Raw genomic sequence first — 72,089 nt, 5'->3', positions numbered from 1 at the left:
AATCCATAATATAGTATAAATCATTTAGTGAGTTTTAAAAAACAAAGATTAGCTAATTGTTTTTTAATTGCAATTCTTTTTTGTGCATACGATGACAGTTGAGTATTGTAGGTTATTCTTCAGTATTCATTTAAACTTTAAAAATTAAGTTAGAGTTATGATAAAAACGTTACTAGTGTTCAGAATAAATATATATGAAGAATTATAAAATGTGTAACTTATGTCGTTTTGTGAATAATAATGTGATTTAAAAGTCGATGAAACAATGCTTCTTAAAACCTAATTTATGTTTTGTTTGGTGAACTATCGTACTCGGTAAGGAATACTTTTAAATTATTTAGTTTTTATCTCGTTTATTAAGAAATAGTGTTTTATTTCAAGACAAGTTATAATAGTCAGACTTAAACAAAAATGCACCAGTACGCTAATAAATTATCCAGTTTTATTAATTACTTTTTCGGCGCATAGCCTAAAACCCGAAATAGCTGCGCGGATGGGTCGTTGCTCTCTAATGAGTCCTTACGGGTTCCAATTTTTTTTTTGCAATTATGTTTTTTTAAATTGTATTTTTTAAATAAAATGTTTGTGCTACATTAGAAAATATTTTTACTAAAACTATTAGCCGCTGGAGCCATTTGTTATGGATTATTTATCAAATATAGAATAGACTTGTTTTTTATATGCCATACTACCGCTATGCACATTTTATCAGAATTTTCGTAGCTTACCAATTTCAAAACTCACCGCTCGCCACTGATATACAGTGAGTACAGAAGTTAAATATAACGTCTCGATATGTACAGATGAAGATAGCGTCCATAATCGAGACACAGGAGGGCGGGAGGTGTGCAGCATATGTCCAAGCCAGGTCCACCGCCGCACACCCAAAACGCTATTTATCGGAAGCTGCTGCTTCCGTTCTTGAACTTCATCAAATAGAACCACTTTGTGCCTAATATTCTTCTCAAGCCCTCGAAATTAAAATTAGCATGTAAATATTCAACACCACACTAAGAGATCCTGTCTTCTAGTAAGCTGGCAAAAAAATATTTCATACATGTGAAAATTAAACTTCACAAATACTCATGAGCGCCCTTCGCAAATATAAGTTTAATATTATTTCTCGTTTGAAATGATATTTTAATTTTTTAATGTTTGTTTTGCAAGAAAGGAATATTTTCAGAAGGGGAGGACTAGCGAAAGGGTTGCAAATCATATGCTCCAGTGAGTCTTTTTGATTTTTGACGTTTAAAAATTATAGCATTTTAAATACTCAAAATAAAGATTTAACAATCACAGTTTCAAACAGTACATTTGTTTTTTTACTATTTTATTTATTGGGGATATCAACGGTAATACATTAAAAATATATAGCAAACTAGCGGACAGGAAAGACGTTATCCTGCCCGAACCTTGGCTTGCCTGCTATTAGTTTGGCAAAAGACTTTTCATTGATAAGTGGGTACCTAGGTTCTTGTTTGTGATTGAATTCCAAAACAAAAATTGTTAATATTCAAATATTAAATTTAAGTTGGTACCTAGGTACTTGTTTAAGGTTGAATTCCAAAACATAAAATAAATATTTTTTAAATATGGCATTCTTTTTGCAAACGTCAAACTCCGGTCTTCTCACCAACCGAGGGGTGTATTTATGTAGGATTCAACATCTTCGAGATTTGCACTGGTTAAAAAGCCCAGAGAGAATAAAATACAAGCTGTGCTGGACAGTATTCAAATCTAAATACCTATCGGACCTTTGTATTAGGGAAAATACATGTCAAAGAAAATCTAATCTTAGGTCAGCATTTGATTCAGGAAGAGGAAAACTTGTTGAAATCCGGCGCTCCCCAAACACTTGATTTGGAGATCGTGCTTTTGCCGCCGCCGGCCCCTCTGACTGGAACCAATCGCCTTCAAACTTACGAATCATCGACAGTCCCAGTCAGTTCATATCCCAACTAAAATCCCACTTATTTAAACTATCATACCCTCAATTTTAAATCTGGAAATATAATGTATCACTTAAGTTTAGTTTGAATGTAAGTTTAGATACACAATTGTAAAGCGCCCTTGAGGTGATTTTTTACAAAAATGACGCTATATAAATCAGCCAAATATTATTATTATTATGATTTTTTTTTAAACGTATTGAATTTAATATTATTTTAGTATGAGCAAAAATCCAGTAATAAGGAATAAATGGGTAGAAATTGTAAATAATTTAAGGAAAGAATCTGATTGAGATCCACAAAAAACAAATGCTATTTATAAACATTTAAAAAGAAACCTTTTTTATACACAAAAAACAACATCTTACTATTTTTTTGTAAATGCATCTTCTTTGAATGCAACCCTGGTAGATCGATGAATAAAACATTTATGCTCCTAGCTTCTTTTTTACAAATTCGATTGAAGATTTAAATATCTACGAACACGCACAGCGCAAAGATCTATATTTCTCTGAAAACCGCATGTAAATTGGTTAAGCTAAACGGCTTAACCAATTTACATTACGGAGGAGGAGTACGGTGACATCACACGTACAGAGGAATTATATATATAAAGATTTATTTTTTTAATAGAAGAGTATATCAGTTACATGTATATTATACGTCTAACTCGTGAGTATAATTTGTATTTTCGCCTTGTTGATACCTTTGATTATAAATCAAAAAAGATAAACCCAAATCTTAAGTCTGGTCATGTCAAAAGCAGACAGAACCGAAGGGCATGTATGACAGGATGTATGAATGTGGAAGAGGCTAGGATTGTATGCCAGGATAGACGTGTGTGGCGGTCCATTCTCTCTGCCTACCCCTACGGGGAAATGGCGTGATGGTAGTAGTAGTTGATACCTTTGATTGTAAAAAATTAAGAAACGCATAATGTTTCTCAAATACTTTATATTTTAGACATAAATATAGATAGATTTTCACAAAAATGGCGCTGTATAAATTATCCAACTTTAATTTATTTATTTATTTTATTTTATTTTATTTAGAAAACATACAGTCATACAAAATAAGTATTAAAAACATTTTTTTTAAACATAATAAGACCAACTAAGTTTTCATAAATTAAAAAGATATAAACATTAAATGTGAAAAAAATAAATAAGAATTTTAAGTGAGAAAAGAATAATTGTTGACATTTGCATTTTCCATGGAGGTAATAAATTAAAATAAATAAAAATACCGAATGTACACTCCGAGCCATCCACGCACACACATGAACGCACATATAAAACATACATATAATTATTCTTATGCTGAAATAGAGTCAATGTTAAATATTTCTAGTCTACAAAAACGTAGAACTAATATTGACTCCATATATATGTTCGGCATACTAAATGGTATAATCGATGTTCCATCATTACTGGGACAAGTAAAATTCAATATTCCGACTCGTAGATTGAGAAACAATGAAGTACTGTTCATCGATCAGCATAGAACAAACTATGGCCTAAATTCTCCAATGACCCGCCTTTGTCGTATTGTTAACTCAAGACAAGATCTGGACTCTTTTGGTTTAAGTTTACAACGATTTAAACGAGCACTAAATAAATAGTCCAGATCTTGTCTCGATGTCCCTCATGTTTGTCAACGCTTATTTTTTTTAAAAAATGATTAAAAATATTCTTTTATTGTAATATTTAAACCTTATAAATTGTATACATGGACAATGTCCGTCAATAAATAAATAAATAAATAATACACAAACATATACATTCGGCACATATACATAGCATAAACCACTCAAGATGCACATTCAGCAACTATCCCAAATAATCGACCCCATGAAGAAATTTTCTGTACAAATGCAACGTGCAGTTATAAATGTCTACATCAATACTGAGTCCATTATAATTTCTATAGGTACTTCTAATGAATGAATTCGAGGTATAATTGTTTTTACAAGTTGGTACATAAAAAAGGGAATTTAATCTAGTATAGCGAAGAGGACAACGGAAACCAATATTTTGTAAAAGATACGGCGAATCAACTATATTATTGAGAATTTTGAAAAGAAAAATTAAATCATATGTAAGGCGCCTTTTTTCTAGTGATTCTATATTCAAATTGATCAAAGATGCGCCGTAATCATTTTCAATGTTGCCAAAACGATATTCCAGGCTCCTTATAGTTTTCTTTTGAATGTTTTCAATTTGATTAATATATACATTATACTGAGGGGACCATACTAATGAAGCGAATTCGAGTTGACTTCGCACATAAGTATAGTAAAGAAGTACTAATAATTCTTTAAGTTCCTTCCTCTCTAGACACCGTTAAGACGGCCGTCTTTTGACTCCACCGCATCGCGGCATATTACGGCCGCTAGATAATGGTACCGCTCTTCCAGGAAGCGTGATGATTTGTTGTTCTGTTATTTTATTGTTCTGTTGTTCACGTGTATCGTATAGTGTAATAAATAAATGAAAAAAATGTATAAAAGAATACACATTACAAAAATGTATTATACTCGTATAAAAACGTCGATAAAAGATCATTTCGTGTTATTCCCAAAGGATTTATTAAACCCGAAAAAATCATAAAAACTCCGCATTATCGATAAAGAATTGATCCTAAATAACATTCGATAAATATCGCCCTGTTCTTTATTAGCATCACAATCGTACAGTTGTACTATAATTGTTATATTAAATTCATCCCTTGACTTTATTTTATATTTAGGGGATGTGCAAGGGTGTGATGTTACAAAATATTGCAAAAGTTACCCCGGGTATGAAATACGTTCGCAAATAAATAGGGGTTGATTTTGATTCAACGATATTTCGTTAAATCAAACGCCTAATTAAAATATGAAAAAAAATTAAAAAATTACAAACATACAAACAAACCATCACGCCGTTTCCCCTTAGAAGTAGGCAGAGAGCATTCAGATCTTGCTTTCTCTACATTCATACATCCTCTCATGCACGCACGCCGATTATTCCTACTCTTGAGAAGTCCATCTTCAAGTATTTGATGGACTTAATCGTGCCGTGTCTTTCTCGGTCTTCTTCGTTTACTGCATCCATCAACATTCGCATCGTAGATCCTTTTAGCCGTTGTTTCGCTGTCCATTCGCTCTACATGTCCAAACCGACGCAGCACCCCTTTCTTGGTTCTGTCGATAATGCATGTCTTAGCATTACACAGTTCACGGATCTCGACATTTGTGCACCCATCATATATCATTTTACCACTCATTTGCCTGAGGGATAGCATTTAACCTACTTTCGTAATTATTTTTCCAATACCATACTTCACTCCCATCCATTAGGGTTGGCACTAGAACTCCATTGTGAACTGATTATTTTGCCTCCTGCGATAAACATTTGTTTGCCAAAGTGGATTTCAGTGCACCGTTCACTCTGTTCCCGGCACTCACCCTCCTTTCCATCCCTAGTAAACATACTTTCCAGATACACAAATTCTTCTACCTGATTCAGAATATCTCCGTTCACACTGATCTCACATTAAGTTATATTTTCATCACTTTCGATTTATCAACATTCATAAGCAAATGGCTTTTCTCGCATACATCGTAGACTTTTGTTACCAAGAATTGCGGGTCTCCTTTGCTGCTAGCAAGAAGCACGGCATCATCAGCGTACAGAAGACAGTTAACAGTTATACTACTCATTTTTGCTCCCATTCTTAAATCTTTCAGTTCTTTCATACAGTCATCCATGTATATGATTATAAATAAATAAAAATAATAACAAATAATAATTCAATCTTACTAGAATTATAAAAAAATATATTATCTTTTATACATATAGTTCTTCTGTGCATGTGATGTCACTGAACTTCTCCTAAACGCCTTAACCGATTGACGTGCGGTTTTCAGCGAAATGTAGATCTTTGCGCTGAGCGTGTTTGTAGATATAAAACATTTTCAATTTAATATGTGAACACAGTAAGGAGCATAAATATTTTTTTCATCAACCGACCAGGGTTGCAGTCGCCGAGAATGCATATACAAAAAAATGGAAGGATATTTTTTTTTTGTGTTTAAAAAAGTTTATTTTTGAATGTTTACAAACAACATTCGCTTTTTATGGAACCCAATCAGATGCTTTCCTCACATTCCTTATAATTTCTGGCCATATATTTCTTTTTACTGGATTTTCGGTAATACTAAAATAATATTAACTGACATTAAATACATTTTTGAAAATTGCATTCATAAATAAAGTGCACCCTTGTTGGTGCACTTTGCAAAAATAATTATATTTTTAAAAATGAATTATTTCGTGTTATTTAATTCAACCATAAATAAGTACATAGGGGCCTACTTTAATTCGATAGGTAATATTTTTCATTTTTAGTTTTGGAATACAATCATGAGCAAGTACCTAGGTACCTACTTATGAATGAAAAGTATTTTGCTAAGCTAAAAGCAGGCAAGTAAACGTTCGGGCAAGACAACGTCTGTCGGGTCCGCTAGTTAGATATATATTTTTTTAATGAAATATTAGCGTCCTTATAATTTTCACAAATATTTCAATTTTGGTGGCCATTTTCAACGAGTTGTAAATAACTCACTATTAGAAAATGGAAATCAAGTTGGGGTAGAGTGGGATTTGAACCTCGAGCCTCTGGCCCGTGAGTCCGCAACACTAGACACGGGACCACAACCCGATTCAAGAATTTGTTGCAAGAGAGAAGGAAAACATTTTTGAAAGAGGAATATGGATGTCTAGGCATTTACAGGGTAAAATTTGATGGTTTAATGTTAGCCTCCTCCGTTCTTCATAGTAAAGTATTGATATTTAATTAATTTTTATTTCTTAAAAATATATATATGTTTATCCATATTATGTTCTATATTTATTTATTTAATTTATTTTATTTTATTTTATTCAGAAAACATACAGTCATACATAATAAGTATTAAAAACAACATTTTTTAACATAAAAAGACCAATTAAGTTTTCATAAATTATGCAAAAGATATAAACATTAAATGTGACAAAAAAATAAACAAATAAGAATTTCAAATGAGAAAAGAAAAATTGGTAACATTTGCGTTTTCCATGGAGGTAATAAATAAAAATTCGAATGTACACTCCGGGCCATCCACGCACACACATGAACGCACATATAAAACATACACAAACATATACATTACATGCGGCACATATATTGAAAATATTATAATATAAGGAAGATGTTTTTTTTTAAATGAAGATATCGCTCGTTCCAAAGTCTGGTTACTTTGAACGGAAACGGAATGAATTTCATTAGCATGCTAATGCTAATTTGCAAAATTGTTAATGAGTAGGTATGCGAAATGTATATTTTACGTTTGCCTTTTTAAAATTTCAACACTCCCAAAATGGCGTCCGCCCAGCGTGACGTCATCAATCCTCGGTGTTTATGAAGTGAAGAAAGTATAATAAAGTACCTCCCTTAGCCGCCTATCCTCCGCCACTACTTATTCCGTACAATCAAATTGAAACCAGCGAATTTAATCCACGAAGGTAATATGCGGAGAGGATTCCACTCCGCTTTCTCATATTTTTCCAAAGCTCACGGTACAAGTACCTTTTACACACATTTATTTTAACCCTTCAATGTCCATTTTTTCTAATTCTAACTATTATTCCTTCGAAGTCTAGACTCAGTTAGGTTGTACCTAGTTAGGTACAACCTGTTTTAAGGCAGACATTTTTATGCAAAATAAACAATAACATTACAATATTTAAATTTGTCCAAATGTTCGTAGACAAAAGACTGGATTCCACCCCTTCGGGAGTCTTTAAGATTAACAAATTACAACAAGGATGGAGAATAACTTAAATAAGGGAATATGGAGGTCTAGGCATCAACAGGGCTTATGATCTGTCATTGGCTGGTTTAAGTGGCCACTTTACACACTGTGTAACATTCACCACTTTGCCTATGTTTAAACATCCATATTTCTTCAATTCTTCCATCTGTTGATTAAGTGAAATTAAAGAGCTGAAATCTTTATTGTTGTGAAGAGATTTGTTGCAATTTGTTAATCTTAAAGACTCCCGAGGGGGTAAAATCCAGTCTTTTGTCTACGAACATTTGGACAAACTCAAATATTGTAATGAAACCAACTGGTCCAAGAAGAAGTTTAAAAATCGGGAAATTGTTTTCAGGCGTTGCCTAGTATGTGAAACAATTCAGTCAGATAAATCTCTTCACAACAATAAAGGTTTCAGCTCTTTAACTTCACTAAAACCAACAGATGGAAGAATTGAAGAAATATGGATGTTTAAACATAGGCAAAATGGTGAATGTTACACAGTGTGTAAAGTGGCCACTTAAACCAGGCAACGACAGGTCATAAGGCCTGTGAATGCCTATTATTATTATTATGGATAACTTATATAGCGCCATTTTCGTAATAAAATACCTCACGGGCGCTTTACATAGTGATTCTATTGTTAAATTAATTTAATTGAAGCTTTTAAATTTGTAATTTAATTAAAACAATTTATTTTGTTGTCACGAGCTACGGATTTATTCAAATGATTTAGAGTATAAAGGTTTCAGCTCTTTAACTTCACTAAAACCAACAGATGAAAAAAATTGAAGGAATATAGATGTTCAAATATAGGCAGAATGGTGAATGTTACACAGTGTGTAAAGTGGCCACTTAAACCAGCCATTGACAGGTCATAAGCCCTGTAGATGCCTAGACTTCTATATTACCTACTCTTAAATGTTCTTCATCTCTGTTGTAATATGCTGTATATATATATATATATATATATATATATTATGAAATGCATGAATAAATAAAAATAATTACCATTCACCATCTTTGAAAAAGTTCAAAAGGTTGGTTCTATGGGAACAATACCCTACATTAAATATATCAGATACGTGGGAATAATTATTGCCGAGTTCATGTATATACAGTTTTTTGTTCACTTTGCCTAGCTATGTGAAACAGTACTTATGATTTTCTTGTTGTTTTACTGTAGAATATGTTGTTATTTAAACTTTCTACCGAATATGCTGAATAATTTTTAGGTTATTTTTTAAATTATAAATCTTGTATAATTTTTGGTTTAATTTTTTCATTATAAATCTTGGGTATAAGGATATTCATGTTAAAAAAATATATATATATTAAGCCAAATATGTTAAAATTATAAATGTTTGTAAAAGGCAGATTTGCCGTTTATGTTTATAAAATATAAAATACATTCATTTATTTATTTATTAATTTACACGCCCTATGGGCTTTTACATATTTTAGAAATTACATTCAAGTGCAGCAGTGGAAACATGAGTATGTAAATTTAGTTAAAATTAAAGATAACATAAGAAAAGCTAAAAGATACAATAATAAGTCAAAATCAGGAAATATATCAACATAGGTATATGGTACATAGAAAAATATTTAATACATTTACATATGAAAACATACACAAATACATATACATACATATAAGTTTATACATTATTATAGAGATACATGAGAAAACAAAATAGTAAATAAAGAACAATATTAAGAAATTTTACACAAATTAATTTATAATCTTTTGAATACTTAACCTTTATTTATATAAAGACAGACAAAGTATATCAACTTCACCATACTCGTTACCTAGCCGCTGGCCGCTGGTCGGTGTAGTCTAGGTATTGGTGAATTGTAATAATAATTGTGACTGCCGGGAGATTAAAAAAATAACGTTAGCTGCCGAGTATTTCCAACTGGTACTTTTAAGCTGATAACACTAGTTAATTCCGGGACGTCCAATACGCCATTTGCTGTTTGATATAAATTTAATAAATCATTTATGATACTTCTTTTACAAAGAGTTGACATATTTAGTGTACATAATAAATTATCGTAATCAATATTTTCAGTGGGTTTATTAAGTTTGTAATTGATGAATCTAAGGAATTTACGTTACGTAATTTAATAAAATAAATAGAACAACTTTGTTTTTAACCACTAATTTTTATTTTTCACCGACCGGTTTCAAAGCAAACAAGCTTCTTTGTCAAGGTTTACGTAACTAATGAATTGATTCCATTTTATTTTATTTCTATCATGTTCGGGGTGGTAATTTGGTATCATTATTTTCGAAGTAAGCCAGGAGAGAACTAAAAGAAATATTGTTAATTTGGTTATTAATTTTTGTTTTCTTATTATGAATCGCTTTTTTAATTTCTAAGATTTCTAAGTTGTCTAATTTTAATATTTTATTTTCAACATGAAGTACTTTTAATCCAGTGTCTTTATTGAAGTTATGATTATTTTCTATGAGATGATTTGCGAATTTAGAAAAATGATTATTATTTAAGCATCTTAAGTGTTCTTTTATTCTAGTATTGAAGTTTCTTTTAGTTTTTCCAATGTAGATTGAATCGCAATCATTACAATTTAATTGGTATATTCCCTGGCTACGAGCTCACCCAGATGCTTACGGGTCATGGTGGCTTCATGAGCTACCTGCATCGCTTCGAGCTCTCAGAGATCGACAGCTGCCCATGCGACGATGAAACTCCTCAAGATGTCCCTCACCTGTTGATGCATTGCCCCCTTTTCAGCTTTCAATGACAACAGCTGGAGGCGCGATGCAGAGGCCTGGGTGAAGATCTATGCGACATCCCATCGGTGATAGGTAATAAAGAACTCACACGAGAGGTAGTATCATGCATGATAAATATAGCGCAGGAAATTGGTAAAATAAACCAAAGTAGGGAACAAAATGCCGAACACTCCTCTAGTGGAACGGAAGGCCTGTTGACTGCTGACTGCTGCCAACAGGCCGGCTTCTCCTGAAGAGTTTTAAGTGGTTTCCTCTCCACGTGAGCAAATGCTGAGAAGTTCCTGATTAGCCCACATTAATATATCCCTCCTGATCCCAATAGTTTAGACAATTTTAAGATATTTAATTGCAGAAAAATCCACTTTTTTAAATATAAACCTTGTGTATTATAAGCAAGGTAAATAATAAAGCAACTCCCATATAAAAAAAAAAAAAATTGGTATATTCCAGATTTATTATATTTATGGACTTTGTCTTTGTGATTTTTTAACAATATTCCAATATTATTAGTTGTGTTGTATAATTAGTGGTTAAAAACAAAGTTGTTCTATTTATTTTATTATAATAAATAACCACAAAGTTAGCGCTTCAAATATAAACTTTATTTTCATTTTTTTTTTTTGCACCACAACAGGCCAGGAGGCCCAATTACAGTGGTGAGAACAGAACCACAGAACAACCAGGCTTGAGAAAAATCACATTTTTAAATTTTTGTGTTCTCACCGGGAATCGAACCCGGAACCTTCCGTGCTTGAGTCAAGCGTCTTGACCACTACACCACGGAGGCCGCCATTCATTTAATTTTTAAAATATTTCTGTAGAGGGTGGTTAGAAGGTAGTAATATAAAACATTTCCTTCCTTGACGCGAATTCAGACCTGCTAGTGGCAGCTCGTTATTCGTTTCTTAGCCCGGGGGTAGGAGTTGGGGGTTGGGGGTTGGGGTTCCGGGTTCGGTTCCCGGCATAGCCTGCCTTCTCCCGCCCCCACAACCACCCGCATTCCTCAACAGCATACATATTTGCCCAACTCATTCTCAACTAGTACATCAAACAGATATTTATCGATTTAAAAGAAGTCAGATATTCATTTTTGAAATTGGATTTATTTATTTCAACCTTGGTAGATAAATAAACGCTCCTATATACCTGCGTGAAAAATTTCAACGCTTATCAGTTCATGGTTTACCTCTTCGTTCTCATTCTCAAGGCACTCTCTTAATACCCATCCACAATTCCTCTTTCTTCTCTAACTCATATAGTGTCCATGCGGCTCGACTGTGCAATCATCTCCCATCCACCATCAGAGATGTTACTACATTATCTCTGTTTAAATCACGTCTGAAGAAACATCTCCTTTCTCTTCCTTAATCTCTCCTCCTTTCCTTTTTCCTCTTTCCTCTTTTTTCCTTTTTCCCATTGAGTAATAGTTTTGATTTAAGGTAATTTATAAACAAATACGTTTATTTCTATTTTTAAATATTTTTAACTTTTTAAATTTTTTTTTTCTATTGAATATGTTCTGTAACTTGAATTATAAAAATAAAACTTTTATTTTATTGGTTGGTTGGAAGAAATTGCCATTTGGCAATAAGCCCGCCAATGTACCTACAAATAACATTATGTGCAAAAAATTAAATAAATAAATAAATGTTTGTCGGAAGCGGCAAAATTAGCAGTTCAAAATAGAGTTCTAGTGCCAACTTTAATGCATGGGAGCGAAGTATGGAATTAGAAAAATTATGATGAAAGTAGGTTAAATGCGGTAGAAATGCAATCCCTCAGGCAAATATGTGGTAAAACGATGTATGATAGGTGCACAAATGTCGAGATCCGTGAACTGTGTAAGGCTGAGACTTTCATTATCGACAGAATCAAGAAATGGGTGCTGCGTTGGTTTGATGTAGAGCGAATGGACAGCGAAAGAACGGCTAAAAGGATCTATGGTGCAAATGTTGATGGATGTAGAAACGGATGTAGAATAGGATGTAGAAATAGAGGAAGACCGAGAAAAACATGGTACGAGAAGTCCAACGAATATTTGAGTATGGACAAGTGAAAAGTCGGAAGATGTATGAATGTAGGAGCGAAATCTGTAGGCAAAGACAGAATGATATGGCGTTCTATCCTCTCTGCCTATCCTTACGGAGAAGCGGCGTGATGGTTTGTTGTTGTCCCGTTAGGGTTATAAAAGGACAGTCGAGACTAATAAACTAGTGGCTCAATTACAAATAACTATCGACGTGCTAATCAGCGACGTGATAACAATTTCTCACCATGGTTGTTTATCGTATTCGCGATCACAATGCAACATCCGTAAACACATAATATTGAATGTCAAAATATATACGTTACGCGACGTTTAATCCTGCTGCGCAATCACATATTTGAATTTCACCAGTGTAAATATGGAAAATATTACAAAAATGCTATTTTTATTTATTTATCGTGCTATTTATTGCATTAAGCCAGCGGTTGGCAAGCCAAATGTCAAGAAAAGCAGTCATCATAGTAATTGTAATTTAATTTTCACTTTTTTGTACTAGATACTTCTTACTATTTTACAAATGCAATAAATGGTATTATTTTATATATTAAACGCAGATTTTTCACCAGTGAACTGTATTTATTTACGAGGAAAACAAAAAACAAACCGACACGAGCGTTGACTTAGAGATTACACACGCGTTGACTTCTGAATGCGATTACTTAAGCATGTTCATTATTGTTCATTGTGATCGCTCAAATGCTTAGCTTGTTTTTAAGCAGGTCGATAGTTATTTGTGATTGAGCTACAGGGACTGTAATTATACAATAAACTACCAGACAAAACTAAACAAAAGACTCAAAAGATGTTAAAAACAATATCATTATCATTAACAGTAGAATATGACTTTAAAAAAGCAAAAACATTTTGTTGAATGTATGTAATCCGTAAATAAATAAAATTTCAAATAAAAAACAATTTTTTATATTTTTAAAAAAATACATTAGAAATGATATATTAGATGTTTTATTTAAAATGGCTATAGTTATACGTCATTCGAAAGAAAGTTTTCTGGTTCACAAGATGTTGTGTTTACTTTTACGCTACATATATTATTTTATTGGATTATTTATTCTATTTATTTGTTTAATACTTTACAAAAATATATTACATAATTGAATTGACAACGCAATCCTCACTGGGAAAACCCGTGTCGAGGAAGTCATTTTACAATTTTATTTTAGTGTTTTATATATATTTTTTACACAATAAATTATAACAAGGTTATGGAATGTCAAATAGACGACAGTGAGTATTTTCGATACCGCGTTTAGTTCACGTTCAATTAAAAAGCTTTGATAAAAAATATCTTTAGTCCCAATCAGAACTAGTTCCCCCGGTATATTCGTAAATCTTAATGTAAAATCTACAAAACAACTTTATGTAAAAGCTTTGATACGCACGTAAACATTATTCTCTACCTTCCGTTACAAATACAAGAGTTACTAGATACTCCACCCTGATGCTGCAAAAACAATTAAAAATAAATACAACCTTCGGTCAAAGAGGATTGGCCTACTACTCGGTTAAAGTGTACAATCTACTTCCATTATCCATAAGGACAATAAGTAAGTTCTCACAATATAAAATTGCTATTTAGAAATGGATAGTGGAGGTGGGTTGCGCACGGATCGATGAGTGGATCAAGCCAAATAGGTAAAATGTGTGCACTGTTTATGAAATTTGATCTATAGGTCTATATAAATTGGATATGTTTTTTATGATTATTTTAGTTTATATTGCTTATTATTTTATTTTATTAACATGAACGGCAAATCTGCTTTTTACAAACATTTATAATTTTAACATATTTGGTTTTAAATATATATTTTTTTTAAATATGAATTTCCCCATACCCAAAATTTATAAAAAAAATAAAACCAAAAATTATAAAAGATTTATATTTAAAAATTAATCTAAAAATTATACAGCATATTCAGTAGAAAGTTTAAACAATAAAACATTCTACAGTAAAACAACAAGAAAATCATGAATACTGTTTCATACAGCTAGGCAAAGTGAACAAAAAACTGTATATATTATGAAATGCATGAATAAATAAATATAATTACCATTCCATTATCTTTGAAAAAGTTCAAAATGTTTGTTCTATAGGAATAATACCCTCCACTAAATATATCCGATACGTGGGAATAACTATTGCCAAGTTCATGAAGTCAGTTTAATACGGCATTACAAGTATACACTGTCCGTGAATTGTTGCTACAAAACGGTGGCACCTGTCTAGTCATTCTTCCAGGCACCCTAAAGTTGATGAGAGATAATAGTTCAGGGCAATCCCACATTGAATTTACAATTTTGAATAAATTTAAAAGGTCTATAATTTTTCTTCTATCGTTAAGTTTTAACAAATTTAATGCGTTAATTTAATTATGTTAATAATTAACTTTATCTTTGCTAAATAACTAATTTAAGGCATGTTTTAATTTTTGTGAAATGTTTCCCTCGGCACGGGGCACCCCACTGAGGGAACATTATTCTGTATGAAAAAAGAATACAAACATTGTAATAGTATACATACATAAATGAAGGGAATAAATCTGCCAAAGCGTCTTGCGATATTTGCGCAGTGGAACAAGAACAAACAAACAAAGAAACAAATCATCACGCCGTTTCCCCGTAGGGGTAGGTAGACAGGATAGAACGCCATATCACTCTGTCTTTGCTTACAGACCTCGCTTCCTCTACATTTATACATCTTATCATGCAGGCACGTCGATCATTCCTACTCTATTTGATTTGTCCATCTTCTTGAACTTGTGCCAACCAGACCAATCACTTGATGGACTCGATCGTGCCATGTCTTTCTCAGTCTTCCTCGTTTTCTGCATCCATCAACATTCGCACCATTGATCATTTAAGCCGTTCTATCACTGTCCATTTGCTAAATGAAAGTGATAGAGGAGGAGGATTTTTGTGAACACCATATGCTCCAACTAGGTAGTGGACATAAAATGATGATGATGATGATGATAACTTTTCGTAGGTCAACTATCAAATAATTAGTAAAAAGTTTGTATAAATACCGCTTTTCCGCTATTTTGATAAAATGTGTTCGATGTTCAAACGTGTATCTTGGAAAATATTAATCCAAAGAAAAAAAAAATACGATTTTTAAGTAAATTTTATTTTCTCAGACTTTTATATATATTTTTTTCTATAAAACCTTCAGGGACGTAATTATACGCAAAAAACTGATTTAAGCACCATTTTTTTTTAAATCGCGGCATAAGCGGTGGTCGTTCAAGGTCACAAACTTAAGGTTTTACTTTGAACTCCATGTCTACCGATCCTGTTAAGTTTCAAAACATAATAACCTTTTTTATAAAAAGAAGTGAAAAAAGTACACACTGAATGACTGAACGTCCCATACTTATAATAAATCTCGACAACCACCCGATGGATCTAAACCTGGTTTTCGCAGACACGTAAAGTGTCCTAAAACAAGGCTACTCGTATTTGTAATATCTTTGAAAAATAAAAATTAGTACGTCGAATTCGTTTTTTACCGAAAACTACCGTAAAATACAGAAAAATACCGTATTTTACCAAAATCTGGTAAAATTCCCGTAAAATACCGCGGCAATTTTACCGCCTTGCATCTCTAGTCTCAGCCGTACACAGTTCACGAATCTCGACATTTGTGCACCTATCATACATCGTTTTACCACACATTCGGCTGAGGGATTGCGATTCGAAAGCATTTAAGTGGAGATACTATGAATTAAATAAAATTTATTAAATTTTAATTAAAATTTCTAAAATATATTAATTTTAAACTTCATATTCCAGCTGCTTTATTTATTTATAATCAATTGTTGTCTTCAGCAAATCTTTTGAGACTTTCCGATAGAAGAATCCTAACTGACCTAATATTACTTTTTAAAGTGATCAATTCATTAATTGACTGTCCTGATTTGCTGCAGTTGATGTGTTTCCGTGTACCTGGTCGACATACCCGCCACAGATCTCCCTTTTGTTCTGCAAGTTCTAGGACCAACTATCACATACACTCGCCTATTCCTAGGCTCTACAGATATGGCAATCAGTATGAGGACAAGGCTGATATATTTGGTTCTGGACTTGATAGTTATAAAACGAGCCTGATTTCTTTTATTCTCTCGCAATGTTATTCTTAAACTTTTTATATTTAAAAATGTTTTTAATTTTTTTGTTTTTTCATATTTATGTATTTATTTCGTTAATATTTTTGGTTGCTTATGTGTACCTTCTTGTTACTATTGTTATAGTTATGCAATTTTATAATTTTTTGTTATGTTTTTATATATGTATTTTTTTTTCATATTTACGTTCAATATAATTATGTTAAAGGCAATTTATGCAGTTTATGTAAAATAAATAAAAAAAATATTTAAAATTTTGTCAACAATATTTTGAGTTTGTCCAAATTTCTGTAGACAAGGACTGGATTCAACTCCCTGGGGAGGTGTTTATATTAACATATTACAACAGAGATGAAGAACATTTAATAAAAGGTAATATAGAAGAATTGAAGGAATATAGATGTTCAAATATAGGCAGAATGGTGAATGTTACACAGTGTGTAAAGTGGCCACTTAAACCAGCTTTTGACAGGTCATAAGCCCTGTAGATGCCTAGACTTCTATATTACCTTTCCTTAAATGTTCTTCATCTCTGTTAATATTTTGTTGCAAAATAATGAAGGAAAATACATTTTGCCGTCTTTTTGCACAGTGTCGGGGGACATTTGCGAGAGAGTGGCAGAAAAACAATGCTCAAATACCTATTCATCCAAATTCTCATTCATCGCTCTCATATTGTATCATTATCATATCTTCTTAAGTATAAAAAAAAAAAAAAAATAAATTTAAAAAATTACAATTTCTTTATCTACTACATACACACTTAGGTAATAGATTTCTCTGGATCATGTTTGGTCTGCCTAACTAGCTACAACCTGTTTTAAGGCAGACATTTTTATGCAAAAATAAAAAATAACATGGCTACCTACTAGTCAATTCATTATAACGTTATACAATATTTTTACCATTTATTATTTTAAAAAGTTTTTGAGAAAATTTTTGATTTTTCTCTACCTAAACCCAGTAACCATTTTCTACAAATGTATTTAACTGAATCCGGGTCATAGTTTTGCAATGTTCGAGTAACAGAATTCTTAGGTCTGCCAACAAACATACCAGTCTTGATTTCTTGGATAACAAGTTGTCTTCTTTTAAACGATCACTGAATCAATTTCAATTATAAACACCTCTTTCCCGCTTCCACTCCCACAAAGTCCACTATAACCCATTGAGTCTTTCTAATTTTGTTATAATAATTTTCTATGTATAAATGTGTCCATAAAAATACCCATCGGGCGTATATATGAATAAATAAAATAAATAAATGAATAAATAAATAAAATAAAGTAATATATTGAATATTTTGGGGCCCAGAAACCTGAAAATTTTTTGCCCGAATTCAGAGTTTGCAAAAGACCCCATGACCCATCCTCTAGTTTGACTTCTGGTAGTGTGGGAGTGTTCCTTTTGGGATTCGGTAGAATTATTTGCTTTCACGAACATTATTATTTTAGATATATATAATTGCCTTATATCTAATATATCTAATACATATATCTTCTACTTTATGATCCCTTCGTTTCGCTATATATAAAATAAATCTCTAAACCTAATTGCTTAGCTATTACTGATAAGGGTTGTCCCCAAGACTCCGTTATGTGCCCCAATTGAGATGGTTGCACATCAGATGCACACAATGTGTTACAGATTATGACAATTGGCTCCTTTTATAGGGGATGCTTTGATTTAATTGAAAACTGCCCTTCTACAGGTACACGGTCCCACAAAACTTAACAATGTAATAGAGAAACATCACTTTAAAAAAATATATATAAGGGTAGGCTAGCACAGAGACATGCAAAACGAGGCTAGCACAGAGACATGCATATTTTATGGGACCAAAATTTTTAAAATTATTTTTTTACTGATAATGTTTCATTGATCCCAAACTTTCAAAATTTTCCTTCTTTTAAAAAACACGCACTATCCTAGATTTAAGCTAATGATATTAACTCTTTTTTTCTTTGATATGTTTTGTTGTCAATAATAAGGAATATGGTTGTGAAGGTTTTCACGGTCACTGTTATCAATATGTTTCTTTTTTGGGTAATACCGTGCGTGTTGGATTTGTTCCGACGTTTCGGTTGCCATTGCCGGAGCCATCTTCAGGGTAAACTGAGTGGTTTCTGAAGATGGTTGTTGCAATGGTAGCCGAAATGTCGGAAAAAATCCAACACACACGGTATCACCCAAAAAAGAAACATATATATTAATAAGGAATATTTTTGTTTTTTCAAAATATTTTTTATCACTCAAAATAAAAAAGTACCTTATAATCTTTTACATAACATTTTCTTTTCTCTTTCTTATATTACACAAAAATATTAAAACTGTCTATTTATTATGGGAGAAAAAATTCATAAACATTTCTTGTATACCCACGAACAGGCCATGCCTTTGTGGGATTTTTTGTTTACAATTTTTACAACAATATTTTCAGTTTCACAAACATCAACAGATGAAAGAATTGAAGGAATATAGATGTTCAAATATGGGCAGAATGGTGAATGTTACACAGTGTGTAAAGTGGCCCCTTAAACCAGCCATTATGAAGCCATGTATGGAAGCCTATGAAAAATCTAAAATATGTTATACGCAACTACTATGGAGAGCAGGATATTAAAATGACATAAACAGACTACAAAGACAACAAAATAAAATATTAAAGTTAGTATATGACCTTCCCTATTTAACTGCCACTAGAGAACTTTTTAAACAAGCTAAGCAATTAAATATAACTGAACTCTTTCAACTAGAATCATTAAAATTTATCCATAAATTAGCCACCAATGTAATTGTAGACGAAGAACTAAAACTTGTAAAAAATTGTAGTCAACATGGACATAATACGAGAATATCAGACAAATACCATATACAACTTTCTAAAACAAGACAAGGACAATCAAGACTAATGAACCAGGGACTGAAATTATACAATAAACTACGAGACAAAACTAAACAAAAGACTCGGACAAACTTTTCAAAAGACTTAAAAAATATTATTTTGAACAACAGAGTATGATTGAAAAATGTATATATTATTTTATGTAAAATGAATGTAATAATCCGTAAGGGTTTATAAATAAATTTACAAAAAAAAAAATTGACAGGTCATAAGCCCTGTAGATGCCTAGATTTCTATATTACCTTCTCTTAAATGTTCTTCATCTCTGTTGTAATATGTTTATACTATTTTAACTGTTTTTTTTTATTGCTATGAAATTATCCTTTATTTTTTGTGTACTCTGTTTTACCTCTTATGCATATTGTAAAAAACCAAAAAATAAAATAAAAAAGAAATATGATTCCTCTTGCTAAAATACGTCGAAACAAATTATCGGCTTAACCAATAATAGTGAAAAAGTAAAATAAGAATATTGGGTCATTTTTTCTGGGGCATCAGATACCGAGAACGGAGGGCAGAGGGGATGATGCATTGTGACGAAACATATTTTTTGTATTATTGCATTATGTGCGACATATTTTGATGAAGTTTGATTTGTAATTGGTTATTATATTTTTATTTCAACACGTGTACGCGTCACATGAAAACATTCATTATTATTTACTAGCGTATCCGACTGAGACGTTGTCCTGTCCGAACGTTAGTTTGCCTGCTATTAGCTGGTTGAACAAACGTTTTTTTGTAAATAAAGACATGCGTTACTTGTTTTGGGCTTTTTCGAGCTATTTATGTTTCGCAAATCAAAATCGAGCAAAAATCACTTCTTTAATGCCATAATTCACGGAGAAAATACGAGAATACGTATTAATGAAGAAAAGTTAGACGGCGTTTTATCCTGAGCATTCTAAAATTATGACACTCTATTCAAGCTCAATGCGAATTTAGTCATTCTTTAACCGCCAGCCGAGTTTTGACGTGACCTTGACATTTATTTCGAAACCAAAAAGTAAAAAAAACTAAGATAGTCATGAGGTAGTATTTTTTTTTCCTAGATTTTATTTTATTTTTATTATATAACTAAAAGACGAGTGATACTTTAATCCACAAATTTGGAATATCCAGTAACCGGTTTCATCGCTTTCGCGAAATCTTAGAGACTGGTATCTTTATTAAGGAGTTCAATGTACATATTTATACAAAACAGAGGTAAGGATAGATAATTCAAAATTATATGAAAGTAAATTAAGTAAACTTATTTTTATCTGAAGGATCATTATTGAATAAATCATATCAAAATAATGATCCTTACGTTGTAGATAGCTATAAACCTTCTCTTGGCAAAGATGTACATTTATCTGAAAACCGCACGTAAATCGGCCCGGATCGAGTCCATCGAAGACAACCATTCGAACATCGCCTTTTATATATGGATAAAAGCATAAAATTAAGAATAGTCCAGAAACCGCATACGAGCATCAAACAGTAGACGACTAAACTACTCATAAATAAGTAGTTTTACGTTTTGATCCATTAGTTTCTTTGTAGACGTCGCTCAGTACGCAACTTCTGAATTGACTTCAGCTATGTCGTGTTGTGCCCTTTTAAAGTGTAGAACTACTGCTAGGATTTTAAAGAAACAGGGTGGGATCACATTTCATGAGTAATTAACAAATGAATGTGTAAGTAGCAAATATATTACTTAAAAATTGAATTATTTTTCCATCTGTCAGATTGTCGAAGATATCAAAATGGACATTTCGTAAGTGTTGCCAGGGTAGTAATTTCTTTACCCTACTTTGCTCATCGAATGAGAGAACCAATAAAAATTGAACCTCGTATTAAAAAACTCTGTTGTGGACATTTGACCGACATTTCCTTTAAAACATCAAATATTATTTTACATGATATAATAATATCCGTTTTATGTCAAATAAAATTTGTTTTATATTTTAAGTTCAAAGTTCATGAATTCAATTACCCTTATTAAATGACCCTTTTTTTATCTACTCTTTCGTGTCAATCAATATTTCAGGGTGCACAATATAAAATTTTAGATAAATTAACAGATTGTTTTTTTTTACATTTGTGTTATGATTATAAGTTTTCCTATCGAGCAACATTACGCGGCGACATCACGAATGCGCGCGGCGAAAGTGGGGCATAGAGGGGGGGTTTTTTGGACACAGTCCGACGTATTCAAATATGATTCTACGCTCCTTCTGGACTATTCTTAATTCTATGAGAGTAGATTATTTTTATTATTTTTATAGAAAAAAAAATAGTTGCTTTCTTATGATTTACCCAAATATTTCATTTTAAGGGGCAATTTTCAGCGAATTGGAAATAATTCACTATTAGAAAATGGGAATCAAGTTGGGATATAGTGGGATTCGAACCACGGACCTTTGAGCCGTGAGTCCAGGACACTAGCCACGATACCACAACTTGATTTTAAATGTTTTATTAATTTATTTATAACTGGCGAGTACACGGCATGCGTAGAAATGCCATTTAAAGAAAGGTAGAGTTTGTGTTTTAACAAGGAAGAAGAAAGTACAGAGGTTATTGTCATTAGACCAACAAACTTAGCCATTTAAAAAAAAAAACCTATTGTCAGTGCTATTCTTTTTTAAAGTTTTGTATGTCTGAAAATACTCGCATATGACGTCAGAGGTTCTCTTCCGTTTATTCTCTGCCAGTTCTGACGATTGGTCCGTTGACGGATGACAAGATGTATGAATGTGGAAAAAGCTAGGAATGTATGCCAGGATGGACGTGTGTGGCGGTCCATTCTCTCTGCCTACCCCGTCGCGGAAATGGCGCGATGGTATAAGTAGTAACATGGATTATTTTTTTTTGCAATTGTTTTTATTTGAAGGTAAATATGAACAGAAAAAATATAAAAGGAAAAATAATGAAACCCACTAAACCGCGAAACCGGCTTGTCAGCAGGTTTCGTATTTTTCCTTTACAAAGAAAAACGTTAGAGAAATTATATCAATTTAAAATGTAATATAAACATTATTGAGAACTAAAAGCATACGTATGTTTACACAAAATTTACATACAAAAAAATAAATAGATGATTGTTAACATTTATTTATTTATTTATTAACGGACATTGTCCATGTATACAATTTAAATGGTTTAAATATTACAATAAAAGAATAGTTTAAAATATTTTTTAAAAAAAGAAAGAAGCATTGACAAACATAAGGGACATCGAGACAAGATCTGGACTATTTATTTAGTGCTCGTTTAAATCGTTGTAAACTTAAACCAAAAAAGTCCAGATCTTGTCTTGAGTTAACAATACGACAAAGGCGGGTCAATGGAGAATTTAGGCCATAGTTTGTTCTAAGCTAATCGATGAACAGTACTTCATTGTTTCTCAATCTACGAGTCGGAATATTGAATTTTACTTGTCTCGGTAATGATGGAACATCGATTATACCATTTAGTATGCCGAACATATATATGGAGTCAATATTGGTTCTACGTTTTTGTAGAATAGAAATATTTAACATTGACTCTATTTCAGCATAAGAATAATTATTTCTCTCTAGTCCAAGCATCCACGCTATTTTTCGAAGCGAGCGATGTTGGACTGATTCAATGTGATTCATGCGATTGACATAGAATGGAGACCAGACCACTGAGGCATATTCAAGAAGAGGGCGAACAGTTGAGCAATAAAGAGTTTTGATTGTACGGACATTAGTAAAATCAGAGGATATTCTGTTAATAAAGTCAAGTAATTTCAGTGATTTATTTATTGTGCTATCTATATGCTCGTTGTATGTCAGTTTATAGTCCAAAACAACTCCTAAATCTCTGATGGACTTGACTACATCAACTTTGGAGTTTTCTAATGGGTACTCGAAGGAAATTGGTTGTTTTGTTCTATGAAATAACATTATTTTGCATTTTTTAATATTTAGTTCTAATTTATTGACTTTACACCATCGGTTAAAATAGTTAATGTCTGATTAAAGAAGAAAGCAGTCTTGTAAAGTTTGAATTATTTTGAGAATTTTGTTGTCGTCCGCGAAGAGCCAAAAATGAGAGTAAGAGAATGATTTAGCAACATCATTAATAAACAAATTGAAAAGCAGCATAAAATAATAATCAATATAAAGCCTTGTTACATATGAGCCATTTAATTATTTTTTTCTTAAAAGTTTCAACTACATTTTTTTAAAGATCTGCTTAGCAATTTTATTAAAAATTTGAGTAATTGTATAATGACGTGTTTTTTGGTCATACTTGTTAACAAACCTCGGTTTTGACAAGCCTCCACGTTGTGCTAGCCTTGTATTGTGTGTATGTAAATACCTTTTCTGGTAGTTACCATCAAATCGATATCTAGTAACAAATTTGAGTCATAAATAGCATTTACGGACAGGCACCCTCGCTTTTTAAAAAGTTCGGGTACCTCTTCCTTATCAACTCTAGCTGATCTGTTAATTAATTTAAGAGCCGATTGTTTTTTTTTTCTTTCTTTTCTTGAAACACAAATCTGATTTATTAATATAAAATATTTATTATTTGATTCAGAAAGCAGAGATACGCTTGGAATTTATGACAAAGGGGGTGGTTTAAGAAGGGTGGATAGTATTTGAGCTCGTGCTATATTTATAATCGTATTTCACAATACGAATGCAACCGTTTCTAATTGGTGTCCTGATGTGTCCGTTAGTAAAAATATTTAAGCGTAACCGTGAAATAATATTAAAATTTAATATATTATCGCTGGATTTCGGATTCAATTTAACAGGATGAAAGCAAAATACTCATACTAAATTACGTGCAATTTTTATATTTGAAGCACTTTATGTTTTTGATTTTTTTGTTGGCAAACATTAGTAGTGGCCCGAGGACGGAACCATGTGGTGTACCACATGGTTCCGTTCTCGGGCCACTACTATTCTTAATCTATATCAATGATATTACACATTGGGGTATTAAAGGTACACTTCAACTGTATGCAGACGACACAATTATTTACTATCACAATCGTACCGTTAAAGACCTTGAAAACGAAATGCAACTAGATGTTCACCATCTTGCAAGTTGGCTTCGTATCAACAAGCTCAGTCTCAACATTAAAAAATATAACTACATAACATTTGGTAAAAAACTAAATATTTATCTCAATATCGCTCTTGGAAATGATTATCTTGAAAAGACTGACGTGACAAAATATTTGGGAATCTACATAGATTCACAGCTCTCATGGATTCACCATTTTGATTATGTTTTTTTTATTTTTTATTTATTTACAATTTTAAAAAGCCCGTTAGGGTTACATTAGAAATTTAATATTGTCTAGTCATTTCATGTCTCGTCTAGTCTAGTTAGTTCAGTCATCATGTGCTTTTTCAGATTGATTTTAAATTTGTCTCCATTAAAAGTTTTCGAGTAGTAAGGTAGGTCGTTGTAGTGTTTAAGTCCATTATGTAGTATTTTTTACTGTCCCGTGTTTGTCTTTGCTTTTTCAATATGATAGTGTTGTTATTGTCTGGTGTTATATTTGTGTATGTCAGCATTTTTGACTAATATTATGTCGTCGTCTTGTATGTTTCCCAGTGTTATTTTGTGCACAATTTTTAAGGTCTCAATTTTAGTCAAGGCGTTTATGTCAAACTGGTGTGTTTTTTGTACAGTTCAGTCGTAGAGGTCAGGTAGGGTAGGTTGTATGTTAGTTTAAGAATTTTATTTTGTTGTCTTTGTATTCTTGTTATGTCTGTCTTGTTACCAGTTCCCCAGAAGGCGATCATGTAACTCAATTTACTTTTGACATGGGCTTCGTATATCATATATTTTTCCTTTCTTGGTATAAAATCTTTAATTTTGTAGAAGAGGCTATGCAGTGATGCCATTACTTTAGTGAGTCCGTCTATGTATTTTGTCCATTTTAATTGCCTGTTAAATCTAAAATCTCTTCAATCACTGGTATAATGCATAGGTTTAGGGGAGTTCTTCCGATCTCACTTTGCCGGGCGGTGTACTTTTCAATGATACACTCTCATATGGTATATCTGGGGATTTGCCACAAAAAAGTGTGTATCAGAAATACAAGTAACACAAAATAGAGCTACAAGAAAGATATACGGTATACCAATGGAAACGCATGTCAAAGACATTTACAAACTTACTGACATTCTTCTATTTTTGGTCATACCGTATTATTATTTTTTATTTAATTTTTATTTTTTTATTTAAATTTTATTGATAAACCTTTACGGGTAACATACATTTAACAAAATATTTTCACTTTTAAAATTCACATTCTACTGTTAATAATAATATTTTTAACATCTTTTGTAAAGGTTGTCTGAGTCTTTTGTTTAGTTTTGTCTGGTAGTTTTTGTATAATTTCAGTCCATGGTTTATAAGTCTCGATTGTCCTTTTCGCGTTTTAAAAGATTGTATATGATATTTTTCTGATATTCTCGTATTGTGTTCATGTTTAGTACAGTTTTTTTCAAGTTTTAATTCTTCGTCTACAATTACATCAGTGGCTAATTTATGAATAAATTTTAAAGATTCTAGTTTAAAGAGTTCAGTTACATTTAATTGTTTAGTTTGTTCAAAAAGTTCTTTAGTTGCTGTTAGATGGGGAAGGTCATATACTAACTTTGATATTTTATTTTGCTGTCTTTGTAGTCTGTTTATATCATTTTGATTTCCTGTTCCCCATAGTAGTTTCATATAACATATTTTAGTTTTTACATAGGCTTCATACATTAATTTTTTTTCTTTTATTGGAACAAAGTTTTTGATTTTAAAAAATAGACTCGATAAAGTCGCCACTTTGCTATTTAAATTGTTGATATAAATTGTCCATGTCAATTGTCTGTCTATTGTTAGTCCTAAGTATTTAACATGTTCCATTTCAGTAAGTCGTTCATTATTTATGTAAGCATCTACTATGAGATTGCAAAAACGGTGCTTCAAGGTGTAAATAAAGACTCTCTATAATATTGGTTATACAGAGTCAAAATATTCACGTACCTGGATCACGAAAGACAAGGTATGGTCTAAGGTCTCTGCTGTACCTCGCTTGTGGTGAGTACAACAGGCTACCGGAGTCCTATAGAACGTGAAAAAATGACTGTATTCATTTTGAAAATTACTACTCGAGGAAGTACGTGGAAGGTGAAATTTAGTTTTAAGTTCGTCTTTTTCCTCGGATATTTCTTTCTTCCAATATGTAAATATTTCATTTTTATTTTTATTATGGATTGTTTAAATTTCTTTGTATTATTTAATTGCTTGCTATCTTATTTCAGTTTTTATGTACATATGGAATGGAATGGTTGACTGTACAGAGCTGCTTGGTTTAATAACAATACATGTGCCAGCCAGGATTTGTAGACGGTACCACCTGTTTCGTGTACCAATAAGTAAAACATCGTATGTTAAAAATGCTTTTTTTCGTAGGTCTTTTTCAATGTACAATACAAAATTTAAAAATATAGATTATACAAACATCACTCTGTCAGACTTAAAATTTACACTAAAAATGTATTATGTAACTTAGTAGACATTATAATAATAAATATGTACATCTCCCCCCCCCCCTCTCCTTATCCTCTCTTCAGGCATTTTTGTCCTTATCCCGCCCAATTTACAGTAACTTAATGTTCTTAAAATTAATATTTAAAAAATCTTTGATTATTGAGTACTTGAAAATGACATTTTTATATTTATAAATTGTATGTATTTATTTGATATGTAATATATATTTTCTTTACTAACTTTGTATACTATGTGGAAATCTGTTATTAGTTCTGAGTTTATACACTATATCTGTTTATTTACTAAAAATATGTACGTAGAACTGTTGATTTCCCTAATAAAATAAAATAAAATAAAGTATTATTAATTGTTACTATATTATTACTTTTTACTAGATTATTATTATTACCATACGAGTATCTTTATGTAAATATTATTCTCTCCCAAAATGAGTTTGTTGTAACTTCTGGGAGTACAAAAAAATAAATTTTTGTATGATTAAAAAAAAAAACTACTTAATGGCAGGTCATAAGCTCAGTGTCTAGACTTCCAAAATCATTGTTTTTAATACTTTTATGTATGACTGTATGTTTCTGAATAAAATAAAATAAAAATAAAACAGTAATGTATGTGTGGACATATGATTGTTTTATAGATAAGAACACTATTCCTCATATCTATTCCATTTCGTAATCTTCCTAAAAATATTTTATTTCGTTACATATTGAGAATGTGCTTTGAAATTCAATATGCTCTTTTTTTACTCTAAAAAATAAATAAATAAAATATCTCAGTCTATATGCATTTCAAGTCACCCTGTCGGCAACGGGTTACCCATAAATAACCCGATGACTCCAATGTTGTGACACCCTATTACACAAATTAGTTACAGAATCTATAACAATGCATACTAAATAATATTATATTATTCTTTTATTGCTATATTTTTTATCCGGCTATGCTGCGAATCGATTTAAACTCAATTTTTATTAAAATTGGCTGTCTCATCATTGGCTGATTTAAGTGGCCGCTTAAAACACTGCGTGAGATTCACCATTTTGCCGTTTCCTCAACTCTTCCATATGTTATTCTGTGAAGTAAAAGACTACTGAAATGTAAATAAAGAAGGGGCGTCTCTTACATTAATGGGTTGATTATTCCATAATCAAGCAGCTACTACTCAAGAGGAGACAAGAAAATTAGCGCGGTGAAGGGGTATTAAAGAGGTTCTCTAGTTACTGGGGTTCAAATTGTCAGTAGGGTCGCAGTGAGCCACATCTTGCTGGAGGGTGTGATTCTATAAAATGCTGCGAACGCCCAGTTGCATTCCACCGGCAACACTACTGACTAGTCCAACTCGTCAGCGTCCACGTCGCGGATGGGCAATGGGATCACACTCATAACGGTGTGATCACAGCAGTTAACGAGAGGATGAAAGGCGAGTTTCTGGCGCCTCCAAACCAGAACCACCCAGCTAAGGGAAGGTAACTCCGACAGAAAAATCTACCAGAGAAGGCAACGGGAAACCACTCTGGTCATCTTTTCCCAGGAATCACTTTGGCGAGCGCATCCAACAAGCAGTTGCCCTGGCTGCGGAATATAAGAGTAGCGCAGGACCGAGATGCTCCCGCTGTAGTGCCAACGAAGAAGAAGAATAGGTTACTAAATCGAAGATATAGTCCATATTGTAATAGAGGTTGGAAGAGCTCTCTCAGATAAAAAGGCGAAGTGGGATAATTCAAAATATTGTGAAGAAGCGATGGAATGTAAATGTGTCTTCTATGCCTGATACTGAGCCAGTGTGGTTTCGTGCAGTATTTGGTTATGTGGTCAAATATGCGAAGATCAAATATATAACTTATACAAAACTTAAAATGGAAAGACCATATTAGTGAACTAGTTAAACGAATTAGAAAATGTATTTACATATTTATAGGGTTAAGGAATATTTAAAAAATCAATCATTTAAAAATAGCTTATTACTAAATTGTACAATCTTTGTAACAATATGGTATTGTAGGATGGGGTGGTGCATATGCCAATATATTAAACCCTCTTAAAATAGTACAAAGATTAATAATTAAAGTAATTTTAACGAAAATATATAAGGTTCATACAGTAGACACTCTTTATAAAATAAATTATATTATACAAATCTATAAAAAAGAAAAAAATAAAAGAATTTGAAATGAATAAGTCACTCAGATACCAACATAATATTAAAATTCCTAAACTCCATACAAGTCATGGTCAAAAAAGCTTTGTCCTCAAAGGTGTAAAAAATTATAATAAGTCTCCCAATGAACTAAAAACTATTAAAAATAATATATCAATAAATAAATTTAAAGTTAATCCAAAGGAATTTTTTGAACTCACGTAAAAACAACATTAAATTAAAATTAGTACGAATGTATTATTGTTTTATGTTTATTCTTTATATATCCTATGTTTTTATTTTTCTTTTTCATGTACTCGTATTTAAAATTATGTAAACTCTTATAAATAAACAACTAAAACAGTGTAAGTCACTCTCCAAGCACAAGAGTTAGTCTCTTTTTTTGGAGAGTTACAGTGATAACATTTACTAGATGTGTAAAAGTAGATATGTTTAGAATTTTACAAAAACATGTATTTTTTATGAAATTTATAAATAAAAAAAATATATATAAAAAGCATTCTGCAATCTTTCCGACTTACAAGCAGTTCAGAATTAGCATCTGGGTAACGTACATTAGCATAATCAAGATAAATATTATCAAGAAATATCTACAAAAAAACATCAATATAATTCAATGTTTATACATCTTCAATTCTTCAACTCTTCCACCTATTGACTGTTACCTGTTACTAAAGCCGTCGATGATTTATTGTAAATGGGGGCTAGATTTCATGCCGTCAAAGCGCTCTGTAGCTGCAAGACACGTTGGGATGTTTATTGCACAGCACCTGAGTTGATTTTTACAAAAATAACGCAATAAACATGATCCCGGAAAAATGATATCAATCACGTCGGGATGAAATTAAAAATTTGAGTACGAAGATTTGGACGTAACCAAAATATAGTTAATCTGTCATGACGTTTGTTTCCTCTATCCCTCTATCGGGGGAAGTCCGCCGTAAGACCTCCGAGGGGTGGGAGGAGTTCTGGCGTCGGTGGGGGGGGTCTGCTCCTGACAGACAGAATAATGGACGGTGTCTTAATGCATACGCGAGGCTGGAATGCCTTTACTGGGAGCCAGGGACGTCCTTATTAGTACAGTATTTAAAAAAATCAATAGTCTGCATATTTTTATTTATTTATTTATTTATTTAATCCAATATAAAATATAATACAAATACATAGTTAACAAAAATGTCTATACAATAGGTAGGTTCCATTAATATATATATATTTTTATGGATATAGCCACTCCACTGGCCCAGAGGCACGTTCCGGAGTGTCAGTGTATTTTTTATTCATACATAATTGTACATAATTTCACATCAATTGTGTAAAAATTTAAAAGAAATAAAAAAAATTAAAAATTAAAACATATCTACATCAATAAAACGAAAAAGGATTTTCAAGAAACTATAATTACATTCTTATATTTGAAACATATTCCTCAGCTTCCTGTCTAGTCTTTTTAGTAATCCATTTATGTACTCTAGCTTTGAAAATATTGTTTTTCATTTTGTTCGCCAATATGTCCTTGCTTAAAAAGTTGTATAGCTTAGGGGCCAGAAACGTATAATGCCTTTGTCCGTAATTTGTTTTTTTCTTTGGGAGCAGAAGTATTGTCTTTTGTCTTTGCCTAGTGTCGTAAATTTGTTGTCCGTCATTATGTCTGTCAGGATTTTGATGGAAATGTCTTAAAATTGTCTTAATGTATATTTGTCTTATGTCTAGTACTGGAAATTCTGTAAAAAGTCTGTCTGTAGAGTATTGGTAAGGCTTTTTACTGGTTACTCTTAGTAAGGCTTTTTGGGCTTTTATTAATGGCTCTAATGGAGTTTTATTTGTTCCTCCCCATCCTATTATTCCGTAACTAATAGTTGATTGTGCTAGAGCATAGTATACATTAATTAGAGTTGCTTTGTTTAGGATGTTTCTAATGTTTTTAAATAAATATATCATTTTCCTTAGTTTGGTTGCTGTCTTATCTACGTGTATGTTCCACTTTAAATAACTATCAATGTGCATACCTAGATATTTTATATGATCGACCTTTTCTATAGTTTGGCAGTCACAGTCGCTGTTTCTTGCATTTGTACATTCATGAATTTTAAGGGTTCTTTCTATTGGCTGATTCCGTTTGTCTATACTAAAAGTCAAATATTTTGTTTTGTGCGCGTTAAGTGTAAGTAAGTTATAATCTAGCCATGTTTTCGTCTTTTCCAAGCCTTTCTCACTTTTACTGTACACTTCTTTCCAGCTTTTAGCATGGAATAAAAGCACCGTATCATCTGCAAAAGTTACAATGCGTCCATCAACATTCAAGTTACATAGTCCATTTACATATATTAGAAATAATGTAGGCCCTAATGTACTTCCCTGAGGTACCCCGAGATTTCCGGTAAGATTTTCGCTAATTGTATGACCTATTTTTACAGTTTACCTATTTTTTACCTATTTTTTTACGCATATGATTCAAGACTCGATACATCTCTTTTATTTATTCAAATTATGAAGTTGTATTTTTGTGATCTTAAAATTGACATTTTAACATCGGATTTGGTAAGTAAAATTTGTTCAAATATGCTGGATTTAATATTTATTCTTACTACGTGAGTAATCATTCATGAAAGTTATTATTGCCACTACCAATTTCTTACAGCCTGATCAAAACGAAAAGAAAAATACGATAATAATTGAAAAAAAAAAAAAAATAGAAAACAAATGTATAAAACGTTAAGAAAACACAAACAGTAAAAAAATCATATAATTTATTTATTTATTTGAATAGATAAGGTAATTATAAACTATAACTTAAAAAGTTATAACGAGTATAAAATAAATTAATAAAATAGTAAAATTTCAAAGGAAAGAATATGAAATAAATAAAATCGTAAAAACAATAGGGACAAAATGTCTAAATGACAAATCTGTACGTGTGATGTCACTGAACTCTTCCTAAACGGCCCTACCAATTTCAGCAAAATGTAGATCTTTGCGCTGCCCGTGTTCGTATATACTAAAATTTTCAATCGAATCTGTAAAAAAAAGTTGGAAGCATAAATATTTTTTTCATCAATCTACCAGGGCTGACTGGCCACTCGACAAAACAAAAAATGTAAAGGTTTTTTTTTGTGTTTAAAAAAAGTTTATTTTTGAATGTTTACAAATTACATTCGCGTTTTATGGATCCCAATTAGATCATTTCCGTGCATTCCTTATATTTTTTTCCCATTTATTTCTTTTTACTGGATTTTTGGTAATACTTAAATAATATTGACTGACATTCAAAACATTTTTGAAAATGGTATTCATGAATAAAGTGCACCCTGTTTGTGAGAAGAGCCGAGTTTGACATTTGCAAAAACAATTCTATATTTGAAAATAAATTATTTGTTTTAGAACTCAACCATAAACAAGTACCTAGGTACCTACTTAGATTCAATATTTGAAAACTAATCATTTTTGGTTTTTGAATTCAATCATAAACAAGTACTAAGGTACCTACTTATCAATGAAGAGTATGTTTCCAAGCTAATAGCAGGCAAGCCAACGTTCGGGCGGGACAACATCTGTCGGATCCGCTGGTCTATGTAAATATATATATAAAAATTGGTTCCGAATGTTTGTGGCCACAAATCTCTGAAAATAATCGATGTTGGTGGTTGGTGGAAACAAAGTCTATGATGCGGCACACATTCAACAAAATTAACGCGCGATGTACGAAACGAGGTCTCGATGTGGCGGATGATCAAAGGATGGGAAGGTGGGAAGTGAACAGTGGTTGTGGGTACAAAAGATGTAGAAGTTGTGACAATACTTGAACAATGCATACCCACATAATTTGCAACCACTCGGTAAAGTCATATCTATACACTCCGTACAATGATAAAGTATTTTTTTCTCTAATTAAATGTTTTAAAAACATTCTGCGAGTTATTTCGACCAACCGCCGCCCTTGGCGCAAAACGTCGCGAATCATTGGCGAGGGTCGGATTATAAGTGGAGGGTGGTTCGCCATGGTGAGCGTGCGGGGCGGACAAGGGAAAGGGGAGGGGAAGGGTGTAATAGCTATCACCCACACTAAACAATCACCGCCGCCTCAAAAGACTCAATGATGTAAATCCGATTTCGGATAATCGTGTATACATAATTTATATTTTAGGATAATTCACTTACTGTTTTATTGAGTAGACATTTTGGGACGTGACCGACAAGGTGTGAATTCAGTCAGTTCAAATATAGAATATCCCTAGTCTGTAAAATTTGTTTTTTTGTTTTTTTTTTTTTTAATTTAAATTTCATTGATAAACCCTGACGGGTTACATTTATTTTTTTGCCAAAAGTGCTGTGAGTCGGCTGGTGAAGATCTGGAAGAATCGCAATATAACCATTAATACCAAAAAGAGACTGGTGAAGGCCTCGGTTTTCTCAGTGTTCATGTACGGTGTGGAGTGTTGGACACTGAGGGAATCTGAAAAGAAAAAAATCGAAGCTTTCGAAATGTGGTGTTGTCGGCGGATTCCGCGGACGGCCAGACGTACGAATATTCGTACTATTTCCAGGAACTGGACATAGGGGAAAGACTAACATCCATGTGCGAGAAAAGAATCCTGCAGTTCTTCGGGCATATTTCCAGGGGAAACTCTGATAGTTTGGAGAAAACTATTCTCCTGGGAAGTGTCGAAGGGACAAGGTTGCGTGAACGTTAACCGACAAGATGGAGCGGCACAGTCACTGAGTTATCAGAATCATCACTGACGAATGCCTATAGAAGAGCACAAGACCGTTCCAGGTGGAGGGAGACTGTCCACAGACGAGCCATGCCTGGAGTCAGGCATAATCACCATCCTCAGACACGAGGCACGGATTGAAGAGAGAGATGGGTTACGTACATTAAATAAAATATTTTTAACATCTTTTGTAAAGGTTGTCTGAGTCTTTTGTTTAGTTTTGTCTGGTTGTTTATTGTATAATTTCAGTCCATGGTTTATTAGTCTCGACTGTCCTTGTCTCGTTTTAGAAGGTTGTAAATAATATTTTTCTGATATTCTCATATTGTGTTCATGTTTACTACAGTTTTTTTCAAGTTTAAATTCTTCGTCTACAATTATATCAGTGACTAATTTATGAATAAATTTTAAAGATTCTAGTTTAAAGAGTTCAGTTACATTTAATTGTTTAGTTTGTTCAAAAAGTTCTTTAGTTGCTGTTAGATGAGGAAGGTCATATACTAACTTCAATATTTTATTTTGCTGTCTTTGTAGTCTGTTTATGTCATTTTGATTTCCTGTTCCCCATAGTAGTTGCATATAACATATTTTAGTTTTTAGAATTTTTTCTGTTTTTCGAAAAAAGTTTTTTGATTTTTAAAATTTTTAAAAAAATATTTTTATTTAAGAAGGTAATCATGAACAGAAAAATTAAAAGGAAAAATAATGAAACCAGCTTAACCGCGAAACCGGCTTGTCAGCAGGTTTCTTATTTTTCCTTTTCAAAGAAAAACGTTAAAGAAATTATATAATTTTAAAAAGTATTATAAACATTATTAAGAACTTAAAACATACGTATTTTTACAAATAATTTATATAAAAAAAAGATTGGGAACATAAAATAATAATCAATATAAAGCCTTGTTACATATGAGCCATTTAAATATTTTTCCCTTAAAAGTTTTATCAACATTTTCTTTTATGATCTGCTTAGGAATGACTCGATAATGTCGCCACTTTGCTAATTAAATTGTTGATATGAATTGTCCATGTCAATTGTCTGTCTATTGTTAGTTCTAAGTATTTGACATGTTCAATTTCAGTTACTCGTTCATTATAAAATTTTTATATTAATAAAATTAAGTGTTCAAAAAATCCGGAAACAAGTAGAATGCAAATTTCATTTGCATTTTACAAATAGTTAAATATCACATACTATATGAATACCCATACAAATATACAAAATGGATTAAGAATAATTAATTATTGTATTTTTGAAATTCGGTACGATTAAGATAAAATATTACAAATGAAAATTAAAACGGGGACAAAAAATAATAATAACTCCCTCGAGACAATATCTGGTCAATTTTAGTGATTTTTTTGATCTATAAAATCTCGCACGAAGTCCAGATCCTGCCTCGAGTTCACAATGCGACACAATTGCATGCGCCGATGCAAGCCATACTTTGTGCTCTGCTGATCGAGAAACAGCACGTCGATTTTCGCAACCAGCGGATCAGAACGTTAAATGTCACTTCTAAAATTTGATGTATTTATTCACGTTAAAAATAGCTTAGATCGCATTGAATATTAATGAGTGACTCGTGCGAGTTAAGCTAGGGTTTCCTGGGACAGCGGTGCCCGTATTTTAACGGCCGTAGTGAACGGTGATGCAGTGGACAGCCGTCGTAAAGGTGATTAGAGAGTGGTTTCCTAGGAAAACGGTGTTAAATAATGCCTAGTATTCTGTTTATTCTGTTATTTTCAAGTATTTTTCATACCCTTTTTAATTTTGTAGTATATCATAATTTTAATTTTTCTGCTTTTGTTAAATAATATTATAGTTTAAAATTTAAAAACGTCTCTAAAAAAATTATTATCTGTATGTCCCTAAATGAGTTTTTTAAAAAAAAACTCCTTGGGAATATTGTATATAATTATGTATAATATGTTTTCAATATAATAAAAAAAAAAATAAAAAAAAAAATAAAAAAAAATGGTGTTGATAACACCGTTTTCCTAGAAAACCACACTCTAGTCACCTTTACGACGGTTGTCCACTGCATCACCGTTCACTACGGCCGTTAAAATACGGGCACCGCTGTCCTAGGAAACCCTAGCTTTACGCGTCTTGAAGTGAAGTCGCCGCGTAATGTTGTCATATCGCGAAAAATATAATCATATCACAAATGTAAAATATATTTCAAAAAAATCAATTTGTTAATTTCTCTAAAATTATATTGTACACACGAAAACATTGATTGACTCAACAGAGTAGATAAGTAAAGGGTCATTAAATAAGAGTAATTTCACTAATGAACTTTGAACTTAAAAAATAAATCAAATTTTAGTTTACATAAAACGTCCGGTCGAATGTCCACCATGGCGTTGTTTAATCCGAGAGGTCCAATTTTCATTAATTCTCTCATTGAATGAGACAAGTATCGTAAAAAGTTTGACTTCCCTGGCAACACTAGCAAAATGTCCAATTTGTTTTCTTTGACAGTGTGACAGATAATTAAATTAGAAAAATAATTCAATTTTACTTACGCTTGCATTTGCTACTTACACATGAAATATGATCCCATCCTGTTTCTTTTTGTTCTGTTTAAAAAAAAGTATATTAAAAAAAAGTATATATATATTTATTTTAGCGTTTTTTAGTTCTTTGTTATGTTATACATAAATATGAACTTATACACGGTTTTTCAAGGCCAGACCGCGAAAATTCCTCAAGGTAAGCCTTTTAAAAAATCCTTATAAATTTTTTCAAAAATATCATTTAAAAAAAATTAATTATGATCTCAAAATAATCTAAAGGACCTCGGAGTTATCATGGACTGTAAACTTACCTTTAGTGAACATATTGATACTATGATTAACAAGTCACTAAAACTCTTGGGTTTTGTTAGCGGGACATCTAGTGACTTTACTAATATGTTCACGGTTAAAACATTATATTGCTCACTTGTTCGTCCTCTTTTAGAATATGCATCCGTGATCTGGTCTCCCTTCTATGTAGGCCGGATAAATCATATCGAATCGGTGCAACATCGTTTGCTAAGAAAAGTAGCATGGCCAATCATCCATGCTCGAGAGGGGAGACTACACTTACGGAGAAATGGAGTCAATGTTAAAAATCTCAAGTCTACAAAAACGTAGAAATAACATTGACTCCATATTTATGTTTAATTTGCTGAATGGCTTAATTGGTGAACCATCGTTACTGGAACAGGTGGCATTCAATGTTCCGATCCGCCGGTTGCGAAATAATAATGTGCTGTTCCTCGATCAACACAGCACAAACTATGGCTCGCGTGCACCAATGTCTCGATTGTGTCGTATTGTAAACTCGAGGCGAGATCTGGACTTTTTTGGTGTAAGTCTTCATAGTTTTAAATTCACTAAGATAGACCAGATCTTGTCTTGAGGTAGTATTTTTTTTTGTCCTAGCTTTAATTTTATTTGGTTGAATTTTATTTTATTAGTGCCTGTATTTATTATACTACTACTACTACTACTACTACCATCACGCCATTTCTCCGTAGGGGTAGGCAGAGAGAATGGACCGCCATACACGTCTATCCTGGCATATAATCCTAGCCTCTTCCACATTCATACATCTTGTCATACATGCCCTTCGGTTCTGTCTGCTTTTGAGATGACCAGACTTAAGATTTTGGTTTATCTGATCATGCCACGTCTTCCTTGGTCGTCCTCGTCTAACGGTGCCGTTCATTTTTGCCATATATACTTGTTTTACCATTCTCTCGTCGTCCATTCGTTCTACGTGACCAAACCATCTCGGAGACCCTTTCTTAATCTTATCAATTATACTTGTCTTAGATTTACACTCTCGCCTGATTTCATCATTCGTAACCCTGGCATACACTGATTTCCCACACATTCCTCTAAGAGATTGCATTTCAACCGCGCTCACTCGGCTTTCATCCTTCCTCTGCCAGTTCCATGTTTCACTTCCATACATAAGTGTTGAGACTAAAACTCCGTTGTGCACTGCCAGTTTAGCTTCGAAAGACATATTTTTATTGGAAATTACTGTGCTTAGTGCTCCGTTCATTTTGTTGCCCGCATTCACTCTTCTTCCAACATCTTTTTCTATTCTTCCATCTCTTGAAAACATGCTTCCCAGATACACAAATTCTTCTACTTGCTCGAGACATTCGTTGTTTACATTTATTATGCTGTTTTTATTATAAGAAATTGTATTTACCATCGTTAGAATGGACTGCATAAGTCCGTCAAATAAATAAATAAAAATGTAGTAAATCCTTGATTTCTCGGACAAGCAGTCCCTCCACAAACCTCTACTCCTCTCCTACCCAGTCGCTTCCCTTGTCCGCGTCTGGTGCGTATCGCTTCGTTGGTCAAATACGGTTGTATCTCAATTTTTTTTGTTGAGGAGGGGTAAGGGTTTGTGAAAGGGATGCTGGTCCAAGAAATGAAAAATTTACTCCATTTTGAGATCGTAAAAATTGTTTGCTGTAGTTTGTTTTGCCACATACTGTTCTTTTCCGCATTTTCCATCTCTGCGCAACGCATCTTTTATTTCCCCGCAAAATTCAACACAGATCAACGATTCAGTCAAATAATATCCACGCAAAATTATAATTGCCACCCCACCATATCATTCGCAATCATAGAATTAAGGTTAGCCCAGAAGGAGCGCAGGATCATATTTGAATATATCGGACTATGTCCAATAATTCCCCCACTTAGACACACTTTCGCCGCGCGCATACTTGAAGTCACCGAGTAATATTGCCAGATCGCGAAGAATATAACCATAACACAAATGTAAGGTAAAAAAAACATATTTGTTAATTTTTCAAAAATTTTATTGTGCACTCGGAAACATTGATTGACACAACTGTGTATATAAGTAAAGGGTCATTTAATAAGAGTAATAGAATACATGAACTTTGAACTTTACTTTACAAATTTTATTTTACATAAAACGGATATTTTTATATCATGTTAATTAATATTATTTTTTTAAAGAAAATGTCGGCCAAATGTCCACCACGGCGTTGTTTAATCCGAGGTTCAATTTTCATTAGTTCACTCATTAGATGAGCAAAGGTTGGGTAAAAAAATTTACTACCCTTGCCAGCAACACGAACGAAATACCCATTTTGTTTCTTCGACAATATGACAGATGTTCAATTTTACGTAATGCATTTGTGACAAACACATTCATTTGATAATTACACATGAAATGTGATAGCTTCCTGTTTTTTAAAGATCCTAGCAGAATTTCTACACTTTAAAAGGACACAACACGGCATGGTCAAATTCGAATCAGGAGTTGCGTACTGAGCGACGTCTACAAAGAAACTAATGGGTCAAAACGTAAACCAACTCATTTATGAGTAATTGAGTCGTCTTCTGTTTGATGTGCGTATGCGGTTTCTGGACTATTCTTAATTCTGTGTTCGCAATATATTAATTTTATTACGTATTAAAAATAAAAATAATTTATCCCGTCGAGTTAAATTTCATCTTAAATAAAACAGAGCTAAGTTATTTCATATAATAGACCAATATATAATATTATATATGTATTTATGCTCATATAAAGCCTCCCACCATTCATACATATAAGTCTTAATCTAATCCATAAAGTGATTCCGCACTCTTTCGTCCCACTGCTCCGTCCTTCTCTGACACCCCCACCTAAAGTTTTCCTTCAATTTTCAGCAAACATTACGTGTCCTCCGGATAGGGCCGGACTTTACCAAAAAATAGAGAAATTACAGTAAAAATGTAAAATATATTTGAACACATATTTATTTACTAAATGCCATAAATATTTGTACATGACCACTTGGTAAGGTGCCAAAGATTTGCACCGATTGGCACCTTTCCAAAGCTCAAAACACCAAACTTCTGAGTTTTGAGAGAAAGTGCTTGAGAAGAATATTAGGTATAAGGTGATTCGATTGTATAACTTACATTGCAGTCCGAGAACGGACGCAGCAGCCTCCTATAACGAGCGTCTTGAGGATGCGGCGGTGGACCTGGCTTGGACACGTGCTGCGCATGCCTCAGGAAAGCCCAAACCCGAGTTGCCTCTTCTTTAAACCTGCGGGCTCACGCCGTCCTGGAAGGCCGTCGATGACGATCTTTAGACTTTATTCGGCGGAATTAAGGGGCGCTGGATTGACGTAGAAAGAGGCAAAAATGCTGGCTGGCGATAGGGTCTCCTGAGACCCTACCCTACCCGAGAGCATGTGGACATTACCAGTTCTAGGGCAACTGGTAATGTCCACATTCTCCACTTAGGAGTGGATGTCCCGTCTCTTCGTCAGGACACCAATTAAATTAATTTAACGGGACATAGAAAAGTCGGTAAGTGGTTATATTTTATATTTTATTTTAACATGTTATAAATAAATGAATAAATGAGTAAATGAATAAATGAATAAATGAATAAATGAATAAATGAATAAATGAATAAATGAATAAATGAATAAACGAATAAACGAATAAATGAATAAATGAATAAATGAATAAATTAATAAATGAGTAAATGAATAAATGAATAAATGAATAAATGAATAAATGAATAAACGAATAAACGAATAAATGAATAAACGAATAAACGAATAAACGAATAAATGAATAAATGAATAAATGAATAAATGAATAAATGAATAAATGAATAAACGAATAAACGAATAAACGAATAAACGAATAAACGAATAAACGAATAAACGAATAAACGAATAAACGAATAAACGAATAAATGAATAAATGAATAAATGAATAAATGAATAAACGAATAAACGAATAAATGAATAAATGAATAAATGAATAAATGAATAAATGAATAAACGAATAAACGAATAAACGAATAAATGAATAAATGAATAAATGAATTAATGAATAAATGAATAAATGAATAAATGAATAAATGAATAAATGAATAAATGAATAAATAAATAAATAAATAATAATTATTATTAGTTAATTCATTGATTAATTAATATATAAATAATTGAATTTTAAAAAAAAGTTAAAAAAAAAATTAATAAATAAATTAATAAATTAATAAATAAATAAATCAATTAATAAATACATAAATGAATGAATGAATGAATGAATGAATGAATGAATGAATGAATGAATGAATGAATGATGAATGAATGAATGAATGAATGAATAAGTAAATGAATGAATGAATGAATGAATAAATAAATAAATGAATGAATAAATAAATAAATAAATAAATATACAAATACATACACGGATATTTAATAACATTTAGTGAAATGTTTGACCACAGAGTTACTGTTTAAATATTGATAACATATTTATTTATCTTTATTTGTCATTTTAAGTTAAAATCACATTTCCATAGCACAAAATAATATAGAGAACAATGTATACACTATTTTAAAAATATTTTTTCTTTAATAGTACAGTACAATGTTCTATGTATATTTTTCAATATTATCAGCGCAACGATTCTTTTGAAGTTTGGTAATTTAAAAATTACTGCGCCTGTGACGTCATAAGTTCTAGTCGTAGCCGTCGGAGAGATCTGGTGGTTGGTAACTTAGCTTCCGGAAATCGGAAATCTATTACAACACTCTATCATTGGTCGATTCTTAAGAACTAGTGACGCAATTCAAAGTTGTTCATTTTTATTAATTTCTTTGTACATTTTCGAGAAAATTCGCAGTACAATAAAATGCTCTAATTATTAGCGTGTGTGAGAAAATATAACTCGGGGGATGGACTCCCACAGATAAAAGGAAATCTAACCAGCATTGTTTTTTTTTTGTTCACTTATTTTATACGGTACTCTGTAGAAAGCCAAACGCCAAAATCCGTAAAAACCAAATACCGCCTATATAACGCCTGCACAACACCTATTCTCCTCTACGGAAGCGAAAAATATCGAGTTTCTTAGAACTTCTTCCAATTCTTAAATTGGTATCTCAGATGAATCTTGGGTGTGCGGTTGTTTGATTTTGCAGGGAATGATAAATAAGAGAACGGAAGCAGCGAACTGTTATAAAGCGGAGGCGATACGGTTGGCTGGGCCACATATTGCGATTTTTAAAATTTACGTTGCGCCGATTCAATCCGCGTTATATGAATATTATAATTAGTATATGAAAATATTTCTCCACAATATCCATATTGATTTTGAAAATACAATTGATTATTCTAAATCGATTTAATATATTTTTGTCCGTATTCGTAGTATGTATTTCAGTGTATTTCATTAATTTATTCATTCATTTATTCATATTCACACAATCACAGAACACCCAGGCCTGAGAAAAATCACATTTTAATTTTTGTGTTCTCACCGGTAATCGAACCCGGAACCTTCGCCACCATTCTCTTCCAAGTCGGTCCCTCAATGCTGAGGATCGTGATCACCCTGAACACTGCTGATTAGTCTGTTCCACTCCAGTCTGTCCGCAGCCCGACGAACTGACTCATCAAATTTTAGCCCCGTAGCCACCTTTATTTGGGCAGTCCTGATATTTTAAAATAAAATTTCCACTCAGTTATCAAACGATCAAAACGATTGCAATTTTATTGGGGTGAAAATCTGTCATGGTATATTAGTGTATTAGTGTTATTAATTAAACTCGGTTACTATGTTTGCGTAATATGTAAGTGTAAAGTGTAAAACCACTACAGTAGGGAAATATCACTTTTTAAAAACATTTTTAATGTAATAAAGGTCTACAAAATACTGTCCAGTAAAAATGTTTTTTTTTTCTAATTATTAGTAGCATAAAAAATATTTTAAAATTTGTAGTTTTGAATTCCCCCAAAAACGGTAATTCCATTGGCCACACCCCTGATACGTCACGATTCATGTTTTTCAGGATTTTACCTCGGCTTCTCCTACCTTCAACTCGGCTAGCATTATTGCCTTTTCTAGATTTTACGTCACGTCTAGCAATATGTCCAAAGAAAGACAGTATCCTTCTCAAACACACCACTGATAGACGAGTTGTAATATGGAGCTCTTCCAGTATCGATGCATTCGTCCTTCCGGCTGTCCAAGCCACACGCAGCAGCCTTCTCCAACACCACATCTCGAATGCGTCGATCCTCTTCCTCTCGTAGGCACGCATTGTCCACGTTTTAGCCCCTTTTTTTGTTTATTGATATAAATCGATCTTGCCAAGTCTACTCCAAACGGTTCATTGCTTCTTTGGCCATTTGAACCCTGCTACCAATCTCAGGTCTGCAACTGCCATTGTTGAAGATAAGCGAGCCGGGGTACACAAAGTCATCTATCAGTTCAAGTTCTTGCATCTGTTTTGTATTTAGGAGACTTCCAGCTCTGTCTACAATCATTAGCTTTGTCTTACTTTGATTTATTTTCAGACCCAGAGCCTCACTCTCCAACTCTATCCGTCTGAAGGCTTCTGCTAGCTCGGTTTCATCTTTGGCAATCAGTGTCGTGTCGTCTGCATATCTCAGATTTGATATTTGTTGACCTCCCACTTTGACACCGCCATTCAACCCATCCAGCGCTCTTCTCACAATATATTCACCGTAAAGGTTGAAGAGTTTTGGCGACAGGATGCAACCTTGACGCACACCTCTTTTTGCTTTAAATGGAGCTGACATAAATAATACATAATAATACGAAATAATACACAATCAGGTCCTGGTGTTATTGTGACCCTCCTTAGTACCACGTGACCCCCTCCCCTCCCCCCCGCCGCTTCTGCCCCCACCCCGCCCGCCACTCCAGACGATTCACGGGTCGTTTTATTTCCCGGAACAGAGAAAAATGGTACCCAATGATTGCTTCATATAAAATCTATTCACTCCCATAAAGATCCGCTTTCGCCCTTAACTACCGTCTCAATACGGAATAAAATCGCTCGGCAAATGGGTTTCAATTGTTTATACAAGTCGAAAACTTACAGTGCAATCTCTTCGAAGGGGCACGCAGAATTAAAACAACGCAAAAAATGTGTTTATATTTCTTTTTATAAAAGAAATAAAAAAATTTGGACCATTTTCAACGAGTTGTAAATGCAACAATGAGTATGTCCAAATGTTTGCAGGCTGGCTGGATTTCCTCCCGAGGGAAGCTGCCTTTTCCGTAACATATACTCCCAGCTCCTAGGTATTAAAAACTCTCGACCCTTTCGACGACTTGGTTTGACAGTCAGGGGATTTTGGGCATCGAGGCATGAAGTGTTACACAGTATTATGTATCTTTTTTGGGTGATACCGTGTATGTTGGATTTGATCCGACGTTTCGGCTACCATTGCAGGAGCCATCTTCAGGGAAAACTGCAGATCTGCAAACGTCCCATTAGTTTCTTTGTAGACGTCGCTCAGTACGCAACTCCTGATTCAAAATTAAACCATGGCGTGTTGTGTCTTTTGAAAGTGTAGAAATACTGCAAGGATCTTAAAGAAACAGGATGCAATCACATTTCATGTGTAATTATCAAATGAATGTGTTTGTCACAAATGCATTACGTAAAAATTGAACATCTGTCAGATTGTCGAAGAAACAAAATGGAAATTCCGTTAGTTTTGCCAGAGTAATAAAAAAATGTAATCTACTTTGCTCATATAATAAGATAAATAGTGGAAATTTAACCTCGAATTAAACAACGCCGTGGTGGACATTTGGCCGCCATTATCTTTAAAACATGAAATATTATTTAACACGATATAAAAATATTAATGAAAAAAAAAATTGTTTTATATTTTAAGTTCAACGTTCTTTAATTCAATTACTCTTATTAAATGACCCTTTACTTATATACACAGTTGTGTCAATCAATGTTTCCGAGTGCACAATTAAATTTTAGAAAAATTAGCAAATTGGTTTTTTTTTACCTTACATTTGTGTTATGGTTATATTCTTCGCGATCTGGCAATATTGCGTGTGAAAAGTGTGTCTAAGTGGGGGAATTATTGGACACAGTCCGATGTATTCAAATATGATTCTACGCTCCTTCTGGACTATTCTTAATTCTATAATTATACAATTTGATTTTGAAATCCATTAAATGAATATGAAATATTTCTAATAGCATGTAGACGTGTGTTATGTCTAAGGCAAATAATAATTAGCAATGTTGCAGTGTCTCAGTAAAACATTTTCCTATATTTTTTTCATAATGTTCCATACACAAAATATTCAACGGAAGAAGTCTGACAAGAAACAATGAAAGTTTACGTGAGGCAGGAGAGCCATAGGCCATAGATAAACATGGATTTGTTAGTGTTGCCACTTTCTCATTCGTCTTTGTAATTAAATTGTCGGAGGGTTTTCAAGAATAGCATTATGACAAAGCAATCGAGATGCCCTATCGACTATTGTCGAGTGGGTGACAAAATGTCCCATCTTTAGACCATAAGGCTCCAGCTAATTTATGCAAATAATACCATTTAATTCCAGGACGTCCAATACTTGCGAAACAAATGCAATTGACCACAATATGATATACAATGCAAAAAAATCTGCCGTACTTATATTTAAACACAAGACGTCACTTTCTGAGTTCGCGCGCCCATCACCACCTGTATTCCTAGACAAAAACAGTTTAACGGTAACTGTAAAAGTCAAATATCTAGGGCAAATACTGACTGATTATTGTAAAGACGATCAGGACATAGAGAGACAGAGAAGAGCCATCAATGCCAGGGCTTCTATGCTAGCGAGACGCTTCTTTCAGTGCAGTAACGAAGTGAAGAAAAGCATATTTACTTCGTATTTGACGTTCATGCATACAGCGGAACTTTGGAACAACTATACGCAAGGAGCGTGGAATAAATTAAGGATCACGTATAACAACTCATACAGACAATTATTTGGATTGCCTAGGCACTGCAGTGCCTCTGAAATGTTTACAGCTGGACGAATAAGCACCTTCGCTGCCCTGCTTCGCCAAAGAGCCTGGAGCCTATGGGAACGCCTAAAAAAGTCTAATAACGAAATTCTCCAAGCCACTGCAGAGTGGATCCAATCGCCGTTGTTCAAGCGATGGCGCGATATGTTAAGACCACCATAAGTGCTGCAATATAAAATTTTATTTTATGCTTATATTTATGTTTATCGTTATATTTATGTTTATTGTTATATTTTTGTTTATATTTATATTTATGTTCATGTTTATATGGTAGAATTGGCTCTGCACTTTATAGCCATTTTACTGGAATAAAAATTTTAAAAAAAATACAAATATGTATGCAAAGACTTGTGATGTGGCGTTGCATCCTCTCTGCCTACTCCTACGGAGAGGGGCGTGTTGGTTTCATTGTTTGCTTCTGTAGAAGGGGACAAATGTTGTCATATGCCAAAAGTATTCTTAACTCTTTTTCTCTTGCAGTGAAAGTCGTATGTTTGTTTCGCTTTTTACGATATTTTTACGAGTTTTTTATTACGATTCTATCTCGCTCTGAACGCCTATAAATAATTTTACGGCATAGTAATGAGCTACCATTATAAATTAAACTAAAGCACCCAACTCTTTAAATATAAAATATCATTGCATAAAGATTGAAAAAAAAACCTAGTTTCCACAGGAAGACTAATTATAAAGCAAAAATGAGTAGTATAACTGTTAACTGTCTTCTGTATGCTGATGATGCCGTGCTTCTTGCTAGAAGCAAAGGAGACCCGCAACTCTTGGTAACAAAAGTCTACGATGTATGCAAGAAATGCGATTTGCTTATGATTGTTGATAAATCCAAAGTGATGGTTTTCGAAAGGGATGAAAATATAACTAAATGTGAGATCAGTGTGAGCGGAGATATTCTGAATCAGGTAGAATAATTTGTGTATCTGGGAAGTACGTTTACTAGGGGTGGAAAGGAGGGTGAGTGCCGGGACCGGGGTGAAATCTAAAATCAGGGCACTGAATGTTTGTCACAGGAGGCAAAACTATCAGTTCACAATCGAGTTCAAGTGCCAACCCTAATGTATGGGATAGAAGTATGGAATTGGAGGTTAAAATGCTGTCGAAATGCGATCCCTCAGGCGAATTTGTGGTAAAACGATGTATGATAGGTGCACAAATGTCGAGATTCGTGAACTGTGTAACTCTGTAGACGTCGCTTAGCACGCAACTGCCGATTACTTAAACTCATTAAAATAGCATTGTATCAACTCATTAGTTAACCCAAAGAAAATTTGTTGATAATGATCCTTAAGATAAAAATAACTTTATTGAATTTACTTACATATAACTTTGAATTATCTATCCTTACCTCTGTTCTGTATAAATACATTGAACTCTTTAATAAAGATACCAGTCTCGAAGATGTCGCGAAAGCGATGAAACCGGTCACTGGATATTCCAAATTTGTGGATACAAGTATCACTCGTGTTTTATTTATATAATAAATTACAATGAACTTCCATCAAGAATTTTCACTTACAAACTTAAATGTTTTAAAGTGTTTAATGTTATTACTTGTACACTTATTTGTTTATAAATTTGTATAAACCACTTAATTTTTTTAATTACACTTCGACCGGTTTCGAGGTTACTACCTCATCGTCAGGAATTTAACTAGCTTATAATTACACGCGTTGCTATTTATATAATAAAATATTGTATGAAAGAGACAGAAAATTGAAAGAAAGAGAGAGAAAGAAGATAAAATAAATCATAACGGAAATAGTTTTAAAAGAGGACTCGAAGTTAAATTTAATTAACAATATTTTGAGTTTGTCCAAATTTTTGTAGACAAGGACTGGATTCAACTCCCTGGGGAGCTGTTTATATTAACACATTACAACAGAGATGAAGAACATGAATCCAGTCCTTGTCTACAAAAATTTGGACAAACTCAAAATATTGTTGATAAATTACCTGGTCCATGAAGAAGTATAGAAATTGAAAAAATAACATTTTCAGGCGTTGCCTAGTATGTAGGTGAAATAATTCAATTAGATGAATCTCACCCGCATAAATAAAGGTTTCAGCTCTTTAACTTCACAAACATCAACAGGTGAAAGAATTGAAGGAATATAGATGTTCAAATATAGGCAGAAAGGTGAATGTTACACAGTGTGTAAAGTGGCCACTTAAACCAGCCAATGACAGGTCATAAGCCCTGTAAATGCCTAGACTTCCATATTCCCTTCACAAAAATGTTTTCCCTCTCTGTTGAAATAAATTTAAATATGTTGATTATTGTTCATTGCGATCGCTCAAATGCTTAGCGTGTTTTTAATCACGTAGATAGTCATTTGTGATTGAGCTGTACAGGAGTACTGCTATTATACGAGAGTTGGATGAAGAGAGTATAGAATAATGTTTAATAATCATTATTCTCTACCTTCCGTTACAAGTACAAGAGTTACTAGATACTCCTCCCTGATGCTGCAAAAAAAATAAAAAAATAAATACAACCTTCGGTCAAAGAGGATTAGCCTACTAATCGGTTAAAGTGTACAATCTACTTCCATTATCCATAAGGACAATTAGTAAGTTCTCACAATATAAAATTGCTATTAAGAAATGGATAGTGGAGGCGGATTGCACACGGATCGATGAGTGGATCAAGCCAAATATGTAAAATGTATGTACTGTTTATGAAATTTGTTCTGTTGGTCCATATAAATTAGTTATGTTTTTTATGATTATTTTAGTTTTTATTGGTTATTGTGTTAATCATAATTAGGTTAAACGGATTAATTGCGTTTTTTGTTGTTATTATTGTGTTAACTTTCTTAAATAGCTAATTTAAGGCATGTTTTACATTTTGTAAAATGTTTCCCTCGGCACGGGTTACCCCAGTGAGGAAACATATAAATAAATATAAATATAAATGTAACAGATGATCGAAATACGCTGCATGTCGTTTACTAATGCAGTGCCCTAAGCACCTTTGTTGTGGAAAGGGGTATGATGATAAATTTCGCTGTATTTCACGAAACATTTTATTTCGATATATTTTTAAGACGTAATAAATGGATTCTTTTCAGTCATCGGGGGTGCTTTAAAAACGCGAAAAAGAAATAAAAAAACGTTAGTAATGTTTCTATTGGTTAAAAATATTTAGCCCCACCCCTTCGGGGGTAGCTCGGTCCAGGGGTGGGGGTAGACCGTCCCCCAGCTCGGGTACATCCCACATTTATTTAGTTGCGATCCAATCATCGCGAGGGCAAAACCTTGCGAACAATTGCGCAATAGTGACTTTGACAATGAATGCGTATCATTGAATACTCGTTTCAAAACTGTAGAACAGTGCTTTAAACTAGGTACCATAAAATGAGAGTTTGAAAACCGAACAGTGAAAAATTTGTACCATAGAATTCTAGTTTAAAAAAAGCAGTGTTCTATTTGTATCATAAATAACAAGTTTAAAAATCGAACAACTACAGTGTATTATACGTATTTTTAAATTGATATCTACTTGTTTAAAAGTCGAAAGAACAGTGCTTTTGTACCATATAATACTAGTTGAAACCAATACCCTAAATGACAAATAACAGCTTTCTGTGTATGTGTTTTAAAGTGTAAAAAAGTGGTTTATAAATAAATGTAGTTTTGTGTTTTTTAAACAAGATTTCTAAAACTATATATTTTTTGTTTTTCTTCAAAAAGGATTTTTTATTTAAATTTATTTCAACAGAGAGGGAAAAAATTTCGAGAAGGAAATATGGAAGTCTAGGCATTTACCGGGCTTATGACCTGTCATTGGCTGGATTAAGTGGCCACTTTACACACTGTGTAACATTCACCATTCGCCCATGTTTGAACACCTAACTCTCATCAACTCTTCCATCTGTTGACCTTTGTGAAGTAAAAGAGCTGAAACCTTTTTCCCGTGGGTGAGATTCATCCGGCTGAACCAAATCACCCACGTGATAAAGGTTTCAGCTCTTTTACTTCACAAAAGTCAACAGATGGAAGAGTTGCCGAAATGTGGATGTTCAAACATGGGCAGAATGGTGAATGTTACACAGTGTGTAAAGTGGCCACTTTAACCAGCCAATGACAGGCCATAAGCCCTGTAAATGCCTAGACTTCCATATTCCCTTCTCAAAAATGTTTTCCCCCTCTTTTGAAATAAATTTAAATATGAGCAACACCCTAGGTAGGAAATCCAGCCAGTCTGCAAGCATTTGGACATAATCAAACATTTAAAGATTTTTTATTTGGTTGCCGAGTTTCATTACTTTAACTGGAATATATGGAAATAAGTATTTAAAAAACGATTATGTATAAGCGCTTTATTCCAATATAAATTTTATATTTGGAGCACTATCTTTGTGGTTATTCATTAAAATAAAATAATTAAAAAAAAAACTTTGTTCTTTACCACTTACTTGTTATTTTGTTTACCGACCGGTTTCAAAGCTATACAAGCTTCTTTATCAAGGTATGCTTAACTTATGAATTCCAACTTCTTTTATTTTATTAGAATACTGCGTATGGAACTAATAAATCAAGTATTTTTTGTGTTGTAAGGACAAAAGTTCTTCATGTTAAAAATAAAATACTAAAAATAGACAACTTGGAAATCTTAGAAATTAAAAAAACCGATTCATAATAAGAAAAAGTAAATAATTACCGAAATAAAAGATTTTTCCTTTAGTCCACTCCAGTCTTGTTTTGAGCGTATCCATCTCACATTACTATACTTACAAGACAAAAAGATTTGATGTATCAGTTCCATGCGCAATATACTGATAAAATTAAATAACATAGGACAGAATTCATAAGTTAAGTATACCTTGATAAAGAAGCTTGTATAGCTTTGAAACCGGTCTGTAGGAAAAAAAAACAGGCTAAGAACGGAGCAGTTTTTAATGATTTTGATAAAATTATAAATAAAGTTGTCAATAAAACTTCTTGAACAACTAAAGTTTTACTTTTTTATTATTTTGACCAACAAGCGCTGGTTTTGAAGATGCGTACTTAGGCGAAAGCGGTCGTTGGTCAAAATAATACAAAAGTAAAACTAAACCAAGAAGTTTTATTGATAACTTTATTTATAATTTTATCTAAATCATTAACTATGGAGTTTTATTAAGAAATATCAACAAAATTTATCAATAATATTAAAATCAGCTTTTATTTATTTTAGTTAAATACCAAATAAAAAATGTCTTATCGTAAAACAGAAATCGAAACGCAAAATTAAAATGTACACGCTCAAATAAATTTTGCATTTGTTAAAGGGCGAGAATCAATGCAAAATCACTCAAAACTTGTACTGTACAATGTGCTAAGACTTACATGTAGGAAAAATGATAATCAACAATATTTTGAGTTTGTTAAAATTGTTGTAGACAAGGACTGGATTAAACTCCCTGGGAAGCTGTTAACATTAACATATTACAACAGAGATAAAGAACATTATTTAAAGAAGGTAATATAGAAGTCTAGGCATCTAGAGGGCTTATGACCTGTCATTGGCTGGTTTGAGTGGCCACTTTACACACTGAGTAACATTCACTATTCTGCCCACATTTGAACATCTATATCCCTTCGATTTTTTCATCTCTTGATGTTTATGAAGTTAAAATCACAAAATCTAAGTTAAGGAAAAAAAAAGTTTTTTTTAAAAGTTACAAGTGAACATACAATATATGTTCACATATATTATATGTTTACTTGTATTTCATTGTCCCTGGGCTGGTGCCTGAGGCTTAGACTGATCATCTTACCTTCACGTAACAAAAATGATCAAGATACGCTGTAATTGGTGTATTAATACAGTACCCTACGCACCATTAGGTGCGGATTGGGGATGATAGAGATGATAAATACATTATTCTTCCTAATGAATAATTCTCAATGAACTTGCCCATTTCGAAAATTTGTCACTTTTTAACGATAAGCCATAAGTTATAACATTAAAACATAATTATCAATTTTCTTGTTTGCGTTGATCAGGACAGTATACTAAGATATTTGATGTGCTGCCAATAAAATCAAAAGAACAATGATTGAAGATAGAAAGATTAAATAAGTAAAACCAATGGGAGAAGGAGATAACGAACATTTTCGTCAAGCGGGATAATGTATCCGAACCCCTCGCTGTCCGGACAGTTCATAAACCCGAGCATCGGCAACGGGCTACCAGCAGTTCCCATCAGATATCCTCCAGCCATGATCAAGACCCTCAACAACAACCTTCCCATAACCACGATGGCTTCCCCGTTCTTCGTCGATAATCTTCTCCAGCACCAGAAGGCGGTCAACTTCCAGTCGCAGTTCGTGAACTCCCAGCTGCACTCTTACATCCAAGAGCAGCATCACCAGTTCATGATGCACCAGAACCAACTGAGACACCAGCAAGCGCTGAAGTACGCGGCGTCGAACTTGCAAGAACCGTACGCCAACAACGAAGAAGCCCACAGAAAAACTGCCATGGACAGACTTGCGAATTTATCTCCGCAACACAATTCAAGAGCGGGAACCCCGATATCAAACGAAAACAACTCTCCGAGAATAGATTACGACGACGAGGAAGACAATGAAAATGATAACATAATGCATAAAAGAACTGATAAAGATTTAAGTAGCAACACAGATGATCTAAAACCCGCAGAAGACAGAGTCAAAACGAATGTAGAATCAGATTTAAAACCACACTATGACGAAAGCGAAACCAGAGAGGAAAATTCACATTCCGAAGAAGATAGATTTACGGAAGACTCGCCGGTCGGTTCGCCTTTGAACAATGGGAACCCGGTCAAAAGCGAATACCAACTGTCGCCAAATTCGTTCGCCCATCGAGGGTACTTCTACAGACAAGACGACAAAAAAGACGGCGAAAGAAAAGATGAATACATCGAAGATGGTAACGTTAACGATTCAGATCCTGAAGCAAACAGAACTGAAAGGGACAGATTAAAGAATCCTTGCACCTACTGCGGGTCTCCCGACTGCAATCCGTTTTTCCCGAGCTGCCGGGGGTACAGCGCTTCCAGCCTCGGGCTGGCGAGGTTCGAGGGCATCGACAGTTCGGACTATGGGTCTCCAGTCAAAGGGGACGCATCCTTGGACGATAGGATAATGCGCGACGGACATTCGGAGTTGATGAAGCGGACAAGTTTGGAAGGGAGAAGTGTAGTGCAACAAAAGCCAGTGTTAAAATTTAGTGTGAACGCCATTTTGGGAAATGACCAGATGCAAGATGGCGAAAGGAGCGCTGGGGCCAATGTCGTCAAAGTTACTCCGCATGGTAAGAATTGCAATTACTTGATTATTCTACATGATTTAGTAGTGTTTAGTTTTATTTTATTTATTTCGAATACAAACAGATGTACAGGTAATATTAATTTTTAAAAAACGTATAAAATGTATGCATAGTAGGGCCTGTTGTATACATACACAATATATATATACATATAAGGGTGGGCATATTGCCTTAAGACAATTTCTTCCTACCTACCCAAACCGTTCAGTTTCAGAAAATTACAAATACATGGACATATTGAATCTTACAATTTTATTCAAAAATTAAAAACAAAGATTAAAAAATAATAAATAAAAAAAATAACACTATAGTATGAAGAAAGGAGAGGGGATGGACAGGAAATAAGAAGGATAAAGGAACAATTTAAATATTTAGATAGCGATATTTCAATCTTGACTTAAATGTAAATAAAGAAGGGGCGTCTCTAACATTAGTGAGTAGATTATTCCTCAGTCGAGCGGCTACTACTGTGAAAGAGGAGGCAAGAAAATTAGAGCGATGATAAGGTTTTAAAAGGGTTCTCTCGTTACGAGAACGAAGAGATAGTCCGTGTTGTGAAAGAGGTTGGAAGAGCTGTCTCAGATAAACAGGCGAAGTGGGATTATTTAAGATATTGTGAAGGAGTGATAGAATGTGAATGTTTCTTCTATGCCTCATACTCAGTAGGGCAGCGAAGGTGTTTACCCGCTCAGCTGTGAACATTTCGAAGGCACTGCAGTACCTAGGCAGTCCGAATAATTGCCTATATGAATTGTTATACGTGACCCTTAATTTCTTCCATGCTGCTTGGGTATGATTGTTCCATAGTAGGTAATATCAAATATTTAGGTGTTTATATTGATAAATGCCTAAGCTGGAGTTCCCACGTAAAGTATATTACACCTAAACTAAGAAAAATGAATTTTATTTTTAAATCGCTTCGCGACATAATCGATTGGTCATTACTTAAAAGTATTTACTTCTCCTTTTTCCAATCTGGAATTATTGGATGGGGGGGTAGCGCAGCTAGCGTATTGGACCCAGTTTTTAAAGTACAAAAACTCGTGCTTAGAACAATGAAAAAAATACCTTTTCGCTATCCTTCAAAAGAATTGTTTGATAATTGTAAAGTTCTAGATGTGCGACAGCTATTTGTCAAGGAGGCACTTGTGAAGTTCTGGAAATCTGTAGATAAAGTCAGGACATAGCAAAATATACAGTCCCGATCAGCGGGAAGGATTAATTACCTTGGCCCAACCACTCACTTGAAGCTAGCTCAAAGAAACTTTACCTTCCTGGCTCCGAATTTTTTTAATCAACTTCCGGCAGCCATAAAAAACTCCACAAGTGCCAATGTATTTAAGAAAAATGTTTGCAATTGGTTGCTACACATCGATAGGGACGAGGTTGTCAATTTTTTTAAAGTACTTTTAAAGTAAGTTTTTTTAAATTAGCAAAAATTTACAAATCTGCTTTCCTTCCATACTCTTTTACTTTTATTTGCTTTTTATATATCTTGATAATTTTTATGTTTTTCTTATTATGTATTTTTGTATATTTTAATTAAGTACGTACTATTATTTGGCATATGATTTATTGCTTCTATTCCTTATATTTCTTACTATAATTGAGTGAATTTCTAGAAAACATAACTCAATTATCATTTCAATTATGCTTTTATATATATATATTCTTTTTCTGTTGATTTAAATCATGCTCTTATTTTGTGTTAATTTTTTTTAATACTACTATATTCTACTATTATTTTGTTAATTTTAATGATACCACTATTTTTTATATTTGATTATGTGTGATTCTTAATTTGTATAATTTATATTTTAAAAATTATTTCTGATTATCTTTTTTGAATTACGATGTAAAAATGATTATCTTCACTTCGTCACTGCACTGAAAGAAACGTCTCGCTAGCATATATCTCTATAGAGGCCCTGACATTGATGGCTCTTCTCTGTCTCTCTATGTCCTGATCATCTTTACAATCATCAGTCAGCGATTGCGTGGGCAGATTATTGCATAACCGAGCAGCTACTACTGTGAAAGAGGAGGCAAAAATTAGGGCGGTGAATGGGCATTGAATTGATTCTCTGGTTACTAGAACCAAGAGTTAGTCGATGCCGTGATAGGGGTTGGAAAAATCCCTCAGATAAACAGGCGAAGTGGGATTAAATTAACATATTACAAAAGAGATGAAGGACATTTAAGAGAAGGTAATGTAGAAGTCTAGGCATCTACAGGGCTTATGACCTGTCATTGGCTGGGTTGAGTTTCCACTGCGTAACATTCACCATTCTGCCCATATTTAAACATCTTTATTCCTTCAATTCTTTCATCTGTTGATGTTTCTGAAGTTAAAGAGCTGAAACCTTTATTTATGCGGGTGAGATTCATCTAATTGAATTATTTCACCTACATACTAGCCCAAGCCTGAATTTTTTTAAAAATTTTCTATACTTCTTCATTGACCAGGTGGATTTGTCAACAATATTTTGAGTTTGTCCAAATTTTTTGTCGACAAAGACTGGATTCGACTCCCTGAAGTAACTTTTTTTATTGGTTGGTCGGAAGAAATTGCCATTTGGTATTAAGCCCGCCAATGCACGATTGACACTTTATTCAAAAAGTAAAATAAATGAAAAAAAATAGCATTGATACAGCATTGAATACCCTATCTAGTGCCTTATGCACCATCATAACATAATAATGATAATATAATTATGTAAATAACAAATGATATTTTATTCTCGTTTTTGGACGAAATAAGGTTTTTATTTTAAATTGTCGTATTTTTGTGCAATTTCTGAAGGGTATAACGTCGGGGGAATATCGAGCATTCGGAGCACGTCCCTCGACCACTTCGCGGCCATTAGGGGTCAATTAGGACCCTCGGGCAAAGTGGGGTATGTGTTACAATACACAGATAATGCTAAGCAGAACAAGGGGACAAGCGAACGCTCAACTGCGGCTTTGTTCGTTATTCGATCGTCATCGACGTCGATCGTCATAATTTTTTTTTTAGTTCTATTTAACTTTTTTAGTTCCATGCAGATCTAAAAAAATGTTCTAAATAAACAAACCATCACGGTGTTTTCCCGTTAGGGTAGGCAAAGAGGAAAGAACGCCAAATCACTATCTTTGCATACAGATCTCGCTTCCTCTTCTCATGCACGCGCGCTCATTTTCCCGACTTTTAATTTGTCCATCTTTAAGTATTTGTTGGATTTAGTCATGCCATGTCTTTCTTGTTCTAGCTCTATTTCTGCATCCATCCACATGCGCATTGTAAATATTTTTAGCCGTACTTTCGCTGTCCATTCGCTTTACATCTCCAAACCGACGCAGGGCTCCTTTCTTGATTGTGTCGATAATGCCCATCTCAGCTTTACATAAAGTGCAGATCTCGACATTTGTGCAGCTATCGTACATAGTTTTACCACACATTCGCCCGAGAGATCGCATTTCGACAGCATTCAGCCTACTTTCATTCCTGTTTTTCCAATTTTTCCAAGTCCATACTTCGCTCCCATACATCAGGGTCGGTACCAGGACTCCGCAGTGAACTGCTAATTTTGCCTCTTGCAACGAACATTAATTTGCTAAGGTTGATTTAAATGCACCGTTTATTCTGTTCCCGGCATTCACCCTCCTTTCAATTCTTAGTCATTTATTTACTAATTATTTTACACTGTATATACATATACAAAAAATATACATATAAGGGCGGACATATTGCCTTTAAGGAATTTCTTCCTACCTACCCAAACCGTTCGGTTTAAGAAAATTACAAGTACATGGACATGTTCTAAGGAATTATACTTTATCTTATTTTTTTATACAAATTTTTTTAAAAAAATAAATAAAAAAATTAACACTGTACCATGAAGAGAGGAGAGGGGATGGGAAGGAAAAAATAATGATAAAGGAACAACTTAAATATTAAGGTAGTGACATTTCAATCTTGATATTTATTATTAGGGGAGTAAATAAAAATAGTCTAGAAAATAAATGTTGAGCGAGAAAAAAAATAGCCTTATTTAATATCATTATTTACGCTGCTGTGACTATGCTGTAGAATACAAGAAAAGCAAATTGTAACTTTGGCTAAAATTGATAAAATGACAGCACTGAGTAGAACTGTTATTTAGTACTTGTTAACTATGACAAATTATGAGTCAATTTAAAACGCATAGAATGTTCTGTTTTCATTAAAACTCCCAAGTAAAAACTTAGAAAAACATTTCTGCTAAAATGCAACGTTCTGTTAAAAAATCAAGTCAATCCTTTGATTACTTTCCAAGATGTGCGGCCACAAACATACGGAACTAATATTTATATATATATAGATTATTTTTTGGTATGTGTATTTTTGTACGTATAAAATACCTTCAGAAAATATTATCAAAGAGAGTTGCTAAATCATACAGTCTCAAAAGGTTCCTCTCTAGCAAGCCTGTTTCAACCGGTTAATATCAAATAAAGGCGTCACCCGGTCACCAGGAGATAACAGACAGATCTCTCATAATATGGACTCCAGAAATCAATTCAGAACACATAATATTGGAGTTTTACCTACCATTAAAACTCTTATTATGTTTCTATTGATTTCTGGAGTCCAGGTAACACCTACCTGGTGCATTATGAGCTTTATGAAAAAACAAAATCCATGGATGACCGGGATACCAAATTGGCGGAAACGGACAGAGCGACCATAAATTAAGACATTGACCCAGGAATAGACGATACGAAACCACAGACAACGGGAAAGAAAATGAACGCTATTTTATTTTATTTTATAAATACTTAACTTCAATATCAATACATAGATGGCGCTCCAACACGCTAGTGAATGGTTTCTCATTTAATAAGATATATACAAAAATCAAAATGTTACCTGTGTCGATATTCGCTAATAAGCGGAATGGGGAATGTTGTAAAACGTAAAGTGGCCACTTAATCCAGCCAATGACAGGTCATAAGCCCTGTAAACGCTCGAATATCCATAATCCTGAATTTCAAAAAATTCTACCTCATCTCTGTAGGGATATTAATAAAAAAATATATAGATTATTAATATAATTATCATAATTCCATGTCCGCTCTCTAGATGGCGCATATGGTGTCGATGAAGCGCCTCTGGCTCATATCTGTTGGCTATCAGCTTCTATAAATTCTCCCAAGTCAGGTTCACATCTCGTGGTTCTGATAAATTGCTGATGAACAGTTACCAGGGTGTCGAAAACCCGATGCCTTGTAAAGTATTAAAATAAAACCAGCAAGAGACATTCGGCATTTGCTGACTGCTACATGTTAGAAAATTCGCCCGATTGTGCCGCATGTAATCGGCCCCACGGGCCCCGGTTGTTTGGTTCTTCGGGCCTCGGTTGATAAGAGTCTCGGGTACCTAGATTTTTATTAGGAAATTTATAAGTACAAACTTCATTTGCCCATTAAAAAACAGCTGTAATTCGAACACATGTTTGGTATATTTTGCGAGCAAACAAGGAAAACCGACCAAGTCAAATGTTTGTGGTTTTTAAACCATGTTTTAGAGCCGGATGTAAAATTTTACTAAAAAAACAAATCCGCTTATATCTTGCATTTTTATTTAATGGATTATTGTATATAGATAAAGTTAGTCTACGAACTATGCTACAGGAAATATTGACAAAGTCAAAACAATCCCATACTAACACTTTACATTGCTAATGCTTCGTCTACATAAAAAAAGAATTAAAATCAAAAGTGTACCTCTACGTAAACAGCGCACTAAATTTAGTGAACGCGCAATTGTGGTCGCAGGCCCTACGGCATGGAATGCTCTCCCAGCAGAGGCGCGAGACTGTGAGAGTAAAGTGATGATAAGGAAAAAACTAAAAACCCACTTGTTCTCCAAATCATTTGAATAAATCCGTAGCGTGTGATTGCAAAATAATTTGAAAAAATTAAATTACAAATTTAAAAGCTTAAATTAAATTTATTTATCTATAGAATCACTTTGTAAAGCGCTCTTGAGGTATTATATTACAAAAAAGGCGCTTTGTAAGAAATCCATAATAATATGTTCATTATTTTATTTTTGTACCTTTTACATTACTTTTATTTAACTTTTTTCATTTTCATTATTCTTTAAATTTAAATTTACCTCGTTTCTAATAATTTTATTTTTATATCTGTATATTAGTATATGTATTTTTATTTTATTTGCAACTTCTAAGTGCCTAACCCTGTGGAAATTTTTTATTGACTGTTTTCACAATTTTCGTTCATATGCATTCTTATTTTCTGTATACAATATATGTAAAAACTGTTGTTTTTTTCCAAAATAAAAATAAATAAATAATAGTAATAATAATATGTAAAAACTTCAATCTTCAACAAAAATTGTGACTTGATTAGTTTTTCTTGTATGCGTACGATATATATATATATATATTTATGTAAGTATTGAGCTTCAAACAATTTTTTACCAGTTTTGGTTAGCTAAACGGTATCGCTTTTCGCAATTGAAAGTTGAAAACTACTACTCATGTTCCTCGTCCAAAATTCAAGAAAGCCAAAACGTTTGATACGCGAAAGAATGACGACAATGTTTCAGCTATCACTCCAAGTACTTAGTGTTCAAAGAGTACCTAAATGTATCTCGCAGGGGTAGGTTCTACTGTTTCAAGTTAGGGTGTATATTTCTCCGAACCGGGGAAGTACTTCCTACCACCCCAATTGAATGCGGTGTGCGGTTTATGTAAAACTACGGAAGGTAAATTAGGAAATAATTACATTGAGCATCAATTAATCATACCTTATTTGTTTATTGAAATTTACATCTCTGGCGTAGTGGTAAAAGAGAATTATTGTCACCTATTGGCTCTCCTGGTTGTTTTAATACATTCACTCCTTAGTAGGGCATCTGGACATCACCAGACGCCTCCAGGAGATCCTATTTATCACGTCAATCCCGCGTCCCTTATTTATTTTTTATTATTGAACTTTTTGTACATAATATTTATTGAACATTGGCAGGCTTATTGCCAAATAGCGATTTCTTCCAACCATACAATAAAATAAAATAAAATAAAATATGATTCTTGATTTAAGTGCACCGTTCACTCTGTTTCCGGCATTCACCCTCCTTTCAATATGTTTTTCAGTCATTCCATCTCTAGTAAAAATACTTCCCCAAAACTCATAAATTCCTCTACTTGTTTTAGTATAACTTCGTTCACAGTGATTTCACATTTAGTCACTTTCAATTCTTTCAAAAACCATCACATTCGATTTATCGACATTCATCAGCAAATCGCTTCCCTTGCATACATCGTAGACCTTTGTTACCAAGAATTGGAGTTCCTCTTTGTCCTCATAAGTCAAACATAATGATAATAGTAATAATAATAATATTTGGTTGATTTATGTAGCGCCATTTTTGTAAAAAATCACCTCAAGGGCGCTTTACAACTGTATACCTAAACTTACATTCTTACATTAAAACTAAACTAAAGTGATATATTATATTTCCAAATTTAAAATTGAGGGTATGATAGTCTAAAGAAGTGGGATTTTGGTTGGGATCTGAACTGACTGGGACTGTCGATGATTCTTAAGTTTGAAGGCAATTGGTTCCAGGCAGAGGGGCCGGCGGCGGCAAAAGCACGATCTCCAAATCTAGTGTTTGGGGAGCGCCGGATTTCGACAAGTTTTCCTCTTCCTGAATCAAATGCTGACCTAAGAGTAGATTTTCTTTGACATGTATTTTCCCTAATACAAAGGTCCGATATGTATCTCGGAGCCATTTCATGAAGGGATTTGAATACTGTCCAGCACAGCTTGTATTTTATTCTCTCTGGGCTTTTTAACCAGTGCAAATCTCGAAGATGTTGTGAGATGTGAGAATATTTTTTCTCCCGTAATAAGCCTTGCTGCTGCATTGAAAATAGATTGAAGTTTATTAGTTTGATATTTTGGGAGATTTGCGTGTATTTCGTTACAGTAATCTAGACGCGAAACGACACAAGCATTTACAAGAGCTTTAGTTGCATCTATAGGAATATTTTTCCGCACGGATTTAATCTGTCGGAGATGGAAGAAACCAGCACTTACCGTTTTATTGACCTGAGAATGAAGAGAAAAATCTGAATCTAAATGAGCACCCAGTAGTTTAACATTTATACTAGGGGTAAGATCACAACCTGTGATTGAAATTGGAGTTCGGTCTAAAAGGTGTTGTCGCTTTTTTGTCGCTGTCAATAGAAGCTCAGTTTTACATGGATTGAGTTTGAGTCTGTTTGATGACATCCAGTTGTTGACGGTTTGGATGCATTGAGACACACGATTTTTTAATTTGTTTATATCTTGAGGAGAGCAGTAAAAATAGATTTGTTGGTTACAGTGAGAAAGTAATCCTAACGAGTATATTTTGTATACATCGTTAATGAACAATGTGAAAAGCATTGGACCAAGCACGGAACCTTGAGGGACGCCAGATTTAAGAAGGCTAAATGAAGACTTTTTACCCGCAACTTGAACTAATTGCGTTCGCTCCGAAAGGTAAGATTGGATCCATGCCTTAGTGAGCCCAGAAATTCCAAAAGCGACTTCTAATATTTCAATAAGAAAACTATGGTTAATTGTGTCAAATGCGGCACTCATGTCCAGGAAAGCAAGTATCGGTAATTTTCCAGACTCATTTGCTAGAGTTATATCTGATAGACTCTTCAACAGTCCCGTTTCAGTTGAGTGGAATTTTCTATAAGCTGATTGGAAGTTAGAAAGATATGTATATCTTGACACTCGAATATAACTGGACGACGCTCAGCATTGAGGAAGATTGCTAAAAAAAAGGAGAAAATTAAAATTGTTCTTGCAGATAAACGTACAGATAAAGGTATTTTGGTGTTTAAATTTATTTCGGTTGACTTTATTAAAAAGGGTGTATTCCGCTTTATTTTAATGTTGTCAATTCTATCTCGATGGGGTTTAAAGCCGTCCGCATTACAACGGAATGATCGGCAGTCGAACATCATAATAAAACGGAATGTTCCATCAAACCTGATTCTGACTCGTAAAGGTACAGTTTGAAACAATTTGCTTGCAAATCCGTCGGAATAAAAGCCGGAAAATACCCGATAAAGTCAATATCCGACACCCGCGCGACACTCAACGTCCCAAATGGGGCGGAGAACGGTAGAATCGTAGAAAATAAACTAATTTTAACCCAGCTCCGTGGAAAAGCGACTGTTTTTGTGTTCGTGTCGTGAACGGCGACCTTAATAATAGATTTGCATTGTTCTGCGTGGCCAGGTGTAACGAAGATCTATCGTTTTATTGATAAAAATACCTGGGAAAAAAATAATTTTTTATTTTATGTAATTGCAACGTACGAGGCATATCCAAAAAGTAAGGGTACTTATTTTTTGTATTTAAAAATAAATAAATTACAGTACCTTGTTTGTATATGATGTAATAACTTATATTCACATATAAGTTATTAATTTAAAAAATACTTACCTGTACATTGTAATAAAACAATAAATATTTTTGATATAATAGAATATTCTCTTAAAGTACACCGCCAACACATGTTTCAATAATTTGTCTCACTCTGTTCCATTGAAATATTGCGTATTGTATATTTTTCAACTTATTTTTAAATGTACCTACACTTAAGGTAATATTTAGTATTAAATAAATTATCCTTACACTGTATAATATTCACCAGTCTGAAGATGCCCATTACTGGGCGAAAGCGCTAATTGGTCAAAATAAATAAGTGGAAGTGTACCAAGTATTTTTTAAATTAATAACCCATATGTAAATATAAGTTATTACATCATTACAATAGAATTTCATCAAGAATTGTCAATAAATAATTTAAATAAAATAATTGTTTGTATATATTGTAACGTACTCAGAGTAATAATGCGCCAAGCTATAGAGGAGCCCTAACGTAGGAAAACTATTCTATGACTGTTGGGTATTAAGTTAGCTACAGTTCGCTGCAAAACAATGGGCCGTACTCAGGTCGAGAATTGCCAAATGGGTATTAATTTGCATTGTGAATAATTTTAAATATGTACCTCTGTATTTATTATTGCAGGGTTATTCCAATTTATTTTTTTATAATTCGCCTATTTTTATTTTTTTTTACTGAAAATACATGTGTGTGTTTACTTTTTTATTCATTTATTCATTTTATTCACAATATACTTATGTTATATTTATTGAGACATAAATCCCAACTCCATGGAACCAAAGTCCTGTATTGAGTTTGTTTGTTTGTCCGTCACATCTCCGAAACAGTGAGTCGTAGCGGCCTGAAATTTAGACACGTTATTTCACGCAATTTCAAGGTTAACATGGTTTTTTTCGAGCAAAATTTGAATCAACCTCTTCTCGATAAAAACTCAAACATTATATGAATGCCTAGTGCGACCCCGACATATTGCCCTTAATCAACTGTCATTATCAACACGGGGGTTAAGGGTCATAAGGGCGAAACTACAAAAACACAGTTTTGAGATAAATGATAAAACAGTTTTCAAAAAATAATACTGTCTTTGAGGGTAACAAATAAAGAAATTAAAAAATACAGTTAATAGAGCATAAAATGTTTTACAGACAAACATATGAAACTACGCTTTCGTCTATATGACCCTAACTTGCGCTTACATTAGTAAATTAACAAAATGATGTAAAAGGTGTTTTATTCTTCTGACTTTAAACAAAACGCTTCATTTGTAGTTTCACACAAATTTATCTAGGTAACTACTTATCGGATGAGTTTCATCTTTTTGTCACTAATATGATATTTTGTTTGGATATCAGATTAGTACTTAACACAAAACAGCATTTTTTGTAGTTTCGCCCTTATGACCATAAGCCCCTGAACAGTAAACATACTTTAATTCACAAATTTATCTCCTAATTTAAGAAAAAATATTATCTGAAGTAAATATGTTGATATAAGAAGAGTTTTTAAGCAACATAATACACGTGTCGGGATAACAAATGCCAAAAATCATGGGAAAATATTCGGAATCAATTACCTGTGAAAACGGTCTCCTTTAACACCTTTGACGCTCCTACTGCTGCAACCAAACATACTGCAATTCACCATGGTCGATTATTATTTATTATAACGTAAATATCCAATATATTTACAAACAAAGCCAAGCACAGCTACAAAAGCATCCGATCGAACCGTTATGTTTATGTTGTCAAATAAAACAAAGTGGCCACCAATTTGTTGCTAAGCAACAAACCAACATCGCTCGCGTTCTGTGAAACATAGTGATAGGGCTTCTCTATAAGTTCAAGCATTATTACTCTGAGGTAATGTATATATGTCATCGTGCCCCGTTTTTAAGCACCGTGTAAATACTTACATTTCCGACATTATATTTTGTAGTGTCGGTAAACATCGGCCCAAATGTTTGAAACCGATAATTTGCTTAAAATATAACGAAAAAGGCAGATTGAAATCCTTAATTGAGATATGGGTTATGAAGTGAAAAATTAAAGTAATAAATCTTTTTACTAAATTAATTAATTAAAAAACACATTAAAATAAAATACATATTATATTATTAATGCTCAAAACATTATTTAGGTTACTTGTTTTTTTCGGAATGTAAAAATAAAATATTGTGACTATTAACATACAATATTAATTCCCTTTCCGCTCCTAAGGTGCATAGGGCTCTATATTGGTTCACCAATCGCAGCGTATATTTATCATTTTTGTTACATGAAGGTAAGATGATCAGCCTTACCAGTCCAGGTTTAAAAAAAATAAATTATTGTTTATTTTTTGGCATTTTACAATAATACATAAGTTTCAAATATAAAAAAAATATTACATAAACACAAAAAAATCCCACAAAGGCATGGCCTGTGTGTGGGTATATGAGAACATCAAAAATAAAAAATAAGTACTAAAATTAAAACACAATTTTCGTGTAAATAAAAATAAGAAAGTAATAATAAACGTAAATGCTATTACAGTATTTGAGTTTGTCCAAATGTTTGTAGACAAAAGACTTGTAAAAAAGGCTATTTAAATAGATTTAAATCTGGTTTTTAAAAATAAATATTTCACATCAACCATGTCGGATACCGAACCCGAGGCCTCTTGCATGGCAGGCAAACGCGCTGACCACTACATCACGAGGCCGAATATCTTACAATATTACAAATTCATAACTGATCGAAAATGGAAATATTAAATTTAAGGGAATATACGAATTATCTAGAAATCATTGATTATGTCTGTCCTGTACGGGCCCGTTTCACACGCGTCGCACCGATTCACTCGGTCCGGTAAAACTATTTATTTAACACTTTATATACATAAAAGGGCGGGCATATTGCCTTAAGGCAATTTCTTCCTACCTACACAAACCGTTCAGTTTGAGAAAATTACAAGTACATGGACATATTGAATCTTACAATTTTATACAAAAATTAAAAACAAAGATTAACAAAATAAAAAAAATAAAAAAATAAACACTTAACTATGAAGAGAGGAGAGGGGATGGGAAGGAAATAAGGAAGATAAAGGAACAATATAAATATTTAGATAGTGACGTTTCAATCTTGACTTAAATGTAAATAGACCGTAGGTGGGTAGATTATTCCACAATCGAGCAGCTACTACTGTGAAAGAGGAGGCAAGACAATTAGAGCGATGAAAGGGTATTAAAAGGGTTCTATCGTTACTAGAACAAAGAGATGACCCGTGTTGTGATAGAGGTTGGAAGAGCTCTCTCAGATAAACAGGCGAAGTGGGATTACTTAAAATATTGTGAAGAAGTGATAGAATTTGAATGTTTCTTCTATGCCTGATACTGACCCAGTGTAGCTGCGTGCGATATTCGGTGTGTAAAATGAGGGTGGGTGGATGGACGCTTAAGAACTCATAAGTTTAAAAAAAAAATTAATTGGAAAATCCCATATATACAAATTGGCATGATTCCTACATAATTTAAATAAAAAAATAAAATACGAGATTATTTATTAAATAAAAAAATAAAATAAACTTTAACTGGCTCTAATGTAAAGTTGCTACATATCGCTCGGTAACTTTTCCTTCTAGCATCGATAAAATATTTCGTACCTACGAATGCAGAATATGTTCGGAATTAACCCTTCATAAGCCCTCAACACCTTGCGACTTTAAGGGTCGCCTTCGGCTGTCACGGGAACCGGAAGGGCGCCATTTTATTTTACGGCGGCCATTTGCAGCCGAGTTTTCGCGCGAAAGTGGTTTCCAATCGTACATACATATTATTATATCACACATCATTCTCAAGTGCCCTCGCAATGCCTATACCACGGGGAAGTGGGAGCTCCGTAAGGAAAATGGATCCTTCCCACTATATATCTTATACGGGTATTGATATGAAGGTTCTATCCGCAATGTCTACAAAGAACTAGGTACTGTAACCCAGTGGCGAGCCGTGATTTATTTTATAGGTAATCTATTAAACATGTTCATTAATTTGTACTACATATAAGTACTTACATAACCTGTAAGTAATGTTATTATAAATTACTACTTGTACTGTGGTTCTGTGAAAATCAACTCAAACAACAATTATTACTAACCACGCGATATACGTAGCTTTTATCAACACTATTTTATTAGAATACTAAACTTGTACAAAAGTTTATTAACACATACCACAATGACATTCAACATATATTTTTATTATGATCTGTCATTGACAGTACTGTCAGGACTTGAGCACTGGCCGATTTCTTTTTAAATGAATAATGCCTTAAACGGCCACTGCGAACGCCACCTGTCCTATGTGATACATAATATGTCAACGGTATCCCATCAAAGAAAAATAGTCCTTCGGAAATAATGTTCGAAATACTAGTTTCCAAATAGAGAATCTTCTAAAAATATTTGTAATCTGCAAGTTTGTTTTAGTACTAAAAAAGCCGACTTGGGTTAAAGACGAAAAATACAGTGTACTTTTTTGTATGGAAGAATAAGCTGAGGTAATCGGCTAGTTTTATCGTTCAGTGAGAATGGACTGGGCGCACTTCATAGATATTTTTTTGTAGAAAGATATAAACGGTGATTTATAATAAATAACAATTACTTTATATATTTTCCCATAAACATGGTTACTATAAATTATTATAATTTAAAGTCAGATATAATGGTAAGCTGTGCATAATCGCTTACTTTGACGATTCGCCCCTGCTGTAACCCGAGGCGACTGCGTCATAATAAGCAATGATGATTCATGATCAAATAGAGGCATTTAGTGGTAAATCGTTAAAGATGTTAGGATTCTATATTATTAATATTTAAAGCACTAACTTTGTGGTCAAATATTTTAATTAATTTAATTAAATATTTCCTTTCACTTCTGTAAGTAAAAGTGAGCAAGCGTGTGTGATCATAAACCCTAAATTGTCATAGTTAATACTATTATATAGAGCACGGAAATAAATTTAATAATAAATAACTCAAAAAAAGAATTTAGCCAAATCACTGGTGTAAAAGATTCCAAAATAAAACTCACACATGATCATCCATTGAGTAATAGTTTTGATTTAAGGTAATTTATAAACAAATACGTTTATTTCTATTTTTATAAATTTTTTACTTTTTAATCTTTTTATTTCTATTGAATATGTTCTGTAACTTGAATTATAAAAATAAAACTTTTATTTTATTGGTTGGTTGGATGAAATTGCCATTTGGCAATAAGCTCGCCAATGTACAAATAATATTATGTGCAAAAAGTTAAATAAATAAATCACAATGAACAATAAATGAAAATGCTTAAGTTATTGCAGTCATAAGTCAACGCGTGTGTAATCTCTAAGTCAACGCTCGTGTCGGTTTGTTTTTTGTTATCCTCGTAAATAAATACAGTTCCCTGGCGAAAAATCGGCGATAACTATAAAAAATAATACAATACATTGCATTTGCAAAATAGTAAGGAGTATCTAATACAAAAAAGTGAAAATTGAACAACATTTGAGTATGTCCAAATGCTTGCAGACTGGCTGGATTTCCTCCCTAGGGAGTTATTTATTTTAAAATTTATTTTAACAGAGAGGGAAAACATTTTTGATAAGGAAATATGGAAGTCTAGGTATTTACAGGGCTTATGACCTGTCATTGGCTGGAAATGAGCAAGATGGTGAATGTTACACAGTGTGTAAAGTGGCCACTTAAATCAGCCAATGACAGGTCATAAGCCCTGTAAATGCCTAGACTTCCATATTACCTTCTCAAAAATGTTTTTCCTCTCAGTTGAAATAAATTTAAAAGTGAAAATTAAATTACAATTACTATGGCGACTGCTTTTCCTGACGTTTGGCTTGTCAACCGCCGGCTAAATGCAATAAATAGCGTGATAAATAATAAATAAATAAATCAAAATAGCAGTTTTGGAATATTTTCTATATTTACACCGGTTAAATTGAAATATGTGATCGCGTAGCAGGGTTATACGTCGCGAAACGTAAATATTTTGACATTTAATATGAGGTGTTCACGGATGTTCCATTGTGGTCGCTTATTAGCACGTCGATAGTTATTTGTGATTGAGCTGGGTTATTAGTCTCGACTGTCCTTGTCTCGTTGTAAAATGTTGTAAACAATATTGTTCTGATATTCTCTCATTGTGTCTATGTTTACCACAATCTTTTCAAGTTTTAGTTCTTCGTTTACAATTACATCAGTGGCTAATTTATGAATAAATTAATTACTTCGATTTCGGCCGAGACTAGAACAGAAGCCGAAACTGGGTTTGAAATCTTGTTTCGGCGGGACACTAGAAATTTTTTCGCGATATTGAAGCTGCGCGCGCACGATGGGCGGGGTTATGTAGATTTTCCTGCCTCTTTATACATATGTATGGGCGAATTATTACTCCGGGGTTCATTATGCAGAGTCCAGTGATATACAGACAATACAATATACATAATAATACGCGCTCTAGATTTTGGCGAAAAACAGAATTTCAAAAGAAACGCCATTTTGAATTTTTATTTGAATTAGTTCATAGAAACAGAAAATGCTTGTTACAAATTCCAACTGAAAGTGGTCTTAAAAGTTGCCTTTTAGATTACTTGGAATAAAAAATATATTTAAAAAAATATTTAATACTTATTTTAACCCTCAACTAGAGCTTTTCGGAAGCTTTTCTTCGGAGTTTTCGAAAATGTAAATTTTTGCGCTAAACCGGCTGCCTTTTCGTATTTAAATAAGAATATCAGTCCAATTAAAATTTATAACGTGCATTAAACCTTAATAATTAAGCATCTAAGAGCGTGAGTTGCACTTTGTTTTGTAATAAATGTGTAGCATTGTTTTAATATGCCATTGTTTTCGTCAATTTTAGTCAGGCGCTTAGCGGAATCAGTTCCGCGGAGTGTAAATTTTTTGCGTTTCGGTAGTTTTAAAACGTGTTCGAATTTGTAATGTGATTAAGTTATATCTTTACGGACAAAAAAATTATTTTATCAATATAGATAATTAAAAATGTTCAGACAGTTATAAACTTCAAACTTCTGTTGAGGGCCAAAAGTAGGATGGAATATTTTTTTAAATAATTTTTACGTTCAATGCAATCCAAAAGACAACTTTTTAGACCCCTTTACTTTGATATCTAAAAAAAAAAAACTTCATACATCATCAGCCCACTCTAATGTACATCTATATTATTTATATTACAATACGCACAATGAAAGAACAAAAACCTAACATAAGTTATACACTTGTGGAGAGGTTGATTCAATATTGGTTTGGGTGAATGAGACAATCCATTTTACTTCTACCTAGCTCCACTATTCATTTTTTATAGCCTTTTAAAACATTTTCTCGTTACTAATTGTTTTAATAGAAAGTGGAAGTAGGTTATAGATTTGATTATTTATTAAGGGAATATCATTTTTTAAGGCTTTTTTAAAAAATCTCCATGATGTGATGGTGAAGGTAGAGGTGTATTTTAGTATTTGCATGTTGGCGTAGTGAGTGTACTGATGAAGAGACGGGTACGTCTTAAAACCGGCAGACAAAAAAAATCAGTAAGTGAAAAAAACTACAAATATGCGTTGTTATTTTTGCATTTTTTTTTTTGCACCACAACAGGCCAGGAGCCCTAATTACAGTGGTGAATTACATCACAGAGCACCCAGGCTTGAAAAAAATCACATTTTAATTTTTGTGTTCTCACCGGGAATCGAACCCGGAACCTTCCGTGCGTGAGTCAAGCGTCTTGACCACTACACCACGGAGGCCGCCAAGTTATTGGAGCTCCAACGCAGTGCCTTATGCACCACTGGGGCTGATGGAGAAACGACAATAATTTTAGAAACATAAAGTACAAAATAAGTTGGCTGTATGAAAAAATAACTCAATTTTGAAGAATCAGTGAGGTTTTCTTATTATAATCATCGTCATCACACCCCTATCCGCATCAGATGGTGCATAGGTCACTAAATTGGAACAGTGAAAGTAAAATAATCCATCTTGCATGGTAGGCAAACGCGCTGACCACTTGCCCACGAGGTGTACATGAATTAAATAGTATTTTGTAATTTAATATGTCATAAATTAATTTTGGTCCTTCGAGCCGGATTTATCTCCGTTGACTTTTTAGGTACTAGAGCTTCCAAACACGCCTAGTACGTATTAGGAGAAAAGTTTGCCTCTAACCACAATAGGGAGATTCCGTATACAGATGTTTTACTGGGGAGATCGTTAATTATAAACTTATTTATCAGGGTAACTTGGCCCTAGGGGTAAATCTACATTATGCATGAGATACCTTTTTTGACTTCAGATTTGAATTTTAATAAAAAAATGGATTTTTAAATTTTAAAAATAAATTGAACAGATCGACGGGTTATTGTGGTTAAACGAAACGCTGTTTAACCTTTCCCTTACTGTCCTAAAAACTTCCGCGCATTACGGTGCTGTGTAGTCACTACACATGCAAAAAATGAAAGATTTTAAATCGCAAAAGTGCAATATTCATCGGCAATTGCTTCAATTATTAATAGTTGAAGTCAAAAGTGATGGTATCCTTTATAAAAACATTAACTCATGCTCTCAGTGCGCACAAAAGAACCGCCCCAACGAAAGCCGAGCAGCTACTAATTACAAATACATCTAACGGGCGTCCACTTAGTTAATTTTTCAAATAATCGTGTTCGACCAAATACCAAATCATGAAAATTAAAACTCACATTTTACCCAAAAATGTATATACTTGATTGATTTTTTAAATATACATACGCCATTAAATTAATATTTATATACGCATTTAAGTAATGGGGAAATATCACATACTTCGAATACCAATTAAAATATATGAAATGGATTCAGAATAATTAATTGTATTTTCAAAATCAATATGGATATTGTGGGGTAATGTTTTCATACTTTAAAATATCAATACCCTTAAAGCTCTCTTCTGTTCCCTAGTTTGCCCGCACCAAGAGTATTCCTCTGTTATCTGGTCTCCATATTATGATGTTCACATCAAGAATATTGAATCAGTTCAACATCGATTTTTGAGAAAGATAGGCTGGAGGTTGGGCTTATCCAAAGACCTATATACGTATAATGAGTTAGAAACTACCTTGAATATATCTTCTCTTCAAGACCGTCGAAATAAATCCGATCTTATAGTCCTATTTAAAATTCTCAACTCACTCTTTGATGCGCCTGAACTACTGAGCTCAATAAAATTAAATATCCCAACTAGAAACCTCAGACAAAACTTACTCTTTCATACCGATAACCATAGAACTAACTATGGTTTTCATTTCCCTATGCCCAGAATTCTTGGGTCTGCCAACAAACATACCAGTCTTGATTTC

The sequence above is a fragment of the Micrasema longulum genome, unplaced genomic scaffold (genome assembly GCF_059751315.1).
Source record: "Micrasema longulum isolate JH-2025_06_02 unplaced genomic scaffold, ASM5975131v1 h1tg002407l, whole genome shotgun sequence".
Lineage (NCBI taxonomy): Eukaryota > Metazoa > Arthropoda > Insecta > Trichoptera > Brachycentridae > Micrasema > Micrasema longulum.
This window is presented reverse-complemented; position numbering follows the sequence as displayed.